Raw genomic sequence first — 65,000 nt, forward strand, 5'->3', positions numbered from 1 at the left:
TCCCATTATCTGTTGTCTGTTCCATTATCTAACAAGGAAGCCAGGTATATTGGAGGGCTGTCTGTTCCATTATCTGATGAGGAAGTCAGGTATATTGGAGGGCTGTCTGTCCCATTATCTGATGAGGAAGCCAGGTATATTGGAGGGCTGTCTGTTCCATTATCTGACGAGGAAGCCAGGTATATTGGAGGGCTGTCTGTTCCATTATCTGACGAGGAAGCCAGATATATTGGAGGGCTGTCTGTTCCATTATCTGATGAGGAAGTCAGTCATATTGGAGGGGTGTCTGTTCCACTATCTGATGAGGAAGTTAGGTATATTGGAGGGGTGTCTGTTCCATTATCTGATGAGGAAGTCAGGTATATTGGAGGGGTGCCTGTTCCACTATCTGATGAGGAAGCCAGGTATATTGGAGGGGTGTCTGTTCCACTATCTGATGAGGAAGCCAGGGATATTGGAGGGGTGTCCCATTATCTGATGAGGACATCAGGTATATTGGAGGGGTCTCCCATTATCTGATGAGGACATCAGGTATATTGGATGGGTGTCCCATTATCTGATGAGGAAGCCAGATATATTGGAGGGGAGTCTGTTCCATTATCTGATGAGGAAGTCAAGTATATTTGAGGGGTGTCCCATTATCTGTTGTCTGTTCCATTATCTAACGAGGAAGCCAGGTATATTGGAGGGTTGTCTGTTCCATTATCTGATGAGGAAGCCAGGTATATTGGAGGGCTGTCTGTCCCATTATCTGACGAGGAAGCCAGGTATATTGGAGGGGTGTCTGTCCCATTATCTGACGAGGAAGTCAGACATATTGGAGGGGTGGCTGTTCCACTATCTGATGAGGAAGCCAGGTATATTGGAGGGCTGTCTGTTCCATTATCTGACGAGGAAGTCAGGTATATCGGAGGGCTGTCTGTTCCATTATCTGATGAGTAAGCCAGGTATATTGGAGGGCTGTCTGTTCCATTATCTGACGAGGAAGCCAGGTATATTGGAGGGCTGTCTGTCCCATTATCTGACGAGGAAGCCAGGTATATTGGAGGGGTGTCCCATTATCTGATGAGGAAGTCAGGTATATTGGAGGAGTGTCTGTTCCACTATCTGATGAGGAAGTCAGTCATATTGGAGGGGTGGCTGTTCCATTATCTGACGAGGAAGCCAGGTATATTGGAGGGGTGGCTGTTCCACTAGTCAGTTTAATGACAATCAGAACTCAGTTAAATACCTAACATGTAACTGGAATCATGACACACACATAGCTGACATTCTCCCACTAGATTCAGTCTGATTAACCCTTTGTGAATCATAGCTGACATTCTCCCACTAGATTGTCTGATTAATAACCCTTTGTGAATCATAGCTGACATTCTCCCACTAGATTCAGTCTAATTAACCATTTGAGAGTCACAGCTAAGGGGGGGGGGAGTACTGTAACATTGTCTACACAACCTGTTGAGTTTAAAAAGCAAGTGTCACTGCATTGAATTATATAGTTAAGTTCTAATGCTTGTGAAGATGATGTTTGGAGGATATCTTGGCGATGAGCTTCGAGGGCAATAGCTCTTTTATAGAACGGGTTACCAATAATGATTGACATATTTTCCTTAAAATTATGAATTTATTCATCAAATTCATCCTTCCACAAATCTAAGGTTGCTGCCCAAGTCGGCTTGTCAGTGTCGTGTGTATAGGTGGCAGGAAGTCCAAATGAAGTGTAAATGGAGTCTTTTAATAAATGTCAACAGAACATGCTCCATAACACTAAAAGGTACAGACATGAAAAAAACATGGGTACGAGGACCCGTCGCGCACTAACACAACAAAATATCAACACTGACAATAAAACAATCTCTGACAAAGACACGAGGAGAAACAAGTACTACTAACTAGTACTACTAACTAGTACTACTAACTAGTACTACTAACTAGTACTACTAACCAAATCAAATCAAATTTTATTTGACACATACACATGGTTAGCAGATGTTAATGCGAGTGTAGCGAAATGCTTGTGCTTCTAGTTCCGACAATGCAGTAATAACCAACAAGTAATCTAGCTAACAATTCGAAAACTACTGTCTTATACACAGTGTAAGGGGATAAAGAATATGTACATAAAGATATATGAGTGATGGTACAGAGCGGCATAGGCAAGATACAGTAGATGGTATTGAGTGCAGTATATACGTATACATATGAGATGAATAATGTAGGGTATGTAAACATTATATTAGGTAGCATTGTTTAAAGTGGCTAGTGATATATTTTACATCATTTCCCATAAATTCCCATTATTAAATACACAACAGGTATGAAAACAGGTGTGTGGGAAGACAAGACAAGACAAAACCAATGGAAAATGAGAACTGGATCAATGATGGCTAGAAGACCGGTGACGTCCAACACCGAGCACCACCGAACAAGGAGAGGCAATGACTTCGGCAGAAGTCGTGACACAGCTGGTCGTTCATTTCATTGGTTCGGTTGCTAGAGATGCAGCATTTTTGTTCTGTATCCATGGACACAACCCAGTCGTTCGTTCTAAATGTTCCATTGGCATACTTGCTGGCAACGTTTTAATCCCTTGCTTGCTAGCTAGCCAACTACGGCTAACTTACTGTCATGTCAAAAAGTGCAACCAGAATAACAACAAAGTAGATCCATTTGCATTTTGTCTCGGTCGTCCTCCTCTTCATCTGAAGAGGAGAGGCGAGAAGGATCGGAGGACCAAAATGCGGCGTGGAATGTGTTCATGATGAATATTTAATTAAAGAAAGTACTGAACACTGAATACAAAAACAATCAACAAATAACGACCGTGAAGCTATAAATGAGACCTGTGCTGACACAAGCAACTAGCATAGACAATCACCCACAAACAAACAGTGCAACCCAGGCTACCTATGTATGATTCTCAATCAGAGACAACTAATGACACCTGCCTCTGATTGAGAACCATACTAGGCCGAAACATACAAATCCCCAAATCATAGAAAAACAAACATAGACTGCCCACCCAACTCACGCACCTGACCATACTAAATAAATACAACACAAAGGAAATAAAGGTCCGAACGTGACACATTTGTTTAAGCTGTTTTCTAGTGACATTTATTTGTATACATCTATAACATTGAGCTAATGAGGTGTGATTTCACCTGGCGTAGAAAATGTGCTCTCTCGTCAGGACACTGTTGTTGAGAGGAGCTAGTCAACAACACAGGTAACACAATCACTTCAAACTGAATCAGGACACTGTTGTTGAGAGGAGCTAGTCAACAACACAGGTAACACAATCACTTCAAACTGAATCAGGACACTGTTGTTTAGAGGAGCTAGTCAACAACACAACTAACACAATCACTTCAAACTGAATCAGGACACTGTTGTTTAGAGGAGCTAGTCAACAACACAACTAATACAATCACTTCAAACTGAATCAGGACACTGTTGTTTAGAGGAGCTAGTCAACAACACAGGTAACACAATCACTTCAAACTGAATCAGGACACTGTTGTTGAGAGGAGCTAGTCAACAACACAGGTAACACAATCACTTCAAACTGAATCAGGACACTGTTGTTTAGAGGAGCTAGTCAACAACACAACTAATACAATCACTTCAAACTGAATCAGGACACTGTTGTTGAGAGGAGCTAGTCAACAACACAGGTAACACAATCACTTCAAACTGAATCAGGACACTGTTGTTGAGAGGAGCTAGCCAACAACACAGCTAACACAATCACTTCAAACTGAATCAGGACACAGTTGTTTAGAGGAGCTAGCCAACAACACAGCTTACACAATCACTTCAAACTGAATCAGGACACTGTTGTTTAGAGGAGCTAGCCAACAACACAGCTAACCTAATCACTTCAAACTGAATCTGGAAAGACTGCAAACTAGCTAACACTCACTTGACCATTTTTCAATTGACATTTCTTAGTATATATCCATAAAAATGATGCCTGCTGATTCATGATTTCAACTGGCTGAGAAAAGCTGCCTGCCGGTCTGTCTCGTCTCGACTCAATCATTACTATTGGGACAGTTGGAAAACAAATTTGCAAAATGTCAGAGAGACAGACAGCAAGGTTTACACAAATCTCCAAAAACTAAATGTTAGTCTAAAAGAAATGTGAGCTAATGTCTAGATGCTTTTTATAGTGGAGTTTATAAATTGCCTGGCTGGGCTGATGAGACAGTGGAGCTTATAAATTGCCTGGCTGGGCTGATGAGACAGTGGAGTTTATAAATTGCCTGGCTGGGCTGATGAGACAGTGGAGTTTATACATTGCCTGGCTGGGCTGATGAGACAGTGGAGTTTATAAATTGCCTGGCTGGGCTGATGAGACAGTGGAGTTTATAAATTGCCCGGCTGGGCTGATGAGACAGTGGATTGAGCAGTCAGATGTCTATTCCGGTGTCTATTCCACAAGCCGGTGGTAACTTGGAAAAGACACCGGCTTGAATGCGGTTTTAACCAATCAGCATTCAGCATTACACAATGGTACTAGATGTTTGTGCATAACTGTAATGAATTATATATATATACAGTTGAAGTCGGAAGATTACATACACTTAGGTTGGAGTCATTAAATCTCGTTTTTCAACCACTCCAAAAATGTCTTGTTTACAAACTATAGTTTTGGCAAGTCGGTTAGGACACCTACTTTGTGCATGACACAAGTAATTTTTCCAACAATTGTTTACAGACAGATTATTTCACTTGTAATTCACTGTATCACAATTCCAGTGGGTCAGAAGTTTACATACACTAAGTTGAATATGCCTTTAAACAGCTTGGAAATTACCAGAAAATGATGTCATGGCTTTAGAAGCATCTGATAGGCTAATTGACATCATTTGAGTCAATTGGAGGTGTACCTGTGGATGTATCTCAAGGCCTACCTTCAAACTCAGTGCCTCTTTCCTTGACATCATGGGAAAATCTAAAGAAATCAGCTAAGAAGAATTGTAGACCTCCACAAGTCTGGTTCATCCTTGGGAGCAATTTCCAAATGCCTCAAGGTACCACGTGCGCCTCTACAAACAATAGTGCACAAGTATAAACAACATGGGACCACGCAGCCATCATACCGCTCAGGAAGGAGACGTGTTCTGTCTCCTAGAGATGAACGTACTTTGTTGCGAAAAGTGCGAATCAATCCCAGAACAACAGCAACGGACCTTGTGAAGATGCTGGAGGACACAGGTCGACATAACCTGAAAGGCCGCTCAGCAAGGAATAAGCCACTTCTCCAAAACCGCCATAAAAAAGCCAGACTACTGCACAAAAGATTGTACTTTTTGGAGAAATGTCCTCTGGTCTGATGAAACAAAAATATAACTGTTTAGTCATAATGACCACCGTTATGTTTGGAGGAAAAAGGGGAATGCTTGCAAGGCAAAGAACACCATCCCAACCGTGAAGCATGGGAGTGGCAGCATCAGGTTGTGGGGGTGCTTTGCTGCAGGAGGGACTGGTGCACTTCAAAAAATAGATGGCACCATGAGGTAGCGAAATTATGTGGATATAATGAAGCAACATCTCAAGACATCAGTCAGGAAGTTAAAGCTTGGACGCAAATGGGTCTTCCAAATGAACAATGACCCCAACATACCTCCAAAGTTGTGGAAAAATGGCTTAAGTACAACAAAGTCAAGGTATTAGAGTGGCCATCACAAAGCCCTGTCCTCAATCCTATAGAAAATGTGTGGGTAGAACTGAAAAAGCGTATTGCGAGCAAGGAGGCCTACAAACCTGATTCAGTTAAACCAGCTCTGTCAGGAAGAATGGGACAAAATTCACCCAACTTATTGTAGGAAGCTTGTGGAAGGCTACCCAAAATGTTTGACCCAAGTTAAACAATTTAAAGGCAATGCTACCAAATACTAATTGAGTGTATGTAAACTCCTGACCCACTGGGAATGTGATGAAAGAAATAATAGCTGAAATAAATCATTCTCTCTCCTATTATTCTGACATTTCACATTCTTAAAATAAAGTTGTGATCCTATCTGACCTAAAACATGGAATTTTTACTAGGATTAAATGTTAGGATTTGTGAAAAACTGAGTTTAAATGTATTTGGCTAAGAGGTGTATGTAAACCTCCGACATCAACTATATATATACGTATTATTTATTCCACCTTTATTTAACCAGGTAGGCCAGTTGACAACAAGTTCTCATTTACAACTGCGACCTTACCAAGATAAAGCAGTGTAGTGCGACAAAAACAACACAGAGTTACACATGGAATAAACAAACCATACATCCAATAGCACAATAGAAACAATATATACAGTGTGTGCAAATGAGGTAAGATTAGGGAGTTAATATCTCAAGCGGATTTCAATGGGAACTGTGTTGAGTACATACCAGCCGCAGATTTCTCACTTCCTGTTTTGATTTCTCCTCAGGTTTTTGCCTGCCATATGAGTTCTGTTATACTCACAGACACCATTCAAACACTTTTAGAAACTTCAGAATTTTTTCTATCCAATACTAATAATACTATGCATATATTAGCAACTGAGACTGAGGAGCAGGACGTTTACTTTGGGAACCTTATTCATCCAAGCTACTCAATACTGAAATAGTGCCCCCCAGTCATAAGAAGTTTTAACACAGTGTCCAAGGAAGGGCCAGATGTATACACAATGGTGGCATCTGCGTAGTGGTGGATCAGAGAATCACCAGCAGCTAGAGCAACATCATTGATATATACAGAGAAAAGGTGTGGTCCGAGAATTGAACCCTGTGGCACCCCCATAGAGACTGCCAGATGTCCGGACAACAGGCCCTCCGATTTGACACACTGAACTCTGTCTGAGAAGTCGTTGGTGACCAGGCGAGGCAGTCATCAGAAAGACCGAGGCTACTGAGTCTGCCGATAAGAATATGGTGATTGATAGAGTCAAAATCCTTGGCAAGGTCGATGAAGACGGCTGTACAGTACTGTCTTTTCTCGATGGTAGTTATGATATTGGTTAGGACCTTGAGTGTGGCTGAGGTGCACCCGTGACCAGCTCGGAAACCAGATTGCATAGCGGAGAAAGCACGGTGGGATTTGAAATCGTCGGTGATCTGTTTGCTAACTTGGCTTTCGAAGACTTTAGAAAGACAGGGCAGGATAGATATAGGTCTGTAACAGTTTGGGTCTAGAAGCAGGGCAGGGCAGGATGGACATAGGTCTGTAACAGTTTGGGTCTAGAGTGTCACCCCCTTTGAAGAGGTGGATGACCGCGGCAGCTTTCTAATCTTTGGGTATTTCAAACGACACAAAAGAGAGGTTGAACAGGCTAGTAATAGGGGTGGCAACAATTTCGGTGGGATAATTTTAGAAGAGAGGGTGCAGATTGTCTAGCCCGGCTGATTTGTAGGGATCTTTCAGAACATCAGCTATCTGGATTTGGGTGAAGGAGAAGAGGGGGTTGGGGGGGAACTGGCAAGTTGCTGCAGGGGGTGCTAAGATGTTGGCAGGGGTTGGGGTAGCCAAGTGGAAAGCATGGCCAACTGTAGAAAAATGCTTATTGAAATGATCTGTTATCGTAGATTTATCATTGGTGACAGTGCAGTGGGAAGCTGGGAGGAGGTGCTCTTATTCTCCATGTACTTTACTGTGTCCCAAAGCTTTTTGGAATTAGTGTTTCTGCTTTTTTCTGTTTGAAAAAGCTTGCCTTTTTTTTGGGGGGGGGGCTATTTGATGCGATTGCAGAACGCCACAGGATATTTTTCTGTTTGTTAACTTGGCATTCTAAGACTTTAGAAAGGCAGGGCAGGGCAGGATTGATAGGAGTCTGTAACAGTTTGGGTCTAGAGTGTCACCCCCTTTTGAAGATAGGGGATGACGGCGGTGGCGGGACTACATGTTAGGTGACACAACGTGTTTCTTATCAGGTGATTGACAAGAATGAGATCATTACGTAAAAGATTTGACTGCTTCCCAAATGGGCCCTGGCCAATCGGGATGCGTCGTTCAATAGAGATCCGCTTCCAGAAGTAGATTTGTGTGCATGCACACCTAGGTGTATGATAACCTGTTATGTTAGTATCAATGTCAAATTAAAGTGAGTGTTTGTGAGTGTGTGTGGGGTACGTGGGACTGTAGCGTCCCACCTCGTCAACAGCCAATGAAACTGCAGCCAAATTCAAAATACATAAATCTCATGATTACAATTCCTCAAACATACATGTATTTTACACCACTTTAAAGATACACTTGTTGTAAATCCAGCCACAGTGTCCAGTTTCAAAAAAGCTTTACGGCGAAACGATTATGTTCGGTCAGAGCCAAGTCACAGAATAAAAGCCATTTTTTCAGCCAAAGAGAGGAGTCACAAAAAGCAGAAATATAGATCAAATTAATCACTAACCTTTGATGATCTTCATCAGATGACACTCATAGCACTTCATGTTACACAATACATGTATGTTTTGTTCGGTAAAGTTCATATTTATATCGTTATATATAGTTTACATTGGCGCGTTATGTTCAGTAGTTCCAAAACATCCGGTGATTTTGCAGAGAGCCACATCAATTTACAGAAATACTTATAATAATTATTGCATGGAATTTTAGATCCACTTCTCCTTAATGCAACCGCTGCATCAAAAGCAAACCATGCAATAATCTGAGTATGGCACTCAGAGACCAAAACAACCAAAACAACCCAAACAGATATCCACCATGTTGTGCAGTCAACAGAAGTCAGAAATAGCATTTTAACTATTCACTTACCTTTGATGATCTTCATCAGAATGCAGTCCCAGGAATCCCAGTTGCACAATAAATGTTTGTTTTGTTCAATAATGTCCATCATTTATGTCCAAATACCTTCTTTTTGTTAGCGTGTTTAGCCCAGTAATCAAAATTCATGAGGCGCGATCACTAGGTGCAGACGAAAAGTCCAAAAAGTTATGTTTCCGTCCGTAGAAACATGTCAAATGATGTATAGAATCAATCTTTAGGATGTTTTTAACATAAATCTTCAATATTGTTCCAACCTGAGAATTCTTTTGTCTCTAGAAAAGCAATGGAACAGCTCACTATCACGTGAACGAGCGAGACTGAGCTCGTGGCTCTCTGGAAGACCTCTGACTCAATCCCCTCTCATTCGCCCCCACTTTACAGTAGAAGCAGCAAACAAGGTTCTAAAGGTTGTTGACATCTAGTGGAAGCGTTAGGAAGTGCAATATGACCCCATAGACACTGTGTATTTGATAGGCCACGAGTTGAAAAACTACAAACCTCAGATTTTTGCCTGCCATATGAGTTATGTTATACTCACAGACATCATTCAAACGGTTGTCAGAGTGTTTACTATCCAAATCTACTAATTACATGCATATTCTAGCTTTTTTGGCTGAGTAGCAGGCAGTTTAATTTGGGCTTTTCATCCAAAATTCCCAATGCTGCCCCCTACCCTAGAGAATTTAAAAGTTCAAATGCAATTCTGCTTTCAGTCTGAGTATGAAAGCCACCCTATGTGGAAACAAGTTGTCCAAGAAAACTACAGGGACACACACAGGATGGCTTTCATACTCAGACTGAAAGCAGCATTGCATTTTCACTTTTAAGTAGAAGGGCACACCCACACACACACACACACACACTCACAAGCAAGCACATTTGCACACACAAACACACACTCCTCTGACAAACTGTGTAACAGTTTCTCTCTACTTGCCCTTTTTGCTCTTTCAGACAATTGAATCTACAGGTTGTTGTTATTTTGGCACAGTTAGACTTCCTTCCCCTCCCTCTCTGTCTGAGTCAGTCCCAGTCAGGTTCCCATGGTTATGTCTGTGGCTCAGTTCCAGTTCCCATGGTATATTTGGTTCCATCTTTGTATTCCTCAATCAAATGACCCTCCCCGACCTCCCCGACCTCACGAACCGCCCTTTGATGAACAGAGAGCATATGGCATAAAGGACTATGGCTGAGCACTAACACACACACACACACACACACACACACACACACACACACACACACACACACACACACACACACACACACACACACACACACCACACACACACCACACACACACACACACACACACCACACACACACACACACCACACACACACACACCACACACACCACACACACACCACACACACACACACACACTCACACACACACACACCACACCACACATCCGTCTAACATAGTAGGGTGCGTCCAGAGCACTCACACACACACACACCATCCGTCTAACATAGTAGGGTGCGTCCAGAGCACACACACACACACACACCACACCACACATCCGTCTAACATAGTAGGGTGCGTCCAGAGCACTCACACACACACCACACCACACATCCGTCTAACATAGTAGGGTGCGTCCAGAGCACTCACACACACACACACACACACACACCACACCACACCACACATCCGTCTAACATAGTAGGGTGCGTCCAGAGCACACACACACACACACACCACACCACACATCCGTCTAACATAGTAGGGTGCGTCCAGAGCACACACACACACACACACACCACACCACACATCCGTCTAACATAGTAGGGTGCGTCCAGAGCACACACACACACACACACACCACACCACACATCCGTCTAACATAGTAGGGTGCGTCCAGAGCACACACACACACACACACACACACCACACCACACATCCGTCTAACATAGTAGGGTGCGTCCAGAGCACACACACACACACACACACCACACCACACATCCGTCTAACATAGTAGGGTGCGTCCAGAGCACACACACACACACACACACACACACACCACACCACACATCCGTCTAACATAGTAGGGTGCGTCCAGAGCACTCACACACACGAGTGGCGCAGCGGTCTAAGGCACTGCATCTCCGTGCTAGACGAGTCACTACAGACCCTGGTTTGATCCTGGGCTGTATCACAACTGGCCATGATCGGGAATCCTATAGGGCGACTCACAATTGGCCCAGCGTCGTCCGGGTTAGGGGAGGGTTTGGCTGGGGTAGGCCGTCATTGAAAATAAGAATATGTTCTTAACGTACTTGCCTAGTTCAATTTTTTTTTTTACATTGCTGATGTGTAATGAGTCCCAAATGGTGCTCTATCCCCTACATATTGGACCTGTGAAAAGTAGAGCACTACATAGGGCACGAGTACTCTACTCTGACCCTATGAGGTCTGGAGCCACTCTATCCCCTACAGAGGGGAATTCAACTCTGACCCTATGAGGTCTGGAGCCACTCTATCCCCTACAGAGGGGTATTCAAAGCCACTGCTGTACAAAAAAAACATTGCTCCACGTCTGAAGTTCGCAAAAGTGCACCTGGATGTTCCACAGCGCTAAATATAACAGGCAAAATATTCTGTGGACAGATGAAACTACAGCTGAGTTGTGTGGAGAAATAAAGGCACAGCACACCAACATCCAAACCTCCCAACTGTAAAGTACGGTGGAAGGGGCATCATGGTTTGCGGCTGCTTTGCTGCATCAGGGCCTGGAGAGCTTGCTATAATCGACGAAAAAATGAGTTCCCAAGTTTATCAAGACATTTTGCAGGAGAATGTTATCGGTCCTCCAAGTAAAGCTAACGTGGGTGATGCAACAGGACAACGACACAAAACACAGAAGTAAATCAACAGAAGAATGGCTTCAACAGAATAAAATACACCTTCTGGAGTGGCCCAGTCCGAGTCCTGACCTCAACCTGATTGAGAGGCTGTGGCATGACCTCAAGAGCGTTTTCACACAAGACATCCTAAGAATATTGCTGAACAGAAACAGTTTCGTAAAGATGAATGGTCCAAAATTCCTCCTGACCGTTGTGCAGGTCTGATCCACAACTACAGAAAACGTTTAGTTGAGGTTATAGCTGCCAAAGGAGGGTCAAACAGTTATTAAATCCAAGGGGTTCACATAATTTTCCCACCCTGACCTGTGAATGTTTACACGGTGTGTTCAATAAAGACATGAAAACATATAATTGTGTGTTATTAGTTTAAGCAGACTGTGTTTGTCTATTGTTGTGACTTAGATGAAGATCAGTCAGACCAATTTACGCAGAAATCCAGGTAATTACAAAAGTTTCACATACTTTTTCTTGCCACTGTATATAGTATACAGTATATTAGTGTGGGTATTTGAACACCATTTATGGGTATCTACTAAGTCGATGGGTACCTATTAGCATGACTTCACAGTCATTGTGCTAACGTTAGTTAGCATTGGCTCACAAAACTACCCTCTAACTTCCTTCATACTGGACACAGACACAATAACAATGGCATCTACAAGTTCATCTGACTATGAGGAAGTAGATAAAGGGCATCCCTCTAAGGCAAAGGTTGCATGTTTGAATCTCATCATGAGTAACTTAAGCATTTTAGCTAATCAGCAAATTTACAAAATACTTACTACTTTTTAGCTACTTTGCAACTATTTAGCATGTTAGCTAACCCTTCCCCTAAACCTAGCCCTAACCCTTACTCTAACATAGCATATAATACTAAAGCAATTGACTGTAATATATCATACTTAAACAATCAAAACATAGAATAATATACGTCCTACAATTCATAATATATTGAAAAAAAACATGCCCTGTTAAGAACTCTTTTTATTTAAATATTTTTTATATATATGTATTTCAATCCTATAACAGGGAAATGTGCCTGTATCCAGTTAGCAGAATAAAGTCGTTTATTATTATAATAAATTAATATTCTCTCGATTTCCAGGCCATTGTAATTAAAGCTAACGTAAAGTCAAATATCCTACTAAATGGATTTATGTTAAATATAATACGTTTTCTTCTGGTTGTCATGAGGGTCAAATAAGGGGATAATAAAAAAACTAAATCAGAGGGAATAGTGATCAGCTGGGGGGAGGATGGGTTGTGGGTAAATGATGCTCCCATGCTGTTCGGTGGGCTGTGCTGTGTGCGCCTAATGATGACATCAGAGACAGTGTTAGTGAGAGTCTTGTACAGCATCACACACTATAGTCTGAGTATTTACTGTTATTTCTGTGAGATATAAAGAAGAAGAGACCTTGCAGCATGACAATAATAAACCATGAAACCCTGTCCATTCTGTTTTCTGATTTTCAGTGACTGGTTGTCACCCCCCCCCCCCATCCCTCCACCTCTTCCTCCTCCTCCTCCTCCTCCAAGATGAACTGGGGTGGGCTGCAGTCCATCCTCAGCGGGGTGAATAAATACTCCACGGTGTTCGGACGCGTCTGGCTCTCCATGGTCTTCGTGTTCCGCTTCTTGGTGTTTGTGGTGGCCGCTCAGCGCGTCTGGGCAGACGAGAGTAAGGACTTTGTCTGTAACACGGCCCAACCAGGCTGCGTCAACGTCTGTTACGACCACATCTTCCCCATCTCACACATCCGCCTGTGGGCCCTGCAGCTCATCTTCGTCACCTGTCCATCTCTGATGGTTGTGGCGCACGTCACGTTGCGTGAGGAGAAGGATTCCAAGTACTCCGCAATGCATGAAGGGTCGCATTTGTACGCTAATCCAGGGAAGAAGAGAGGAGGCCTGTGGTGGACCTACCTGGTGAGATACCAGCATACTGTACACAACACAACACCAGACAACACTAACATACTGTACACAACACAACAACACCAGACAACACTAGCATACTGTACACAACACAGCACCAGACAACACTAACATACTGTACATGACACCACAACACCAGACAACACTAACATACTGTACACAAAACCACAACACCAGACAACACTAGCATACTGTACACAACACCACCACAACACTAACATACTGTACACAACACCACCAGACAACACTAACATACTGTACACGACACCAGACAACACTAGCATACTGTACAGAACACCACAACACTAACATACTGTACACAACACCTCAACACCAGACAACACTAACATACTGTACACAAAACCACAACACCACCACAACACTAACATACTGTACACAACACCACAACAACACTAACATACTGTACACAACACCACAACAACACTAACATACTGTACACAACACCACAACACCACCACCACACTAACATACTGTACACAACACCTGACAACACGAGCATACTGTACAGACCACCACAACACTAACATACTGTACACAACACCACAACACTAACATACTGTACACACCACCAGACAACACTAACATACTGTACACAACACCACCACAACACTAACATACTGTACACAACACCACAACACTAACATACTGTACAGACCATCACAACACTAACATACTGTACCCAAAACCACCAGACAACACTAACATACTGTACACAACACCACAACACCAGACAACACTAGCATACTGTACACAACACCAGACAACACTAACATACTGTACATGACACCACCAGACAACACTAACATACTGTACACAACACCACAACACCAAAACAACACTAACATACTGTACACCACACCACCAGACAACACTAACATACTGTACACAGCACCACCAGACAACACTAACATACTGTACACAACACACCACCAGACAACACTAACATACTGTACACAACACCACAACACCACCACCACACTCTCATACTGTACACAACACCAGACAACACGAGCATACTGTACAGACCACCACAACACTAACATACTGTACAGACCATCACAACACTAACATACTGTACCCAAAACCACCAGACAACACTAACATACTGTACCCAAAACCACCAGACAACACTAACATACTGTACACAACACCACAACACCAGACAACACTAGCATACTGTACACAACACCAGACAACACTAACATACTGTACACAACACCACAACACCACCACAACACTAACATACAGTACACAACACCAGACAACATGAGCATACTGTACAGACCACCACAACACTAACATACTGTACACAACACCACAACACCACAACACTAACATACTGTACACACCACCAGACAACATTAACATACTGTACACAACACCAGACAACACTAACATACTGTACACAACACCACAACACTAACATACTGTACACAACACCACAACACCAGACAACACTAACATACTGTACACAACACCACAACACCAGACAACACTAACATACTGTACAGACCACCACAACACTAACATACTGTACAGACCACCACAACACTAACATACTGTACCCAAAACCACCAGACAACACTAACATACTGTACACAGCACCAGACAACACTAACATACTGTACAGAACAACACCAGACAACACTAACATACTGTACTCAACACCAGAACAATGTCTCTTGACACTATATTGGGAATTAAAATAATTGCAACACAAATCATTACATTATAAAAATGAGTCATGTTTTACCTATTTGTTGATGTTCCAGTCTAGTTGTTATTCTTAAAATCCCACCTACCAGTGTTTCCCCTATATTCACTAAGGAGAGGTGTGTCGCAGCTGCTAAATCGTTGCCGCTACCCCCCAAAAAAAGATGATTAAAACATTGATATTATATATAATTAATATTATTTATTTATTCATGTATTTCTTTATAATTTTCGTTATGGTAAAATATTTTCACTGTAAACTTAAACGACTTACACCGTTTATAAAGTTTGTAGAAAATATAATGGACCTATATATCTTTTTAAATAAGATCACCTTCGAAAATGAACAATGACCAAAGTAAAAACTAGACAGGGAGGGAAGAATCTTAAGCATGAAACTCACCGAGAATCTCATTGCCAATAGACTGCTGAATGGTACCTGTGAGTTAGCTACCGAGCCCGTGCATGGTCTTTAGCTAGCTAGCTATTATGTGCCAGCTTGCGAATTTGCTAATGTTAGCTAGCTAAACATTTGGCTATAGGCTGGCACAGGCAGTATGGGATTGTGGAGAGTGAATCAAATATTGCTTCATCATCTTGCTAGGTAGTTATCAAGCTGTGGTCATCTGGCTAGTAACAACAAGGGCATTCTACAAAATAGCAACATTAGTGCAGCTAACTATCTAGCTAGCTAACATTGGACTCTAGACCACAAGCAATAAGCATGGATATGCATTGTCAAACAACGCTACTGCCACCTTCTGGTGTGGAGTATTTTAACAAGGCTGAGTGGCTGATGGTCTTTGCTGTGTGAACAGAAAATATGTTGACAGCCGGCAGGCAAACTTTAAACAATCCGATTGTTCCTGAGCATTAAAATTCCATAAATGTCATAGCATGGTGCCCCCATAGATTTTTAAAAAATCATGTTTGAGTCACTCAGATAGCATAAGAACACAGCACAAGACATGGCAAAATGTGTATAATTTTAGGTAATTAGCTTTAAAACGTTTAATTGTCTCTCAGTATGTGGCAAAATGTGTAGAATTTTAGGTAATTAGCTTTAAAAACTTTAAATTGTCTCTCAGTCCCATTGCAAAATGTGTAGAATGTTGGATAATTAGCTTAAAAACTTTAAATGGTCTCTCAGTCCCATGACAAAATGTGTCGAATTTTAGATAATTAGCTTTAAAACTTTAAATTGTCTCTCATTCCCACGACAAAATGTGTAGAATTTTAGGTAATTAGCTTTAAAACTTTAAATTGTCTCTCAGTACGTGGCAAAATGTGTAGAATTGTAGGTAATTAGCTTTAAAACGTTTAATTGTCTCTCAGTACGTGGCAAAATGTGTAGAATTGTAGGTAATTCGCTTTAAAACTTTAAATTGTCTCTCAGTCCCGTGGCAAAATGTGTAGAATTTTAGGTAATTAGCTTAAAAACTTTAAATTGTCTCTCAGTCCCGTGACAAAATGTGTAGAATTGTAGGTAATTCGCTTTAAAACTCTAAATTGTCTCTCAGTCCCATGGCAAAATGTGTAGAATTTTAGGCAATTCGCTTTAAAACTTTAAATTGTCTCTCAGTCCCATGGCAAAATGTGTAGAATTTTAGGTAATTAGCTTTAAAAACTTTAAATTGTCTCTCAGTCCCATGGCAAAATGTGTAGAATTTTAGATAATTAGCTTTAAAACGTTTAATTGTCTCTCAGTCCCGTGAGAAAATGTGTAGAATTGTAGGTAATTCGCTTTAAAACTCTAAATTGTCTCTCAGTCCCATGGCAAAATGTGTAGAATTTTAAGTAATTAGCTTAAAAACTTTAAATTGTCTCTCAGTCCCATGGCAAAATGTGTAGAATTTTAGATAATTAGCTTTAAAACGTTTAATTGTCTCTCGGCCCCATGGCAAAATGTGTAGAATTTTAGGTATTTAGCTTTAAAAACTTTAAATTGTCTCTCAGTCCCATGGTAAAATGTGTAGAATGTTAGATAATTAGCTTAAAAACTTTAAATGGTCTCTCAGTCCCATGACAAAATGTGTCGATTTTAGATAATTAGCTTTAAAACTTAAAATTGTCTCTCAGTCCCATGACAAAATGTGTAGCATTTTAGGTAATTTGCTTTAAAACTTTAAATTGTCTCTCAGTCCCTTGGCAAAATGTGTAGAATTTTAGGCAATTCGCTTTAAAACTTTAAATTGTCTCTCATTCCCATGACAAAATGTGTAGAATTTTAGGTAATTAGCTTTAAAACTTTAAATTGTCTCTCAGTCCCATGGCAAAATGTGTAGAATTTTAGGTAATTCGCTTTAAAGCTTTAAATTGTCTCTCAGTCCCATGGCAAAATGTGTATAATTGCAGGACATTAGCTTTAAAACGGACATGTTTTCAGTGAGGGGAAACCCTTCAGCCCGTTTATTTAAAGCCACTGTGCTGCATTGGGCTACAGGTTATAATGCTTTTAAAAGGGAAAATTATATTTCAGAAGGTGTCAACATAATTTAATTTCTATTTATTTAGGAGTAGAATGTCCTTTTTTTAAAGATAGAGACAGAGAATGAATGAGAAAGGGAGAGACACAGAGAAAGAAAGAGAAAGAGACAGAGACAGAATGAGAAAGAGAGAGATAGAAAGAATGAGAAAGAGAGAGACAGTGAATGAAAGACAAAGAGAGAGACAGTGAATGAAAGACAAAGAGAGAGACAGTGAATGAAAGACAAAGAGAGAGACAGAGACAGAATGAGAAAGAGAGAGACAGTGAATGAAAGACAAAGAGAGAGACAGAGACAGAATGAGAAAGAGAGAGACAGTGAATGAAAGACAAAGAGAGAGACAGAGAATGAAAGACAAAGAGAGAGACAGAGACAGAATGAGAAAGAGAGAGACAGTGAATGAAAGAAAGAGAGAGACAGAGACAGAATGAGAAAGAGAGAGACAGTGAATGAAAGACAAAGAGAGAGACAGAGAATGAAAGAGAAAGAGAGAGAGAACTAGAGAAAGAAAGAGACAGAGAATGAAAGACAAAGAGAGAGACAGAGACAGAATGAGAAAGAGAGAGACAGTGAATGAAAGACAGAGAGAGACAGAGACAGAATGAGAAAGAGAGAGACAGTGAATGAAAGACAAAGAGACAGAGACAGAATGAGAAAGAGAGAGATAGAGAATGAAAGACAAAGAGAGAGACAGAGAATGAAAGACAAAGCGAGAGAGAGACAGAATGAGAAAGAGAGAGATAGAGAGAGACAGTGTATGAAAGACAAAGAGAGAGACAGTGAATGAAAGACAGAGAGAGACAGAGACAGAATGAGAAAGAGAGAGACAGTGAATGAAAGACAAAGAGAGAGACAGAGACAGAATGAGAAAGAGAGAGACAGAGACAGAATGAGAAAGAGAGAGACAGAGAATGAAAGACAGAGAGAGACAGAGAATGAAAGACAAAGCGACAGAGAGACAGAATGAGAAAGAGAGAGACAGAGACAGAATGAGGAAGAGAATGAAAGAGAAAGTGAGAGAGAGAAAGAGAGAGACAGAAATGATGTACCTACAATATGAGTCAATGTATAGGTTATATTTGAAGCTCAATGGTAGCCTACGACCAATGCACTGACACGCCTCAAATGTAGTGAAGAGGAAACGAGGAGAGGACAAGCACACACTGGCTAACATGTCATTCTACATGGAGACTTTACCACAACCTATTTTAATCCAGCACAAACTATCAAAATGACAGGCTACGTTAACACTGAGAATAAAAAGGGTGTTTCACTGCCTACAGTATTTTAGGAGTCAAATGGCAACTGCTGCTAAATCAAATCAAATTGTATTGGTCACATACACATATTTAGCAGATGTTATTGTGGGTGTAGCGAAATGCTTGTGAATACAACTAAAATGAAACAAAAAATTATTGCTGTAACCTGTATTTCCTGTCTGGTCTCTTCTATATATTTTTTCCTTCTGTGTCATTGACTTGTTTATTGTTTATTCCATGTTAATCCATGTGTAACTCTGTGTTGTTGTCTGCTCACACTGCTTTGCTTTATCTTGGCCAGGTCGCAGTTGTAAATGAGAACTTGTTCTCAACTGGCCAACCTGGTTAAATAAAGGTGAAATAAAATAGTCTATTCTCGATATCTAATTCTACTCAATCTCTACTTCTGGTTATAACAACATGAGTCGAATGGAATTTACCTCCTCTCAATGAATTGATCTGAATTAGACTATTTTAACTAGTCAACTGGACACCCATATTTCCTGTGTGGTCTCTTTAAAGATGTTTTAATGACGATTCTTTATTTATCTCTAATCCTCCCCGTAGGTGAGTCTGATCTTCAAGGCGGGCTTCGACGCCAGCTTCCTCTACATCCTCTACTACGTCTACGAGGGTTATGACATGCCTCGTCTCTCCAAGTGCTCCCTGGAGCCCTGCCCCAACACCGTCGACTGCTACATTTCCCGTCCCACCGAGAAGAAGATTTTCACCATCTTCATGGTGGTCTCCTCAGCCGTCTGCATCCTCATTTGTATCTGTGAGATGGTCTACCTCATCTACAAGAGGATCCAGAAGCTCATCAGGAAGAAGGTGGTAGAGAGTTTTGAGACGACGTCGTTGACGGCGCGGAGGTCGAGATCCAAGTCTACGAGATCCAAGTTGTCTGTCAGGGAGGACCCCACCAACACAGCCTCCATTCAGAACCTCTGTAATGTCATGACAGAGGCGGCGCCGTCAGAGAAGAAGAAATAATAGGTCATGTGACGCGGTGAAGCTGGAATGGGGGGGTGGGGGTGAATTGGGAGTGGGAGGACAGTTTGACCGTCTAAGGTCAGGAGATAGCATAAGTCGTAGGGTGGACTATAAGCTCTAAGGTCAGGAGATAGCGTATGTCGTAGGGTGGCCTATAAACTCTAAGGTCAGGAGATAGCGTATGTCGTAGGGTGGACTATAAACTCTAAGGTCAGGAGATAGAGTATGTCGTAGGGTGGACTTTAACAGAATTTTCACTGAACTATGCATGCTTTCACCAATGATTGACATTCACTTTTATTTAACCTTTATTTAACTAGGCAAGTTAGTTAAGAACAAATTCTTATTTATAATGACAGCCTACCAGAAGGCAAAAGGCCTCCTGCGGGTACGGGGGCTGGGATTAAAAAATACAAAATAAAATAAAAATATTGGACAAAACTCACATCACGACAAGAGAGACAACACTGCATAAAGAGAGACAACACAACACTGCATAAAGAGAGACAACACTGCATAAAGAGAGACAACACAACACTGCATAAAGAGAGACAACACTGCATAAAGAGAGGCAACACAACACTGCATAAAGAGAGACAACACAACACTGCATAAAGAGAGACAACACAACACTGCATAAAGAGAGACAACACAACACTACATAAAGAGAGACAACACAACACTGCATAAAGAGAGACAACACAACACTGCATAAAGAGAGACAACACAACACTACATAAAGAGAGACAACACAACACTGCATAAAGAGAGACAACACAACACTGCATAAAGAGAGACAACACAACACTGCATAAAGAGAGACAACACAACACTGCATAAAGAGAGACAACACAACACTGCATAAAGAGAGACAACACTGCATAAAGAGAGACAACACAACACTGCATAAAGAGAGACAACACTGCATAAAGAGAGGCAACACAACACTGCATAAAGAGAGACAACACAACACTGCATAAAGAGAGACAACACAACACTGCATAAAGAGAGACAACACAACACTACATAAAGAGAGACAACACAACACTGCATAAAGAGAGACAACACAACACTGCATAAAGAGAGACAACACAACACTACATAAAGAGAGACAACACAACACTGCATAAAGAGAGACAACACAACACTGCATAAAGAGAGACAACACAACACTGCATAAAGAGAGACAACACAACACTGCATAAAGAGAGACAACACAACACTGCATAAAGAGAGACCACAACACTACATAAAGAGAGACAACACAACACTGCATAAAGAGAGACAACACAACACTGCATAAAGAGAAACAACACAACACTGCATAAAGAGAGACAACACAACACTGCATAAAGAGAGACAACACTGCATAAAGAGAGACAACACTTCATAAAGAGAGACAACACAACACTGCATAAAGAGAGACAACACTGCATAAAGAGAGACAACACAACACTGCATAAAGAGAGACAACACTGCATAAAGAGAGACAACACAACACTGCATAAAGAGAGACAACACTGCATAAAGAGAGACAACACTGCATAAAGAGAGACAACACTTCATAAAGAGAGACAACACAACACTGCATAAAGAGAGACAACACTGCATAAAGAGAGACAACACAACACTGCATAAAGAGAGACAACACTGCATAAAGAGAGACAACACAACACTGCATAAAGAGAGACAACACAACACTGCATAAAGAGAGACAACACAACACTGCATAAAGAGAGACAACACAACACTGCATAAAGAGAGACAACACAACACTGCATAAAGAGAGACAACACAACACTGCATAAAGAGAGACCTATTCATTGATTTCTGATTGCCCTTAATTGATTGAATGTGTGTGATGTGACACAAACAATACGAAGTGCATGTTCTTCAATCGATCGCTGCCCGCACCCGCCCACTTGACTAGCATCACTACTCTGGACGGTTCTGACTTAGAATATGTGGACAACTCCAAATACCTAGGTGTCTGGTTAGACTGTAAACTCTCCTTCCAGACTCATATGAAGCATCTCCAATCAAAAATTAAATATAGAATTGGCTTCCTATTTCGCAACAAAGCCTCCTTCACTCACGCAGCCAAACATATCCTCGTAAAATTGACTATCCTACCAATCCTTGACTTTGGCCACATCAATTACAAAATAGCCTCTAACACTCTACTCAGCAAATTGGATGCAGTCTATCACAGTGCCATCTGTTTTGTCACCAAAGCCCCATATGCTACCCACCACTGTGACCTGTATGCTCTCGTTGGCTGGCCCTCGCTTCGCTTCAAATTCATCTCCAAACCCACTGGCTCCAGGTCATATATACGTATTTGGTAGGTAAAGCTCCGCCTTATCTCAGCTCACTGGTCACCATAGCAACACCCACCCGTAGCACTCGCTCCAGCAGGTAGATCTCTCTGGTCAGCATAGCAGCACCCACCCATAGCACACGCTCCATCAGGTATATCTCACTGGTCACCATAGCAACACCCACCCGTAGCACGCGCTCCATCAGGTATATCTCTCTGGTCACCATAGCAACACCCACCCGTAGCACGCGCTCCATCAGGTATATCTCTCTGGTCACCATAGCAACACCCACCCGTAGCACGCGCTCCATCAGGTATATCTCTCTGGTCACCATAGCAACACCCACCCGTAGCACGCGCTCCATCAGGTATATCTCTCTGGTCACCATAGCAACACCCACCCGTAGCACGCGCTCCATTAGGTATATCTCTCTGGTCATCCCCAAAGTCAACACCTTTTTGGACACCTTTACCACATTTACTTCCAGTTCTCTGCTGACAATGACTGGAACAAATTGCAAAAATGACTGAAGATGGAGACTAATATCTCCCTCACTAACTTTAAGCGTCAGCTGTTTGAGCAGCTTACCGATCGCTGCAGTACACAGTCCATCTGCAAATAGCCCATTCAACCACCTACAGTTGAAGTCGGAGGTTGACATACACCTCAGCCAAATACATTAAAACTCAGTTTTTCACAATTCCTGACATTTAATCCTAGTTAAAAGATTCACCACTTTATTTTAATAATGTGAAATGGTAGAGAGAATTATTTATTTAAGTTTTTATTTATTTCATCACATTCCCAGTGGGCCAGAAGTTTACATACACATAATTAGTATTTGGCAGCATTGCCTTTAAATTGTTTAACTTGGGTCAAACGTTTCAGGTAGGCTTCCACAAGCTTCCCACAATAAGTTGGGTGAATTTTGGCCCATTCCTCCTGACAGAGCTGGTGTAACTGAGTCAGGTTTGTTGGCCTCCTTGCTCGCACATGATTTTCAGTTTTGCCCACACATTTTCTATATGATTGAGGTCAGGGCTTTGTGATTGCCGCTCCAATACCTTGACTTTGTTGTACTTAAGCCATTTTGCCACAACTTTGCAAGTAGGCTTGGGGTCATTATCCATTTGGAAGACTCATTTGTGACCAAGCTTTAACTTCCTGACTGATGTCTTGAGATGTTGCCATCAATATATCCACGTAATTGTCCTCCTCATGATTCTCAAATGATGTCAATTAGCCTATCAGAAGCTTTTTCTGGAATTTTCTGGAATTTTCAGTGAGTTATAAGTTATAAGTGATACAGTGAGTTATAAGTTATAAGTGATACAGTGAGTTATAAGTGAAATAATCTGTCTGTGAAGTGCACCAGTCCCTCCTGCAGCAAAACACCCCCACAACATGAGGCTGCCACCCCTGTGCTTCACGTTTGGGATGGTGTTCTTCGGCTTGCAAGCGGCCCCCTTTTCCCTCCAAACATAACGATGGTCATTATGGCCAAACAGTTCTATTTTAGTTTAATCAGACCAGAGGACATTTCTCCAAAAAGTACAATCTTTGTCCCCATGTGCAGTTGCAAATAGTAGTTTGGCTTTTTTATGGTGGTTTTGGAGCAGTGGCTTCTTCCTTGCTGAGTTGCCTTTCAGGTTATGTCGATATAGGACTCGTTTTACTGTGGATATAGATACAATTTAGCAATTTACACTGGAGTGATACATGTGCAGATGAGGATGTGCAAGTAGAAATACTGGTTTTTCTGCTCTTTTACACACCAGTATTTCTACTTGCACATCCTCATCTGCACATGTATCACTCCAGTGTAAATTGCTAAATTGTAATTACTTCATCGCTATTGGCCTATTTACTTCATTTGTACACACTGCATACAGATTTTCTATTGTGTTATTGTACAGATTTTCTATTGTGACTTTTTCTATTTTATTATTGACTGTGCGTTTGTTTATCCCATGTGTAACTCTGTGTTGTTGTTTGTGTCGCACTGCTTTGCTTTATCTTGGGCCAGGTTGCAGTTGTAAATGAGAACTGGTTCTCAACTGACCTGGTTAATTAAAGTTGAAATTAAAAATCAACATACAGAGAGACGTATGAATTGAGTGCTGATTGCCCTTTAATTGATTGCATGTTGCTGATTTGGCACCTTGATGAACTGTTTTCACCCACCCTCCTCCTGTGATTGGTTCCCTTAATGTCCCACCCTCCTCCTGTGATTGGTTCCCTTAATGTCCCACCCTCCTCCTGTGATTGGTTCCCTTAATGTCCCACCCTCCTCCTGTGATTGGTTCCCTTAATGTCCCACCCTCCTCCTGTGATTGGTTCCCTTAATGTCCCACCCTCCTCCTGTGATTGGTTCCCTTAATCCTTAATGTCCCACCCTCCTCCTGTGATTGGTTCCCTTAATGTCCCACCCTCCTCCTGTGATTGGAGCATCCCTTAATGTCCCACCCTCCTCCTGTGATTGGTTCCCTTAATGTCCCACCCTCCTCCTGTGATTGGTTCCCTTAATGTCCCACCCTCCTCCTGTGATTGGTTCCCTTAATGTCCCACCCTCCTCCTGTGATTGGAGCATCCCTTAATGTCCCACCCTCCTCCTGTGATTGGAGCATCCCTTAATGTCCCACCCTCCTCCTGTGATTGGTTCCCTTAATGTCCCACCCTCCTCCTGTGATTGGTTCCCTTAATGTCCCACCCTCCTCCTGTGATTGGAGCATCCCTTAATGTCCCACCCTCCTCCTGTGATTGGAGCATCCCTTAATGTCCCACTCTCCTCCTGTGATTGGAGCATCCCTTAATGTCCCACTCTCCTCCTGTGATTGGAGCATCCCTTAATGTCCCTTAGCTGTTTTTGCAGGTAACTATTTTTTTTATTTTACCTTTATTTAACTAGGCAAGTCAGTTAAGAACAAATTCTTATTTTCAATGACGGCCTAGGAACAGTGGGTTAACTGCCTGTTCAGGGGCAGAACAATAGATTTGTACCTTGTCAGCTCGGGGATTTGAACTTGCAACCTTTTGGAACTTGCAACCACTAGGCTACCCTGCCGGTTATTAGTCCAACTAGTCTGGTGTGTCTCTGTAACGAACTTCTTCTTCGTCTCATGAGGAGAAGGAAGGATCGGACCAAAATGCAGCGTGGTAAGTGACCATGTTAAATTTATTACGTCAGAACACGAAAAATAACAAAATAACAAAGTGAAGGGAAGAAATGAAAATCGAAACAGTTCTGTGAAAACACAGACACAGGAAACAACTACCCACAAACACCAGGCGGGAACAGGTTACCTAAGTATGTTTCTCAATCAGAGACAACGATTCACAGCTGCCTCTGATTGGGAACCATACCAGGCCAAACACATAGAACTATAACACACAGAACAAAACATAGAATACCCACCCCAACTCACGCCCTGACCAACCTAAAATAGAGACATAAAAAAAGGAACTAAGGTCAGGACGTGACAGTCACTCTTCCCAAGGCCCATTACCTCAGAGGTTCTATCTACTGTGACATCACTGCCATGTACATATCTGTTTCATCTGGTTACTGCGTTATCATTTATACATTATCAGTCGTGTTTTGCTCAGCACTCACAGCCTGCGTCCCAAATGGAGCCCTAGTCCCTGGGTAGTAGGACTGGGAATTGCCAGTGATCTCACGATACGATATGATTACGAAACTCCGGTGCCGATTAAGATATGTATTGTGATTCGATGCTGTGATTTTATTGTAATTCGATGTTCCAAACATATTGTTCACTGTGCTGTATGTCTGCTAAGGAGAGACGAGAGAGAGACGAATACAACTAAATGAAACTAAAAATAATTGCTGTAACCTAGTATTTCCTGTCTGGTCTCTTCTATAGTGTAATCTCTGTCTATTTATACTCAATCTCTACTTCTGGTTATTACAACAGGAGTCGAATGGAATTGAACTCATCTCAGTGAATAGATCTGAATGAAACCATTTGAACTGGTCTCTTTAAAGGTGTTTTTATGATGATGCTTTATGATATTGTCTCTAATCTTCCATCTTCCCTCCTCCCTGTAGGCGAGTCTGATAAACGTTGATTTGATTTGTGTGTGTGTGTGTGTGTGTAATGATGACTGATTGATATGTTCACAGAGATTCGGTGATTTATGGATGTGACTCAATTGAGGGAATTATATTACGCTTGCCCGGGTTGAACCTGGACATGGTCGTCAATCTTCGGCGAAAGCGGGGAGGGAGGAGCACTATATCAAATCAAACGGTAATCTGATCTGCTCGGTCATGTTGTCAACAATGACGCATTGTACGTCGTCCACATATCATTTAAATAAAATACATGTTTGAATTTTTCAAACTAGTTTTCATTGGGGATTCAGCTGAAGCGTTTGTATCAATAGCAATCGCTTTTACATTTGAAAACACTGAATCCTACTCAACACTTCACGTGCTTACTTTTGTTTTGAGCGGGGCACCTGGCTGAAACCCGGGATGTAGCCCTTTTCCAAAACAAATTCAATCAGTTTTCACCCAATTAATACTCCTAAAACCGGGGTATCCCGGGCCAGATAAACGAACACCCTCATTACTTCCACCGTCATCATTTGATTCACTCTCTCGACCAACCAGACGCATTTTACGTTGGTGTGGTTTTGACTGACAAGCTAAATGTGCCAATCCGTTTACAGAAGGCGAGTTTGATTATATTCTGTGCCAGTTATTTTTGAAAATGCGTCCCGGTTTGATACGTATTTATTGTGTACATGTGTAATAGCTCTTTACTGTTGAGCGTTATGTCCATATATTCATTTGGTTTTCAGTGGTGGAACGAGTTGACTGCTGCCACAAAACGTTACAGAAGTTAGACTTTAGCAAGACACATATAACAATGTAGCTAAGTTACAACGCAGCCTATTTCTGTATCAGCGGAGTTAAACACTGTTGCTAATGAACATGTAGGTAGCATCATGTTGGTGCTACTTGTCACTCGAATACAACTGCGTTTGGCTACATTGTAACCGCCCTGCTACACTACGTCGAGGGAACGCTGTCATACTGCCTCCAATGGGAGCGACCAAGATCAATAACCTCAAAGGTTCAATTCTCGATGGCTGACGTGCACATTTTATTGAACTTTTATTTAACTAGGCAAGTCAGTTAAAAAACAAATTCTTATTTACAATGGCGGCCTACCAAAAGGCGGAGGACGGGGGCTGGGATTTAAATAAATATAAATATAGGACAAAACACACATCATGACAAGAGAGACAACACAACATAAAGAGAGACCTAAGACAACAACATAGCATGGCAGCAACATATGACAACAACATGGTAGCAGCACAACATGGTAGCAGCACAAAACAGGGTACAAACATTATTGGGCACAGACAACAGCACAAAGGGCAAGAAGGTAGAGACAACAATACATCACGCAAAGCAGCCACAACTGTCAGTAAGAGTGTCCATGATTGAGTCTTTGCATGAATGAGTGTTTGTTGCATCTCGATCCAGTCCCAAGCTGCAGCGAACTGAAAAGAGGAGTGACCCAGGGATGTGTGTGCTTTGGGGACCTTTAACAGAAGGTGACTGGCAGAACGGGTGTTGTATGTGGAGGACAAGGGCTGCAGTAGGTATCTCAGGGGGAGTGAGGCCTAAGAGGGTTTTATAAATAAGCATCAACCAGTGGGTCTTGCGATGGGTATACAGAGATGACCAGTTTACAGAGGAATATAGAGTGCAGTGATGTACCCTATAAGAAGGGCAGATTTGGTGGCAAATCGGATGGCCGAATGGTAAAGAACATCTAGCCGCTCCAGAGCACCCTTACCTGCTGATCTATAAATGACTTCTCCATAATTTAGCATGGGTAGGATGGTCATCTGAATCAGGGTTAGTCTGGCAGCTGGGGTGAAAGAGGATTACGACAGAGGAAACCAAGTCTAGATTTGACCTACAGCTTTGTGCTGAGAGAAGGGCAGTGCACCGCCATACTCTTCATTCTATAGTTTGATTTGAAATGAAGACAAAGTAGATCTTGGTTGCATATGTCCTCGACAGTACACCATTGTTATTTTACTAAGATGTATTGCCGCTCCTTTAGTACAACCACTAGCAACAATTATGAGTACATGGGAAAGACTGGACCAAAGCTTTTGTACTATAAAGCTATTGATTCTAAACTCTATCGGATTCTAAACTAACGGATTCTAAACTCTATCGGATTCTAAACTCTATCGGATTCTAAACTCTATCGGATTCTAAACTCTATCAGATTCTAAACTCTATCAGATTCTAAACTCTATCAAATTCTAAACTCCATCGATAGTTTTGTTTAAGGTTTTAAAATAACATTTTTTTAAAAGAGAAATTGCAGAAATGTGCGGGGTTTATGACTTTGTGGCTGTGGTAACTAGGGACGACCCGCATTGCACCTTTTCGAAGTTGAGTCATTTCTGAGTTGGTGAATTACATTTTGAATGAGAATCACAACGTAAATAAGCTTAGTTTACACAGGCATTTATTTTAACCTTAGCTAGCTACGTCCAATGGATGACATTGAGATTCTTGCCTGTTAAGTAATCTGTCTAACGCGCTCACGTAACAACAGCTAGCTAACAATTTAATCCAGTGTCCAACAAGTTTATTACGTACCACTATTAGCTAGCAAGCTATTTACCTTGTGGTGTGAATCATTTTTCAGTCTAGTACCTAGCTAGCTAATTCACAGATACCTCATTGTGAACTAGCTCCAGTATATAGAAATGGCCCTCATCGCTCATGTCTGTTTACAGCCATTCATCAACAGCTGATCAAATCAAATTTTATTAGTCACATGTGCCTGCTTACAAGCCCCTAACCAACAGTGCAGTTAATTTACACACACACATATGTGTACACACATGGCCTGGCCATGCACACATATATATATATACTGTATATATATATATATATACTTACTGAGTAAGAATAAAATAATCAAATAAACAAGTGCAGTGCCTTGCGAAAGTATTCGACCCCCTTGAACTTTGCTAAATAAGCCCCTCTAAACCCCTCCATACCCCTCTATACCCCTCTATACTAAATAAGCCCCTCTAAACCCCTCCATACCCCTCTATACTAAATAAGCCCCTCTAAACCCCTCCATACCCCTCTATACCCATCTATACTAAATAAGCCCCTCTAAACCCCTCCATACCCCTCTATACTAAATAAGCCGCTCTAAACCCCTCCATACACCTCTATACACCTCTATACCCCTCCATACCCCTCTATACCCCTCTATAGTCCCTAAACCCCTTCATACCCCTCTATACCCCTCTATACTCTCTAAACCCCTCCATACCCCTCTATACCCCTCTATACTAAATAAGCCCCTCTAAACCCCTCCATACCCCTCTATACCCCTCTATACTCTCTATACCCCTCTATACCCCTCTATACTCTCTATACCCCTCTATACTCCCCTATACCCCTCTATACCCCTCTAAACCCCTCCATAGTCCTCTATACCCCTCTACAGTTTCTTGCGAAAGTATTTGGTCCCCTTGAACTTTGCGACCTTTTGCCACATTTCAGGCTTCAAACATAAAGATATAAAACTGTTTTTTTTTTGTGAAGAATCAACAACAAGTGGGACACAATCATGAAGTGGAACGACATTTATTGGATATTTCAAACTTTTTTAACAAATCAAAAACTTAAAAATTGGGCGTGCAAAATTATTCAGCCCCTTTACTTTCAGTGCAGCAAACTCTCTCCAGAAGTTCAGTGAGGATCTCTGAATGATCCAATGTTGACCTAAATGACTAATGATGATAAATACAATCCACCTGTGTGTAATCAAGTCTCCGTATAAATGCACCGGCACTGTGATAGTCTCAGAGGTCCGTTAAAAGCGCAGAGAGCATCATGAAGAACAAGGAACACACCAGGCAGGTCCGAGATACTGTTTTTTTTAACTGAATTTTAAAGCCGGATTTGGATACAAAAAGACAAAAAGGAGCACTGTGCAAGCGATAATATTGAAATGGAAGGAGTATCAGACCACTGCAAATCTACCAAGACCTGGCCGTCCTTCTAAACTTTCAGCTCATACAAGGAGAAGACTGATCAGAGATGCAGCCAAGAGGCCCATGATCACTCTGGATGAACTGCAGAGATCTACAGCTGAGGTGGGAGACTCTGTCCATAGGACAACAATCAGTCGTATATTGCACAAATCTGGCCTTTATGGAAGAGTGGCAAGAAGAAAGCCATTTCTTAAAGATATCCATAAAAAGTGTTGTTTAAAGTTTGCCACAAGCCACCTGGGAGACACACCAAACATGTGGAAGAAGGTGCTCTGGTCAGATGAAACCAAAATTGAACTTTTTGGCATCAATGCAATACGTTATGCTTGGCGTAAAAGCAACACAGTGCATCACCCTGAACACACCATCCCCACTGCCAAACATGGTGGTGGCAGCATCATGGTTTGGGCCTGCTTTTCTTCAGCAGGGACAGGGAAGATGGGAAGATGGATGGAGCCAAATACAGGACCATTCTGGAAGAAAACCTGATGGAGTCTGCAAAAGACCTGAGACTGGGACGGAGATTTGTCTTCCAACAAGACAATGATCCAAAACATAAAGCAAAATCTACAATGGAATGGTTAAAAAATAAACATATCCAGGTGTTAGAATGGCCAAGTCAAAGTCCAGACCTGAATCCAATCGAGAATCTGTGGAAAGAACTGAAAACTGCTGTTCACAAATGCTCTCCATCCAACCTCACTGAGCTCGAGCTGTTTTGCAAGGAGGAATGGGAAAAAATTTCAGTCTCTCGATGTGCAAAACTGATAGAGACATACCCCAAGCGACTTACAGCTGTAATCGCAGCAAAAGGTGGCGCTACAAAGTATTAACTTAAGAGGGCTGAATAATTGTGCACGCCCAATTTTTCCGTTTTGATTTGTTAAAAAAGTTTGAAATATCCAATAAATGTTGTTCCACTTCATGATTGTGTCCCACTTGTTGTTGATTCTTCACAAACAAATACAGTTTTATATCTTTATGTTTGAAGCCTGAAATGTGGCAAAAGGTCGCAAAGTTCAAGGGGGCCGAATACTTTCGCAAGGCAATGTAATTGAAGAGCAACAGTAAAATAACAATAGTGAAACTATACACAGGGGGTTACTGGTAACGGGGTGAATGTGCAGGGGCACCGGTTAGTCGAGGTAATTGAGGTAATATGTACATGTAGGTAGAGTTATTAAAGTGATTATGCATAGATAATAACAGAGAGTAGCAGCGACTTAAATGGGGGGGGGGGCAAAACAAATAGTCTGGGAAGCCATTTGATTAGATGTTCAGGAGTCTTATGGCTTGGACCTAGACTTGGACCTAGACTTGGCGCTCCGGTACCACTTGCAATGCGGTAGCAGAGAGAACAGTCTATGACTAGGGTGGCTGGAGTCTTTGACAATTTTTAGGGCCTTCCTCTGACACCGCCTAGTGTAGAGGTCCTGGATCGCAGGAAGCTTGGACCCAGTAATGTACTGGGCCGTACACACTACCCTCTGTAGTGCCTTGCGGTCGGAGGCCGAGCAGTTGCCATACCAAGCAGTGATGCAACCAATGGTGCAGCTGAAGAACCTTTTGAGGATCTGAAGACCCTTGCCAAATCTTTTCAGTCTCCTGAGGGGGAATAGGTTTTAAACGTGCCCTCTTCACGACTGTCTTGGAGTGCTTGGACCATATTAGCTTATTGGTGATGTGGACACCAAGCAATTTGAAGCTCTCAACCTGCTCCACTGCAGCCCCGTGGATGAGAATGGGGGCGTGCTCAGTCCTCTTTTTCATGTAGTCCACAATGATCTCCTTTGTCTTGGTTACGTTCAGGGAGAGGTTGTTATTCTGGCACCACCCGGCCAGGTATCTGACCTCCTTCTTATAGGTTGTCTCGCCGTTGTCGGTGATCAGGCCTACCACTGTTGTGTCATCTGCAAACTTGATGATAGTGTTGGAGTCGTGCCTGGCCATGCAGTCATGAGTGAACAGGTAGCACAGTAGGGGACTGAGCACACACCCCTGAGGGACCACTGTGTTGAGGATCAGCGTGGCGGATGTGTTGTTACCTACCCTCACCACCTGGGGGCGGCCCGTCAGGAAGTCCAGGATCCAGTTACAGAGGGAGGTGTTTAGTCCCAGGGTCCTTAGCTTAGTGAGGAGCTTTGCGGCCACTACGGTGTTGAACGCTGAGCTGTAGTCAATGAATAGCATTCTCACATAGGTGTTCCTTTTGTCCAGATGGGAAAGGGCTGTGTGGAGTGCAATAGAGATTGCATCATCTGTGGATCTGTTTAGGCGGTATGCAAATTGGAGTGTGTTTAGGGTTCTGGGATAATGGTGTTGATGTGAGCCATGACCAGCATGATCACACAGTCTTCCGGAACAGCTGGCGCTCTCATGCATGTTCCAGTGTTATTTGACTCAAAGCGAGCATAGAAGTTGTTTAGCTTGTCTGGTACGCTCGTGTCACTGGCCAGCTCACGCCTGTGCTTCCCTTTGTAGCCCCAGTTGTTATGTGTTCTGGATGTCCATGTGGACCTACGCCCCCTACATAACCTTCCCGGTGGCCTTCTTGGTGGGGGCGGTGGGGTACCACCTGGAGGGGTTCATCAGGGGGGGACACCACCCCTAAACCTGGGGAGAAGAAGAGCATCATGGAGCTGAGGGAGAAGAGGAAGCTGGAGGAGGAGGCAGGACGGTACAGCACCCAGGTCCTCAGTCTCAAAGAGAAGCTGGAGTTTACCCCCGCCCCAGGATCCACTGGACCACAACTACCCCGAGAAGAGCTAACCGTGTCTGGGGAGACTGAAGGACATCCACCCCCTCTAGCCATGGAGCCCTGGATCAAGGGGTGAAAGGAGTAGGGGAAGTAAACCATAGGGATTAGAGACAATATTATCCTCATTCCTAAATAATCTACACATGCTCCAGCCAAGCGTTTTCATTCATGCGTGCCCAAAAGCACTCTGACATACCTGGACGTCATTGGCTTGGGCACCTGTGGAACTGACCTGTTTTTGAGACTGGAGAATCATAAGAGATAAAATCTTTATCTTATATGTGTCTCTCTCTCATACTCAAACATAATGGTTAGTAATTGTTCATTTTCATAATCAGGTTCACCACATATCCCAAGAGATACCTTCCTGTAGGTTTTAACTCCAATCCTGTTCCTGGAGAGATAACTTCCTGTAGGTTTTAACTCCAACCCTGTTCCTGGAGAGATACCTTCCTGTAGGTTTTAACTCCAACCCTGTTCCTGGAGAGAGACCCTCCTGTAGGTTTTCGCTCCAACCGCAGTTGTAACTAACCTGATTCAGTTTATACTCCAACTAATAATTAGAATCAGATGCGCTAGATTTGGGTTGGAATGAAAACCTACAGGACGATAGCTTTCCAGGAACAAGGTTGGAATGAAGGCTGACTGTAAGGGTAGCTCTACAGGAAAAGGGTTGGACTGAAGACCTACAGGATTATACCTCTACATTAACAGGGTTGGAATGAAGAACTACAGGATGATACCTCTACAGTAACAGAGTTGGACAGCCCCCTTCTATAATATATATATATATATATATATATTATAGAAAGAAGAGCATCATGGATATATATATATATATATATAGTGGGGCAAAAAAGTATTTAGTCAGCCACCAATTGTGCAAGTTCTCCCACTTAAAAAGATGAGAGGCCTGTAATTTTCATCATAGGTACACTTCAACTATGACAGACAAAATGAGAAAAAAAATCCAGACAATCACATTGTAGGATTTTTAATGAATTTATTTGCAAATTATGGTGGAAAATAAGTATTTGGTCAATAACAAAAGTTTATCTCAATTTGTTATATACCCTTCGTTGGCAATGACAGAGGTAAAACGTTTTCTTTAAGTTTTCACAAGGTTTTCACACACTGTTGCTGGTATTTTGGCCCATTCCTCCATGCAAATCTCCTCTAGAGCAGTGATGTTTTATTTTCTATAAAACAAAAGCAATTTCGGTCAAAAGAGTCCATATTAACAAAGGAAATGGAAGGACTAACAGTACACTTAGATAGCAATAAAAACTGTACCATAGAGGCACAGAATAAGTTAAGAGGAAATACAAAATGGAGGAACTTATTCCAGAAAGATCCAGTGTAATATATTGTAATAATAACGCAAACTGGACAGAATATGGGAAGAAAAAATATATATAAATATAAATATATTTTGTAAATCTTCAACATAGAAATGCTACCAAAAAGGATTTACTGAAACTTTTTTACAAATGACGGAGTCACCCGTGATTCACCAAACTATATTTTGAAATAGGAAGTAAAGTACTTTAACTTCTTCGATATAAGGGGCGCTCTTTTAATTTTTGGATGAAAAACGTTCCCGTTTTAAACAAGATATTTTGTCACGAAAAGATGCTCGACTATGCATATAATTGACAGCTTTGGAAAGAAAACACTCTGACGTTTCCAAAACTGCAAAGATATTGTCTGTGAGTGCCACAGAACTGATTTGAAACCGCCTCATGGCAATGACTCCTTATATGGCTGTGGAGGAGCTAGGAGTCAGCTTACCTTTTCCACGTTTTCCCCAAAGGTGTCTGCAGCATTGTGACGTATTTGTAGGCATATCATTGGAAGATTGACCATAAGAGACTACATTTACCAGGTGGTCGCTTGGTGTCCTCCTTCGCAATTATTGCGTAATCTCCAGCTGCAGTATTTTTCCGTTCGGCTTTGATGAGAAACCGACTGCCAGGAACGATTTTTCATCGAATAGAATTGTGAAAAACACCTTGAGGATTGATTCTAAACAACGTTTGCCATGTTTCTGTTGATATTATGGAGCTAATTTGGAAAAAAGTTTGGCGTTGTAAGTGACTGCATTTTCGTTTTTTTTTCTTAGCCAAACGTGATATACAAAACGGAGCTATTTCTCTTACACAAATAATATTTTTGGAAAAAATTAACATTTGCTATCTAACTGAGAGTCTCCTCATTGAAAACATCTGAAGTTCTTCAAAGGTAAATTATTTTATTTGAATGCTTTTCTTGTTTTTGTGAAAATGTTGCCTGCTGAATGCTAGGCTTAATGCTATGCTAGGCTATCAATACTCTTACACAAATGCTTGTGTAGCTTTGGTTAAAGCATATTTTGAAAATCTGAGATGACAGTGTTGTTAACAAAAGGCTAAGCTTGTGTTTCAATATATTTATTTCATTTCATTTGCGATTTTCATGAATAGGTAACGTTGCGTTATGGTAATGAGCTTGAGGCTATGATTGCGCTCCCGGATACGGGATTGTTCGACGCTAGAGGCTAAGAATATATTTTCGTTTCAGGCTCCTCCAGCTCCACTAACCGAAACTAATTGTATGGATTTTTTTCCCTAATAATAGTGTAAAATTAACATTTGTACAGAAAGACTCATGTGAAGGCCAAATTACAGAGGAGGACCGTTGTGATTCAATTAAAGCCTTTAAAGTTATGTATAATAACTTTAACTATAATTTGGATGACTACTGGTTGAATGCGAACGAGTAATGCGTGCTTGGACCAATACTGTCTGTATCCAAGGCTCAGCTAATCGTTCACATAATAACAGAATACAGCACGCGATTGAAGAGAGAAGAGTCAACCAATGTGCTAGTTACAGCATCATCGGCTCTCTGGTACGGCAGCGGGGGAGAATGGAAAGGCAGTTTGCCAGTTAACTATTTTGGGATAGGGGGCAGTATTTTGACATCCGGATGAAAAGCGTTCCCAAAGTAAACTGCCCGCTACTCAGGCCCAGAAGCTAGGATATGCATATAATTGGTAGATTTGGATAGAAAACACTCTAAAGTTTTTAAAACTGTTAAGATAATGTATTTGAGTATAACAGAACTGAAATGTCAGGCGAAACCCCGAGGACAAACCCCACCCCCCCCCAAAAAATGCATCCTACCACTGATTTCAATGGCTGGCACTTTTATAATAGGGTGAAATCGTGCCAGATTGCAGTTCCTAGGGCTTCCACTAGATGTCAACAGTCTTTAGAAAGAGTTTCAGGATGGTTTTTGGAAAAATGAGTCAGAAATTGTAGTTTTTCTAGGTGGCTCCCATTTTGGCTGTAGTGTCTCCAAGCATGTGGAAGTGAACCCGTTCTTTGGTATTTTTCTCCGGTAAAGACAATAAGGATCCATCTTAAATTTTATCATTTATTTGCGTATTAGGGTACCTAAGGTTTGATTATAAATATTGATGGACTTGTTTGGATAAGTTTATTGGTAACATTTGGGATTTCATTTTGTATGCATTTTGAAGGAGGGAAAACGAGGGGATTGTTGACTGAAGCGTGCCAGCTAAACTGAGTTTTTATGGATATAAAGGACTTTATCGAACAAAAGGACCATTTGTGATGTAACTGGGGCCTTTTGGAGTGCCAATAGAAGAAGATCTTCAAAGGTAAGGCATATATTATATTGCTATTTCTGACTTTTGTGTCGCAACTCCCTGGTTGAAAATGATTTGTTATGCATTTGTGTGCTGGGCACCGTCCTCAGATAATTGCATGGTTTGCTTTTGTATCCTTTAATACCAGGTGTTCCCCTTCAATACCAGGTCCTCTCCTTTAATACCAGGTCTACTTCTTTAATACCAGGTCTACTCCTTTAATACCAGGTCTACTCCTTTAATACCAGGTGTTCCACTTCAATACCAGGTCCTCTCCTTTAATACCAGGTCTACTCCTTTAATACCAGGTCTACTCCTTTAATACCAGGTCCTCTCCTTCAATACCAGGTCCTCTCCTTTAATACCAGGTCCTCTCCTTTAAAACCAGGTCCTCTCCTTTAATACCAAGTCATCTCCTTTAATACCAAGTCATCTCCTTTAATACCAAGTCCTCTCCTTTAATACCAAGTCCTCTCCTTTAATACCAAGTCCTCTCCTTTAATACCAAGTCCTCTCCTTTAATACCAAGTCCTATCCTTTAATACCAGGTCTACTCCTTTAATACCAGGTCTACTCCTTTAATACCAGGTCTTCTCCTTTAATACCAGGTCCTCTCCTTTAATACCAGGTCCTCTCCTTTAATACCAGGTCCTCTCCTTTAATACCAGGTCCTCTCCTTTAATACCAGGTCTACTCCTTTAATACCAGGTCTTCTCCTTTAATACCAGGTCCTCTCCTCTAATACCAGGTCCTCTCCTTTAATACCAGGTCCTCTCCTTTAATACCAGGTCCTCTCCTTTAATACCAGGTCCTCTCCTTTAATACCAGGTCCTCTCCTTTAATACCAGGTCCTCTCCTTTAATACCAGGTCCTCTCCTTTAATACCAGGTCCTTTCCTTTAACACCAGGTCCTCTCCTTTAATACCAGGTCTTCTCCTTTTAGGCCTGACTGTATGACTCACATGACATGTTCTCTCTGTGATTTAATCAGTGATTGTGTTTAGAGGAATGCTCTAACAATTGTAAAAGACTTCCGCCACCCAAGTCATTGTCTGTTCTCTCTGCTTCCGCAAGTCAAGCGGTACCGGATCGCCACCTATGGGACCAAAAGGTTCCTGAACAGTTTCTAACCCAAAGCCAGAGGACTACCCAGGCTTCACCCTCTACCTACATGTACATAACATTTCAGTCAATCACCTAAACAAACCTCAATCAATCACCCCAACTACCTCGTACCCCGGAACACTGACTCAGTACCGGTTCTCCCTGTATATGGCCTCGTTATTGTTTTCTTATTGCGTTACAATTTTTTTTCTTCATCTATTTGTAAATGTTCTTACTCTTTTAACTGCCTTGTTGATTAATTTCACGGCAAAGTTGTATTCGGCTCGTGACAAATAACATATGATATGTTTTGGTTTGATGTCACTTTCATGGAATTGTCAGATAACAGGCAACAGAAACAGGGGTTGACCATCTCATCCTGGTTTAGACGTGGGTTATGTATATATATACCTTCTACACTGAACAAAAATATGAACACAATTTGCAACAATTTTACCGAGTTACAGTTCATATGAGGAAATCAGTCAATTGAAGTAAATTAATTAGGCCCTAATCTATGGATTTCACATGACTGGGTAGGGGCGCACTGGGGAGCCAGCCTCAGCCAATCAGAATGAGTTTTTCCCCATAAAAGGACTTTACTACTCGGCAGCTGTCCAGGTGGCTGGTCCCAGACGATTCCACAGGTCTAGAAGCCGGATGTGGAGAGATCCTGGGCTGGCATGGTTACACGTGGGTCTATGGTTCTCAAATTCTCTAAACTGACGTTGGATGCGGCTTATGGTAGAGAAATGAACATTCAAATGAACATTCTCTGGCAACAGCTCGGGTGAACGTGTGTGAAGTTGTCATCAAGCCAAAGGGTGGCTACTTTAAAGAATCTCAAATAGAACATATATTGTGATTTGTTTAACACTTTTTTGGTTACTACATGATTCCCTATTTGTTAGTTTTGATGTCTTCACTATTATTCTACAATGTAGAAAATAGTAAAAAATAAAGAAAAACCCTTGAATGAGTAGGTGTTCTAAAACTTTTGACTGGTACTGTAGGTGTGTATAGTTGTGTGTGTGTGTACAGGTGTGTGTGTGTGGGTGGGTGGGTGGGTGGGTAGTGGGTGGGTGTGTGGGTGGGCAGGCGGGTGGGTGTGTGAGATGTAATGGGTTATGGGAAAGGAACGTTTGTTGTGTGGAATCTCCCTTATACTGGTAACCTCTAGAGCTTGGTAATGAAATGTGGTCTGGATGGATGGACGTGTGTGTGTGTGTGTGTGTGTGTTTACCTCTGTGTGTGTGTTTACGAGTGCGTGCGCGTGTGTGTGTGTGTGTGTGTGTGTGTGTGTGTGTTTACGAGTGCGTGTGTGTGTGTAAACAGCTGTGTGTGTGTGTGTGTGTGTGTGTGTTGTGTATAGGACACACTACGGTTACCTCCCAGCAGGCAGAAGGATCCATTGTTCCCGAATCGGAGGAGAGGCTCCAACTCTTCCAGTCAGGATGCGGAGCGCTGAGCACTCAAACTGAAACAACAACCACCATCATCGTCCCATTCACACACTGTATTCCTGACGTCCGTCCCGCAGAACAATGGAGCGTCTCCCTCAGTCCTCGCCTTTTCCTATGGTCTGGATCTGTTTGGTTCCCATAGTGCCCTTGTAGCTAGGACTGGCCTGTTCTGGAGAGACTTGGCCACAAGTGTCCCCTTGGTCACCGATCAGTTGTGTCTTTGTCTCTGTTAAACTCTTTCACACACAATAACACCCAACTCAGACATAGACTCACTGAAACAACACACATTATAGACCCACATTTTTTTTTAAAGATGGGTATTTACAGTCATAGTATTTACAGTCATACTAAATACAGTCATAGTAAATACATTCATAGTAATTACAGTCATAGTATTTACAGTCATAGTAAATAAGGTCATAGTATTTACAGTCATAGTATTTACAGTCATAGTATTTACAGTCATAGTATTTATAGTCATAGTAATTACAGTCATAGTAATTGCAGTCATAGTATTTACAGTCATAGTATTTCATAGTATTTACAGTCATAGTATTTACAGTCATAGTATTTACAGTCATAGTAATTGTTATAGTTTCTGAAAAATGAGTCAAGTCCCCTGGTGGAAGTACTCAGAACAAGAGCTTAGAGGAGTTTTGATGTAAAAACACCTGACTTACTAAGAAGGGGACATGGATCAAAGCAGGGGCCACCATGGCCCCTAATTGACCTCTGACACACAGTAGGTGTCTTTGTAACTCACCACACACACACACACACACACACCTCTGATCCCCTCATTGGGGTGGCGGGTTGCCCTGACAATGAGCCAGAGAGGTGCTCATGGAACTCTGATGCTATAACAATGTAACAATGTAACAATGCCCAGCTCTGCTAGCTGCCGCTCCCTGCTCCATCCATTGTCAAGGTGGACAATCCCTGCCGCCCCCACCACCACCGCCTGGCTAGTCTCAGGGGAAAAGGGGGGGGGGGGGGGGGGGGGGTTTGCATTTCGAAATTGTAAATTAAGATTTGGGTAAAATGGGTTGATTTGATTTCAATGGGAACTCCAAAAAACCTAGTGAGATACTGTCATTGTATCTATAAACACATCACTACTGACCTAGTGAGATGCTGTCATTGTATCTATAAACACATCACTACTGACCTAGTGAGATGCTGTCATTGTATCTATAAACACATCACTACTGACCTAGTGAGATACTGTCTTTGTAGCCATAAACACATCACTACTGACCTAGTGAGATGCTGTCATTGTATCTATAAACACATCACATCACTACTGACCTAGTGAGATGCTGTCATTGTATCTATAAACACACCACTACTGACCTAGTGAGATGCTGTCATTGTATCTATAAACACATCACTACTGACCTAGTGAGATGCTGTCATTGTATCTATAAACACATCACTACTGACCTAGTGAGATGCTGTCATTGTATCTATAAACACATCACTACTGACCTAGTGAGATGCTGTCATTGTATCTATAAACACATCACTACTGACCTAGTGAGATACTGTCTTTGTAGCTATAAACACATCACTACTGACCTAGTGAGATACTGTCTTTGTAGCTATAAACACATCACTACTGACCTAGTGAGATGCTGTCATTGTATCTATAAACACATCACTACTGACCTAGTGAGATGCTGTCATTGTATCTATAAACACATCACTACTGACCTAGTGAGATGCTGTCATTGTATCTATAAACACATCACTACTGACCTAGTGAGATGCTGTCATTGTATCTATAAACACATCACTACTGACCTAGTGAGATACTGTCTTTGTATCTATAAACACATCACATCACTACTGACCTAGTGAGATGCTGTCATTGTATCTATAAACACATCACTACTGACCTAGTGAGATGCTGTCTTTGTAGCTATAAACCAACCACACCTCTACTGACCTGTCCCAGTCCTGCCCCTCGTAGGGGACCATAAGGGACAGCCCCTACTCAGAGTGTGTGTTTATTTGTACACACAGAACACACAGAACCAAAGGGAGTGACATATATAGGGAAGGAACCACAGGGAGAGACATATATAGGGAAGGAACCAAAGGGAGAGACATATATAGGGAAGGAACCAAAGCGAGAGACATATATAGGGAAGGAACCAAAGGGAGTGACATATATAGGGAAGAAACCAAAGGGAGTGACATATATAGGGAAGGAACCAATGGGATAGACATATATAGGGAAGGAACCAAAGAGAGAGACATATATAGGGAAGGAACCAAAGAGAGAGACATATATAGGGGAGGTAATTAGGGAAGTGATGGAGTCCAGGTGAGTCTGATGACGCGCAGGTGCACATAACGATGGTGACAGGTACGCGCCATAACGAGCAGCCTGGTGACATAGAGGGGAGCACATGTGACAAAGACAATGTTTTGGTTTTCTGCTCTGCTCTGTGTGTGTGTATGTGTGTGTGTGTGTGTGTGTCATTAGGAAGTGCATCAGCAGTCAGGAGGGCAACAATTTGGGGATGCAGGAAACACAGCTATCTCACAGTTGACTGTGAGATAGATTTAGTCTTCCTAGCTTTAGTGGAGGGAGTGTCACAGAGAACAATTAGCCATGACCATAGCTGTGTATTTTGATCAGGGTTGTATCAGGGTTGATACAACCAGGGATACAGGGTTTGATCAGGGTTTGTTTCACTGCCAAATGAGGGCCAAAAGGTGGTGCCAGAGCAGGGTGCCACAGCGGTGTGGGCACCATGTTGTGTGAATGAATATACAGTTGTGTGTTCTTATTCAATTGGAAAGGCAAAACATTTGTTATATTCCCATAGCTTTACTAAAACTGTATCACTATGTAAAACTTATGAATAAACCTAAAAAAAAATGTATGATCAAAGAAATCACAATTTTGACCTTTATACAGATGAACAAATATATAAACAAATGACTTCAATGCAGAAGATGAAAAGGGGGACATGAGTCACTCACCTAGTCTACTTTTCCCATTCAGGCAGTCCTTTGTCCCTTTGCATAGCCAGAGAGAAGTTATTACATGACAATTTCACAGATATTTGAAGTTCACTTTTGATCAGCTCTGTGCTACATCTGTTTGTTGAGTCTGACCATTTAAAGGGACATCAGAGAGAGAGAATCCTCTCTCTACAAAGGCATTTGAGCCTGGTACACTGAGGACAAATGAGACAATCCTAAACATGTTGATCAAGATGGCTTTTCTTAGGTTTTTGGAAAATTGCCACCCCACTTCTCACTGGTGGATTTTGCGGTTTCCTGTCTGGCTTTCTGTACTTCCTCCCGGCACAACACTCTTCATAGTTGGTCCATACTGACTGTCTCTGTCATTTTGAGGGCAACCACAACCTGCTCCAGGTCAGCAAAGGAGAGCTCTGATCGGTTTCAGTTTCATTACATTTTCTGGTGAGAAATCAAAACATGACATTCATGACATTTGAGTCATGAAACAAAGCACCGTGTTTAACCTTATGGTACACATACGAGGCTATCACTTCACCGTGACTTTGTCATTTTTCGCAGTGGACGTCACGAAGAATGCACCGATATTGGTAGCACCTTTAGCTAGCGTGGCCTTCTTGTGCATTTCTGTGGATGCATGCTGAGCCTCTCTGTGGCCAATTGAGAATTCCCGATGACATAAAGTACAGAAAGGTTTCGTCGAGTCACCACTGACGGGCTGAACACACATCTTTTGTGCTTCTTGTTTGTTGTAACAATTTCTTTCCTTCTTTGCAGGTTTATCCATATTTCCTTGATTTGCCAAACCGACCGAACAACAACAGAAATTACTTTGCAATTATTGGCGAGTTTACGCTATACAGCGATTGGATGAATATACGAGACAAGGGAGGTCCCGTATGGGACAAACCAATTTAGCTCAAAATAAGGGACATCCCGGCTAATACGGGACAGTTGGCAACCCTAGGTATAGCAGAGTATGTCCGTCGCCATACCCTAGCTCAACACCGATCATTTAAAATACTAAAATCATTCCAATCCCCCTTAAAAGGCAAATGCAGTTTAGGACCATGCAGACGGCTCAGAGCAATTTTCCCTGCTGGTTGAGAGCACTGAGGTACGGCTGAGACAAAGCTACACTAAAGAGCGTAACTTTTTCTATCAGAACAACAACAACAAAATTAACAAAAAAAAGATGTCGGCAGTAGATCTGAATGATGAGAGGCTAGTCAATGACCACGTCACGGCAGGTTAGGAGAATTAAAGTGGAAGGTTAGGAGAATTAAAGTAGCATCTTAGGAGAATTAAGTAGAATGTTAGGAGAATTAACGTAGAAGTTTAGGAGAATAACAGCAGGTTAGGAGAATTAACATAACAGGATGGGATAATTAGGTTACATTTTGGGTTAGGCTTAGCTAAAATGCTGGACTCCATCTAGCCACAACCGTGGAAACCATCAGTTTAGAAAAACCATCAGTTCAGAGACACCGTCAGCAGTTCAGGGACACCGTCAGCAGTTCAGAGACACCGTCAGCAGTTCAGAGACACCATCAGCAGTTCAGAGACACCGTCAGTTCAGAGACACCGTCAGTTCAGAGACACCGTCAGTTCAGAGACACCGTCAGTTCAGAGACACCGTCAGTTCAGAGACACCGTCAGCAGTTCAGAGACACCGTCAGTTCAGAGACACCGTCAGCAGTTCAGAGACACCGTCAGCAGTTCAGAGACACCGTCAGCAGTTCAGAGACACCATTTGTTTCCCCACACCAGTACTCCTAGACGTTTATCTCTTGAGTGATGCCAAAGCCGAGAGACAGGGGTTAACAGTAGTTGGGTAGGCAGTTTTACAAGTAGCAGGGGTTAAAAACAGTAGTCAGGTAGGCAGTTAGACAAGTGGCAGGGGTTAACAGGAGATGGATTCAATTCAAGATGGTTGTGGTTTTGAAGAACGATGGAAAAAGCAGTGGAAAAAATACCCAATTGTTCTACATGAGTAAAAGTATTGATACCTTAATAGAAAGTTACTCAAGAAAACTGAAAGTCACCCAGTAAATAAACTACTTGACTAAAAGTCTAAAAGTATTTGGTTTTAAATATACTTAAGTACCAAAAGTAAAAATCCATATATTATTTAAATCTAAATATATTTGTCACCTACTAGAACAGGTGTAGACATTACCGTGAAATGCTTACTGACAAACCCTTAAAACCAACCATGCAGTTTTTCATGAAGAAAAACACAGGTAAGAACATATTTACTAAATCAACTAAAGTAACACAATAACGAGGCTACAGTATATACAGGGTACAGGTACCGAGTCAATGTGCCGGGGTACAGGTACCGAGTCAATGTGCCGGGGTACAGGTACCGAGTCAATGTGCAGGGGTACAGGTACCGAGTCAATGTGCCGGGGTACAGGTACCGAGTCAATGTGCCGGGGTACAGGTACCGAGTCAATGTGCGGGGGTACAGGTACCGAGTCAATGTGTGGGGGTACAGGTACCGAGTCAATGTGCCGGGGAACAGGTACCGAGTCAATGTGCCGGGGTACAGGTACCGAGTCAATGTGTGGGGGTACAGGTGGGTACAGGTACCGAGTCAATGTGTGGGGGTACAGGTACCGAGTCAATGTGCCGGGGTACAGGTACCGAGTCAATGTGCCGGGGTACAGGTACCGAGTCAATGTGCCGGGGTACAGGTACCGAGTCAATGTGCGGGGGTACAGGTACCGAGTCAATGTGCCGGGGTACAGGTACCGAGTCAATGTGCCGGGGTACAGGACCGAGTCAATGTGCCGGGGTACAGGTACCGAGTCAATGTGCGGGGGTACAGGTACCGAGTCAATGTGCCGGGGTACAGGTACCGAGTCAATGTGTGGGGGTACAGGTACCGAGTCAATGTGCCGGAGTACAGGTACCGAGTCAATGTGCCGGGGTACAGGTACCGAGTCAATGTGCCGGGGTACAGGTACCGAGTCAATGTGCGGGGGTACAGGTACCGAGTCAATGTGCCGGGGTACAGGTACCGAGTCAATGTGCCGGGGTACAGGTTAGTCGAGGTAATTGAGCTAATATGAACATGGACTAAAGGGGAAAACGCAGACAGCAGCATTTTCTTGTTATTAAAATGTATTGATAGCCAGGGGCCACACTCCCAACACTATTTATCAAAAGATGTATTTGTGTTAAGTAAGTTTGCCAGAGGCAGTAGGGGTGACCAGGGATGTTCTCTTGATAAGTGTGTGAATTAGACCATTTTCCTGCTAATCATTCTAAATGTAACGAGTACTTTAGGTTGTCAGGGAAAATGTATGGAGTAAAAAGTATAATATTTTCTTTAGGAGTGTAGTTAAGTAAAAGTACAGATACCCCCCCCCCAAATACCCCCCCCCCCCCCCCCCAAAAAAAAACGACTTAAGTAATACGTTAATGTATTATTTACTTAAGCACTTTACACCAAAATGCAAAATTCCATTCCATGAATGAGTCAACGTATGGAATCAGTCTGCTGATGAACACTGGTCCGTATCCTCATTGACTTCTACTTGTTTGTGTCAGACCTACTGTAGGCCAATGAATAGATAGGAATTTAATAGATGAATGAATGAATAGAATCACGAATTGTGATTCAAGGATCAGGATTTTCCATATTACAGGCTATGATGGCCAGGCTATTACTTGTATTAATTAAGAAGGGTACTTAGCTTTAGTCGTCTGCCAATGAAGTGGGTAAATAAAGAGGATATAATCACCTAATTAAAAACAGATTTATTTAAATATAAACCAATAAATATAAACAATTACAATCTCGATAAAAACATTTTTTAAAATACATATTATTTAAATACTCTTCACATAATAGTCGGTGATTTCCTTTCTTATTAACAGAATGACAGAAGAACTAATTCAGCTGTACCGCTTACATGAGAAAATTACTTTGTATTCACAGGGAATCACATGGAATCTAAATTAAATCATTCATTTGGAATCAAAGAGAATCAACTTTAAATCATTCACAGGGAATCAACTTTAAATCATTCACAGGGAATCACATGGACTCAAAATTAAATCATTCATATGGAATCAAAGAGAATCAACTTTAAATCATTCACAGGGAATCAACTTTAAATCATTCACAGGGAATCACATGGAATCAAAATTAAATCATTCATATGGAATCAAAGAGAATCAAGTTCAAATAATTCACAGGGAATCAACTTTAAGTCATTCACAGGATATCAGATAGTTACTCTTTCCATACCTCTCCATCCCCCTCTACTTTCCCTCCCTCCACCCCTCCATCTCTTTCCCTCCCTGGCTCCCACCTCTTCACCCCTCTAGCTCCCACCTCTTCACCCCTCTAGCTCCCCACCTCTTCATCCCTCTAGCTCCCACCTCTTCATCCCTCTAGCTCCCCACCTCTTCATCCCTCTAGCTCCCCACCTCTTCATCCCTCTAGCTCCCCACCTCTTCATCCCTCTAGCTCCCCACCTCTTCATCCCTCTAGCTCCCCACCTCTTCATCCCTCTAGCTCCCCACCTCTTCATCCCTCTAGCTCCCCACCTCTTCATCCCTCTAGCTCCCCACCTCTTCATCCCTCTAGCTCCCCACCTCTTCATCCCTCTAGCTCCCCACCTCTTCATCCCTCTAGCTCCCCACCTCTTCATCCCTCTAGCTCCCCACATCTTCATCCCTCTAGCTCCCCACCTCTTCATCCCTCTAGCTCCCCACATCTTCATCCCTCTAGCTCCCCACATCTTCATCCCTCTAGCTCCCCACCTCTTGCTCTCCCTTCCTTACCCCTCTTGTGACTCCAAGCCACAGCTGGACAGCTACATAAAGGACAGGGGTGTGTGTGTGTGTGTGTGTGTGTGTGTGTGTGTGTGTGTGTGTGTGTGTGTGTGTGTGTGTGTGTGTGTGTGTGTGTGTGTGTGTGTGTGTGTGTGTGTGTGTGGATATTAGTCCCCAGGGATGGAGGGTAGTCCAGAGAGCCCAGTACATTCCACTGGCCCAAGCGAATCTCTGAGGTCACAGTAATCAGATAAGGAACATGCTTAAGAACACATAGGCTATGCTCCAAATGGTAGCCGATAAGGCCCTAGTCAAAAGTAGTGCACTATGTAGGGAATAGGGTTCCATAGGGCCCTAGTCAAAAGTAGTGCACTATGTAGGGAATAGTGTTCCATTTGGGAAGTAGATATATTTACCCCTGCTCTTTCTCACAAGACCCCACTGCACTGTTGGGGCCCGTAGGTTGTTTTCCCTGTGGAGGTCAAGCCAAGGGTTTCCATTGTGACATCACATTCAGCCAGCGCATAGGCTTATCCCATTGGACGAGAACGTTTCCTAAAAATCTAAATGGCTGAATTATAATACATCCTGTTCCTGTTCCGATTGTCCTCCTTTCCCGTTCTCAGTGTTCCATTCTCAATGGTCTTTGTTTAAACCTTGGTCCTGAGAACTTTAGTACATTTCCATTCTAATCAGCAACATCAGCAACATCTCCACTACATTGTCCTTCAAGGCATGTGTTATACAGTACAATCATTTGTTCTTATTCTTGTCCATGTTCTTGGAAACATACTTCAAACTTTAATGTCTTTAGTGGCACATGGCTCATTCCTAGTCACAGAACCAAACGTCTCTGTTTTCCTCATACATAATGCTTAGTGTGTTTGTTGCTGTGTCCCTTCTGGGCACTCTTACTGTGTGTGTGTGTTGTGTTGCTCTCCCTGAAGAGTGTGTTGTCCTCATAGTCCCCATATAGTTCAGATAACTGGGGAGCAGGTCACCATCAGGGTCCATCCCTGCTCCCGACACCAGGTCCAGATAACTCTCTCTGGGCTTGGTGTAGCTGGCCTCCCCCAGGTCCAGATAACTCTCTCTGGGCTTGGTGTAGCTAGCCTCCCCCCAGGTCCAGATAACTCTCTCTGGGCTTGGTGTAGCTAGCCTCCCCCCAGGTCCAGATAACTCTCTCTGGGCTTGGTGTAGATGGCCTCCCCCAGGTCCAGATAACTCTCTCTGGGCTTGGTGTAGATGGCCTCCCCCAGGTCCAGATAACTCTCTCTGGGCTTGGTGTAGATGGCCTCCCCCAGGTCCAGATAACTCTCTCTGGGCTTGGTGTAGCTGGCCTCCCCCCAGGTCCAGATAACTCTCTCTGGGCTTGGTGTAGATGGCCTCCCCCAGGTCCAGATAACTCTCTCTGGGCTTGGTGTAGATGGCCTCCCCCAGGTCCAGATAACTCTCTCTGGGCTTGGTGTAGATGGCCTCCCCCAGGACCAGATAACTCTCTCTGGGCTTGGTGTAGCTGGCCTCCCCCAGGTCCAGATAACTCTCTCTGGGCTTGGTGTAGCTAGCCTCCCCCTAGGATCAGATAACTCTCTCTGGGCTTGGTGTAGCTGGCCTCCCTCATGGGTAAATGCAGATGGCCCTTCTCCTGGTAAGGCGAAGCTTGCTGCATCTCCATCTCCAGGCTTGGAGCACCAGGCCGGACTCAGACCACAGCTATGCCAGGAAAGGTGTACTGCTCCTGGGCATAGCGCTTCTCCAGGTGATGGGTGATGGCCAGCTGGAGGAGGTGGAGAAGCTCTACCAGGTTGAGAAGGAGAGAGACTCCAGCGATGGTCTGGGTGTAGATGGTGAAGATGGTCTTCTCCGTGGGTCTGGAGATGAAGCAGTCCACCGTGTGAGGACAGGGGTCGCGGACACACTCGAACCGGGCCGGGATCACGAAGCCATAGAGGTACCATAGTCCGACAATGAAGCCGACCTCCAGGAGGACCTTGAGGAGGATGCTGGCGGCGTAGGCACAGAGGAGACGGCCCTTCAGCTTAGGAGCCTCTGGGAGAGCTTTCACCACCTTTCTACCTCCTTTCTCCTCCACTAGTTGTTCTATCTCATCCCGCATTCTCACCTCCCTCTTCTTCTCTCCATTCTTCTTTACTCCTCCCCTCTCTTGTCCCTCACAACCACTCTCCTCCGACCTCTTCTTCTCCTCATCTTCCTCCTCGTTCTTCTCCTTTGCAGCCCTCATGGCCACATACCCAAAATAGAAAATAGTTGGTGTGGAAACAAAAATCACCTGGAGGACAAAATAGCGGTAATGTGATATGGGGAAAGCTTTGTCGTAACACACGGCGGTACATCCAGGTTGCTTGGTATTACAGACGAAGCTGTTCTGTTCGTCGTCCCAGGCTGACTCTGCGGCGGTGCCCAGGACCAGCATGCGGAACAGGAAGAGGACAGTGAGCCAGACACGGCCCACCCCGGTGCTATACTCCTGCCCCTCCTCCAACAGCTGCTCCAGGAAGGACCAGTCAGCTCTGGACATCCTCTGTCACCTGCAGGGGGAGACAGGTGAACTCATGTTAACAGGTTAGCACGTAAACACATTGAAATACACATATACAGGTATGAGATGTAAGTGTCCATGCACAGACGTTCGCTTTCTAGCTCTCTCTCTCTCTCTCTCTCCCACACACACACACACACACACACACACACACACACACACACACACACACACACACACACACACACACACACTTTCTATGACACAATGGTGAAACATCTGTGAATACATGCTGGGAAATTGTGTGTTAATACATCATTATGTTAATACATTATTATGTTAATACATTATTATGTTAATACATTATTATGTTAATACATTATTACGTTGATACATTATTATGTCGATACATTATTATGTTGATACATTATTATGTTAATACATTATTATGTTAATACATTATTATGTTGATACATTATTATGTTAATACATCATTATGCTAATACATCATTATGCTAATACATCATTATGTTAATACATTATTATGGTAATACATTATTGTGCTAATACATCATTATGCTGATACATCATTATGTTGATACATCATTATGTTAATACATTATTATGTTAATACATTATTATGTTAATACATTATTATGTTAATACATCATTATGTTAATACATCATTATGTTAATACATTATTATGTCAATACATTATTATGTTAATACATCATTATGTTAATACATTATGTTAATACATTATTATGTTAATACATTATTATGTTAATACATTATTATGTTAATACATTATTATGTTAATACATCATTATGCTAATACATCATTATGCTAATACATTATTATGTATGTATTATGTTAATACATTATTATGTTAATACATTATTATGTTAATACATCATTATGTTGATACATTATTATGCTAATACATCATTATGCTAATACATCATTATGCTAATATATCGTTATGTTGATACATTATTATGTTAATACATTATTATGTTAATACATTATTATGTTAATACATTATTATGCTAATACATCATTATGCTAATACATCATTATGTTGATACATTATTATGGTAATACATTATTATGCTAATACATCATTATGTTAATACATTATTATGGTAATACATTATTGTGCTAATACATCATTATGCTAATACATCATTATGTTGATACATTATTATGGTAATACATTATTATGCTAATACATCATTATGTTAATACATTATTATAACCTCTTTCTATTTTAAAACACTTAACGTTTTTTCTTAGTCTGTTTGTGTCTGAACTGACATCTCGCTGTGATTTTGTAAGGACGTGTTATTTTGTAAAGACGTGTTATTTTGTAAAGACGTGTTATTTTGTAAAGACGTGTTATTTTCTAAGGACATGTTATTTTGTAAGGACGTGTTATTTTGTAAGGACGTGTTATTTTGTAAGGACATGTTATTTTGTAAAGACATGTTATTTTGTAAAGACGTGTTATTTTGTAAAGACATGTTATTTTGTAAAGACATGTTATTTTGTAAAGACATGTTATTTTGTAAAGACGTGTTATTTTGTAAGGACGTGTTATTTTGTAAAGACATGTTATTTTGTAAAGACATGTTATTTTGTAAAGACATGTTATTTTGTAAAGACATGTTATTTTGTAAAGACATGTTATTTTGTAAAGACGTGTTATTTTGTAAAGACGTGTTATTTTGTAAAGACGTGTTATTTTGTAAAGACATGTTATTTTGTAAAGACGTGTTATTTTCTAAGGACATGTTATTTTGTAAAGACATGTTATTTTGTAAAGACGTGTTATTTTGTAAAGACATGTTATTTTGTAAAGACGTGTTATTTTCTAAGGACATGTTATTTTGTAAAGACATGTTATTTTGTAAAGACATGTCTTGAGTGATCTAACTTGTAGGTTTGTAGAACAATAGAATGTTTTTTACTAGACATCATGTAAACACAACATAACACCCCTTAACCTTCTCTCTCCATGAGTTCACCACCCAAACATGTTCCACCTTCATGTTTTGGTCTTAAGGTCTGCAATGAGCCCCCATGGATACTATTCAAACATACGTTATTGTAGGCTTTCTGTCTGTATCATATTACCCAGCTGTGGTTCAACATATGACTTTTATTAGTGTTTTATTATACTGATTTGAATACAGCAACGTTGCAGTTCTTGTCCCAAACCGGTGTGCCTGGCACCTACTACCATATCCCATTCAAAGGCACTTCAATCTTTTCTCTTGCCTATTCAACCTCTGAATGGCACACATACACAATCCAAGTCTCAAATAGTCTCAAGGCCGTCTCCTCTTCTTCATCGACACTGATTGAAGTGGATTTAACAGGTGACATCAATAAGGGATCATATCTTTCACCTGGATTCACCTGGTCAGGCTATGACATGGAAAGAGCAGGTGTTCTTAATGTTTTGTCCACTCAGTGTAAAGAGCAGGTGTTCATAATGTTTTGTCCACTCAGTGTAAAGAGCAGGTGTTCATAATGTTTTGTCCACTCAGTGTAAAGAGCAGGTGTTCTTAATGTTTTGTCCACTCAGTGTAAAGAGCAGGTGTTCATAATGTTTTGTCCACTCAGTGTAAAGAGCAGGTGTTCTTAATGTTTTGTCCACTCAGTGTAAAGAGCAGGTGTTCTTAATGTTTTGTAAACTCAGTGTACATTTATATTCCGGACTCTGACATTGCTCGTTCTAATATTCCTATATTTTTTTGTAATTCCTGTCTATTTAGATCTGTGCATTTGGTCTTAAAATGTTGGTTGTAAAATATCTAACTTCTCCCTTAATCATAATGAGTTGAAACAATTAGATTTGTTTTTAACAGTATAAGCAAACAGTCCTGTGGGCTACGGTAAGTGTATCACCGCAACTGCCCAGAGGTCTGGACTTCTATGGTAGAGAAGGTTATGTCCATGTCTTGTAACCAGGGTCATTGCCTCTGTTCTAGCTGTTCCCAGCAGTCATACCCCACTGGGCAAAAATAATTGGTTGAATCGACGTTGTTTCCAAGTCATTTTAACCCCCCCCCCCCCACACACACACAAAAACCATTAAAAAAAAATCTGTGATGACTTTGAATCAACTGGATTTGCAAAAAGTCATAACATCATAACAGCATTTCGTTTTCCACCCTACTGTAACCTAAATCCAATGACATTGTGAATAGTTTTGTTGATTTCACAGTGAATTCACGTTAGTTGACAACTGGGGTGGCAGGTAGTCTAGTGGTTAGAGGCAGGTAGCCTAGTGGTTAGAGGCAGGTAGCCTAGTGGTTAGAGGCAGGTAGCCTAGTGGTTAGAGGCAGGTAGCCTAGGTGTTAGCCTAGTGGTTAGAGCAGGTAGCCTAGTGGTTAGAGCAGGTAGCCTAGTGGTTAGAGGCAGGTAGTCTAGTGGTTAGAGGCAGGTAGTCTAGTGGTTAGAGGCAGGTAGCCTAGTGGTTAGAGCAGGTAGTCTAGTGGTTAGAGGCAGGTAGTCTAGTGGTTATAGCAGGAAGTGTAGTGGTTAGAGGCAGGTACTCTAGTGGTTAGAGGCAGGTAGTCTAGTGGTTAGAGCAGGTAGTCTAGTGGTTAGAGGAGACAGGTAGTCTAGTGGTTAGAGGCAGGTAGTCTAGTGGTTAGAGCAGGTAGTCTAGTGGTTAGAGGCAGGTAGTCTAGTGGTTATAGCAGGAAGTGTAGTGGTTAGAGGCAGGTACTCTAGTGGTTAGAGGCAGGTAGTCTAGTGGTTAGAGCAGGTAGTCTAGTGGTTAGAGGAGACAGGTAGTCTAGTGGTTAGAGGAGACAGGTAGTCTAGTGGTTAGAGCAGGAAGTGTAGTGGTTAGAGGCAGGTAGTCTAGTGGTTAGAGGCAGGTAGTCTAGTGGTTAGAGCAGGTAGTCTAGTGGTTAGAGGCAGGTAGCCTAGTGGTTAGAGGAGACAGGTAGTCTAGTGGTTAGAGGAGACTGGTAGTCTAGTGGTTAGAGGAGACTGGTAGCCTAGTGGTTAGAGGCAAGTAGCCTAGTGGTTAGAGGCAGGTAGCCTAGTGGTTAGAGGCAGGTAGCCCACTGTTCCTAGGCCGTCATTGAAAATAAGAATGTGTTCTTAACTGACTTGCCAAGTTAAATAAACTCAGCCAAATGTAAATCAACACGGGTATCATGTGCCCACAATGTCATAAGAATACTTTAAAAAAGACCCGTTATGGAATGAAAGCGCTGCATCTCTTACCTATCAGTTGTGAAGTTCGGTTATTTTCTTTTGTTGACCGGTCAGTACTCCGTAGACGTGTTCTTTAACCAGCACTCCAGTCGGAATGAGCGGGGAGAATTTTCCAATGCATTTTATTGGCCTGCCCACAGGAACTTGGTCCAGGAAAGGAATGGATGAATTCTAAAAATATGTATCTGTTCACTCCTCCGAGATGGACCGTCGATCTAGAAGGGTTTATTTGTTGAACTACTCATCTTGAATAAGTGATAGACCTTCAAGTGGATATCTGCAGCACTTATCTTATCAAAGTTGAGCAATAGGTATAGAAAGTGGTGTAATCTATGCTACTCAATTGACCAGTTGTCCCGAAACCATAAAGGTATGAAGAAAAAAAAGCTTTCAAAACGGTCTGTTCAACAATAGATTGGACACGTTGTATTTTCATCGAAGTTTGTTGATTTATTCAATTCCTAAGAAGTTAGAGTTAACAACTCGTTTCGTGAAATGTCCCGTAAATCCACACAATGGCGCCAGTCACCGCTTTTCTGGGAAGATGACGCACCAGCGGAATGAACTGTTTGCTCCGTTAGTGTTGTTCAATGAGCGGTTAAACCATCGATGCTGACAAGGAAAAACACTGAATTAGTGCAGAAAATAGATCGATACCTTCAGACGATGTTTATTATTTTCTTTGGATAAGATATCAGAAGATCAACCCGGCCGAAATGGAATTAGCATAATAAAATAAACCCCATAAAAATCAGCCAGTTTAAACTAGAGATATGTGGATGCTTCTCAATCCACCGCATCCGCCTATGTAACACTTCCGCATCCGCGGAGAAAGTTGACAGAGCTAGAGCGGTGTTTGTCAGACCACGAGACATCCCAAAAATCGGTATTCTCACAAAATCGTCTGTAGCGTCTTGGTTACCCACTAATATGACCCATCTGTGTAAAGGTGAGACTCACAAACTGGTACATATCGGTTGTTTTGCTCTAGGATGCCCACAGGCCTCACTCATCTGAAGGTCCTGATACCGGGACAAAAACACATGGAAGTACTGCATATATGGAGAATGTCTAGTGACGGAAATAAGGGGTAAAATACACTACATTACCAAAAGTACACCACATTACCAAAAGTGCACTACATTACCAAAAGTACACTACATTACCAAAAATACACTACATTACCAAAAGTACACTACATTACCAAAAGTACACTACATTACCAAAAATACACTACATTACCAAAAGTACACAACATTACCAAAAGTACACTACATTACCAAAAGTACACTACATTACTAAAAGTACACTACATTACTAAAAGTACACCACATTACCAAAAGTACACCACATTACCAAAAGTACACTACATTACCAAAAGTACACTACATTACCAAAAATACACTACATTACCAAAAGTACACAACATTACCAAAAGTACACTACATTACCAAAAGTACACTACATTACTAAAAGTACACTACATTACTAAAAGTACACCACATTACCAAAAGTACACCACATTACCAAAAGTACACTACATTACTAAAAGTACACTACATTACCGAAAGTACACTACATTACAAAAGTACACTACATTACCAAAAGTATGTGGACACCGGCTCGCCCAACATCTCATTCCAAAATCATGGGCATTAATATGGAGTTGGTCCCCCCCTTTGCTGCTATAACAGCCTCCACTCTTCTGGGAAGGCTTTCCACTAGATGTTGGAACATTTCTGCAGGGACTTGCTTCCATTCAGCCACAAGAGCATTAGTGAGAATCACTGATGTAGGCCTGGAAGCAAGGCCTCGCACCATCTCATTGGCATTCCATTTGATCCCAAACTGTTGCCACGAATTTAGAAGCACAGAATTGTCTAGAATGTAATTGTATGCTGTAGCATTAAGATTTCCCTTCACTGGAACTAAGGGCCTAACCCGAACCGTGAAAAACAGGCCCAGACCATTATTCCTCCTCCACCAAAATGTAATAAACTAACTTGTTGGAAAGGTAGCATCCTATGATGGTGCCAAATTGAATGTCACTGAGCTCTTCATTCAATGTTTGTCTATGGAGATTGCATGTCTGTGTGCTATATTTTATACACCTGTCAGCAAGGGGTGTGCCTGAAATAACCGAATCCACTCATTTGAAATAAATGGTGTCCACATACTTTTGTATACAGTTGAAGTCGGAGGTTTACATACACTTAGGTAGGAGTCATTACAACTAGTTTACATACACTTAGGTTGGAGTCATTAAAACTAGTTTACATACACTTAGGTTGGAGTCATTAAAACTAGTTTACATACACTTAGGTTGGAGTCATTAAAACTAGTTTACATACACTTAGGTTGGAGTCATTAAAACTAGTTTACATACACTCAGGTGGAGTCATTAAAACTAGTTTACATACACTCAGGTTGGAGTCATTAAAACTAGTTTACATACACTCAGGTTGGAGTCATTAAAACTAGTTTACATACACTCAGGTTGGAGTCATTAAAACTAGTTTACATACACTTAGGTTGGAGTCATTAAAACTAGTTTACATACACTTAGGTTGGAGTCATTAACACTAGTTTACATACACTTAGGTTGGAGTCATTAAAACTAGTTTACATACACTCAGGTTGGAGTCATTAAAACTAGTTTACATACACTCAGGTTGGAGTCATTAAAACTAGTTTACATACACTCAGGTTGGAGTCATTAAAACTAGTTTACATACACTTAGGTTGGAGTCATTAAAACTAGTTTACATACACTTAGGTTGGAGTCATTAAAACTAGTTTACATACACTCAGGTTGGAGTCATTAAAACTAGTTTACATACACTTAGGTTGGAGTCATTAAAACTAGTTTACATACACTTAGGTTGGAGTCATTAAAACTCGTTTTTCAACCACTCCACAAATTTCTTGTTAACAAACTATAGTTTTGGAAATGTCGGTTAGGACATCTACTTCGTGCATGACCCAAGTCATTTTTCCAAACATTGGTTTACAGACAGATTATTTCACATAATTCACTGTATCTCACTTACAGTGGGTCAGAAGTTTACATACACGATGTTGAATGTGCCTTTAAACAGCTTGGAAAATTCTTCAGAAGCTTCTGATAGGCTAATTGACATAATTTGAGTCAATTGGAGGTGTACCTGTGTATGTATTTCAAGGCCTGCCTTCAAACTCAGTGTCTCTTTGCTTGACATCATGGGAAAATCAATAGAAAACAGCCAAGACCTCAGAACAAAAATTCTAGACCTCAACAAGTCTGGTTCATCCTTGGGAGCAATTTCCAAACGCCTGAAGGTACCACGTTCATCTGTACAAACAATAGTACACAAGTATAAACACCATGGGACCACGCAGCCGTCATACTGCTCAGGAAGGAGACGCGTTCCGTCTCCTAGATACGAATGTACTTTGGTGCAAAAAGTACAGATCAATCCCAGAACAACAGCAAAGGACCTTGTGAAGATGCTGGAGGAAACAGGTACAACAGTATCTATATCCACAGTAAAACGAGTCCTATATCGACATAACCTGAAAGGCTTCTTAGCAAGAAAGAAGCCACTGCTCCAAAACTGCCATAAAAAAGCCAGACTACAGTTTGAGACTGGAATGGAGGTTCTCCTTCCAGAAGGACAATGATTTTAAGCATACTGCTAAAGCAACACTCGAGTGGTTTAAGGGGAAACATTAAAATGTCTTGGAATGGCCTAGTCAAAGCCCAGACCTCAATCCAGTTGAGAATCTGTGGTATGGCTTCAAGATTGCTGTACACCAGCGGAACCCATTCAACTTGAAGGAGCTGGAGCAGTTTGCCTTGAAGAACGGGCAAAAAAACCAGTGGCTAGTGCCAAACTAGACAAACTAGACAACTAGACATGCCAGACATACCCCAAGAGACTTGCAGCTGTAATTGCCTCAAAAGGTGGCTCTACAAAGTATTAACTTTGGTGGGGTGAATAGTTTTGCTCACGTTTTCTGTATTTTTGTCTTATTTTTTGTTTGTTCCACAAAACAATATTTTGTGTCTTCAAAGGAGTAGGGTCAATTACTAGCTAAGGAGTAGGGTCAATTACTAGCTAAGGAGTAGGGTCAATTACTAGCTAAGGAGTAGGGTCAATTACTAGCTAAGGAGTAGGGTCAATTACTAGCTAAGGAGTAGGGTCAATTACTAGCTAAGGAGTAGGGTCAATTACTAGCTAAGGAGTAGGGTCAATTACTAGCTAAGGAGTAGGGTCAATTACTAGCTAAGGGAGTAGGGTCAATTACTAGCTAAGGAGTAGGGTCAATTACTAGCTAAGGAGTAGGGTCAATTACTAGCTAAGGAGTAGGGTCAATTACTAGCTAAGGAGTAGGGTCAATTACTAGCTAAGGAGTAGGGTCAATTACTAGCTAAGGAGTAGGGTCAATTACTAGCTAAGGAGTAGGGTCAATTACTAGCTAAGGAGTAGGGTCAATTACTAGCTAAGGAGTAGGGTCAATTACTAGCTAAGGAGTAGGGTCAATTACTAGCTAAGGAGTAGGGTCAATTACTAGCTAAGGAGTAGGGTCAATTACTAGCTAAGGAGTAGGGTCAATTACTAGCTAAGGAGTAGGGTCAATTACTAGCTAAGGAGTAGGGTCAATTACTAGCTAAGGAGTAGGGTCAATTACTAGCTAAGGAGTAGGGTCAATTACTAGCTAAGGAGTAGGGTCAATTACTAGCTAAGGAGTAGGGTCAATTACTAGCTAAGGAGTAGGGTCAATTACTAGCTAAGGAGTAGGGTCAATTACTAGCTAAGGAGTAGGGTCAATTACTAGCTAAGGAGTAGGGTCAATTACTAGCTAAGGAGTAGGGTCAATTACTAGCTAAGGAGTAGGGTCAATTACTAGCTAAGGAGTAGGGTCAATTACTAGCTAAGGAGTAGGGTCAATTACTAGCTAAGGAGTAGGGTCAATTACTAGCTAAGGAGTAGGGTCAATTACTAGCTAAGGAGTAGGGTCAATTACTAGCTAAGAGGACTAGCTAAGGAGTAGGGTCAATTACTAGCTAAGGAGTAGGGGTCAATTACTAGCTAAGGAGTAGGGTCAATTACTAGCTAAGGAGTAGGGTCAATTACTAGCTAAGGAGTAGGGTCAATTACTAGCTAAGGAGTAGGGTCAATTACTAGCTAAGGAGTAGGGTCAATTACTAGCTAAGGAGTAGGGTCAATTACTAGCTAAGGAGTAGGGTCAATTACTAGCTAAGGAGTAGGGTCAATTACTAGCTGAGGAGTAGGGTCAATTACTAGCTAAGGAGTAGGGTCAATTACTAGCTAAGGAGTAGGGTCAATTAATAGCTAAGGAGTAGGGTCAATTACTAGCTAAGGAGTAGGATCTATTACTAGCTAAGGAGTAGGGTCAATTACTAGCTAAGGAGTAGGGTCAATTACTAGCTAAGGAGTAGGGTCAATTAATAGCTAAGGAGTAGGGTCAATTACTAGCTAAGGAGTAGGGTCAATTACTAGCTAAGGAGTAGGATCTATTACTAGCTAAGAACACCTATCTTCTGATGTATCTGTCTGGAAGTTTATAAATAGAAAGCAAATGATGTGGAGAATTCAGAATGTTCTACAGATGTGAGGCTCTCTCACCCCATAAGACTAGTGTAGGCCTTTGATCAGACAGAGACAATGATATCTCAAATGCCACCCTATTTCCTATGTAGTGCACTAGTTTAAACCAGGGTCCTGGTCAAATATAGGGCACTATATTACCTAGGGAAAAGGGTGGCATTTGGAACACAGTCAAACTGTGAATGCCTTGCATCCTAGACGAGAATATTAGGCCATTATTTAGAGCTTGGGTGTTGGTCTGAATCGTGTGGTGGTCTGAACCAAGGGGTCTGAAGCGTGTGGTGGTCTGAATCGTGTGGTGGTCTGAATCGTGTGGTGGTCTGAACTGTGTGGTGGTCTGAATCGTGTGGTGGTCTGAATCGTGTGGTGGTCTGAATCGTGTGGTGGTCTGAACCGTGTGGTCTGAACCGTGTGGTGGTCTGAATCGTGTGGTGGTCTGAATCGTGTGGTGGTCTGAATCATGTGGTGGTCTGAATCGTGTGGTGGTCTGAATCATGTGGTGGTCTGAATCGTGTGGTGGTCTGAACTGTGTGGTGGTCTGAATCATGTGGTGGTCTGAATCGTGTGGTGGTCTGAATCGTGTAGTGGTCTGAACTGTGTGGTGGTCTGAATCATGTGGTGGTCTGAATCGTGTGGTGGTCTGAATCGTGTGGTGGTCTGAATCATGTGGTGGTCTGAATCGTGTGGTGGTCTGAATCGTGTGGTGGTCTGAACCGTGTGGTGGTCTGAATCGTGTGGTGGTCTGAATCGTGTGGTGGTCTGAACCAAGGGGTCTGAAGCGTGTGGTGGTCTGAATCGTGTGGTGGTCTGAACCGTGTGGTGGTCTGAATCATGTGATGGTCTGAATCGTGTGGTGGTCTGAACCGTGTGGTGGTCTGAATCGTGTGGTGGTCTGAACCGTGTGGTAGTCTGAATCATGTGGTGGTCTGAATCGTGTGGTGGTCTGAAGTGTGTGGTGGTCTGAATCGTGTGGTGGTCTGAACCAAAGGTTGTTAAGTGTGTGTTTGGAGAGGTGGGAGAGAGAGAGTGGTAGGGGAGAGAGAAAGAGGTGGGAGAGAGACACTGAGAGAGAGGGGTGGAGAGAGATAGAGTGGTGTGGGGGAGAGAGAGCGATGGGAGAGAGAGAGTGATGGAAGAGAGATAGAGGTGGGGGAGAGAGATAGAGGTGGGGGAGAGAGAGTGGTGGGAGAGAGAGAGGGGGTGGGAGAGAGATAGAGGTGGGGGAGAGAGAGAGAGTGGTGGGAGAGAGAGAGGGGTGGGAGAGAGAGGTGAGGGAGAGAGATAGAGGTGGGGGAGAGAGAGAGAGTGGTGGGAGAGAGAGAGGTAGAGGTGGGAGAGAGAGGTGAGGGAGAGAGATAGAGGTGGGGGAGAGAGAGAGAGTGGTGGGAGAGAGAGAGGGGGTGGGAGAGAGAGATAGAGGTGGGGGAGAGAGAGAGAGTGGTGGGAGAGAGAGAGGGGTGGGAGAGAGAGGTGAGGGAGAGAGATAGAGGTGGGGGAGAGAGAGAGAGTGGTGGGAGAGAGAGGTGAGGGAGAGAGATAGAGGTGGAGGAGAGAGAGAGAGTGGTGGGAGAGAGAGAGGGGTGGGAGAGAGAGGTGAGGGAGAGAGATAGAGGTGGGGGAGAGAGAGAGAGTGGTGGGAGAGAGAGGTGAGGGAGAGAGATAGAGGTGGGGGAGAGAGAGAGAGTGGTGGGAGAGAGAGAGGGGGTGGGAGAGAGAGGTGAGGGAGAGAGATAGAGGTGGGGGGAGAGAGAGAGTGGTGGGAGAGAGAGAGGGGTGGGAGAGAGATAGAGGTGGGGAGAGAGAGAGAGTGGTGGGAGAGAGAGAGGGGTGGGAGAGAGAGGTGAGGGAGAGAGAGAGTGGTGGGAGAGAGAGAGGGGTGGGATAGAGAGAGAGAGAGAGGGGTGGGAGAGAGACACAGAGAGAGGGGTGGGAGAGAGACACAGAGAGAGGGGTGGGAGAGAGAGAGGGGGTGGGAGAGAGAGAGGGGTGGGAGAGAGAGAGGGGTGGGAGAGAGAGGTGAGGGAGAGAGAGGTGAGGGAGAGAGAGAGAGGTGGGAGAGAGAGAGGGGTGGGAGAGAGAGAGGGTGGGAGAGAGAGGTGAGGGAGAGAGATAGTAGGTGGGGGATAGAGAGAGAGTGGTGGGAGAGAGAGAGGTAGAGGTGGGAGAGAGAGGTGAGGGAGAGAGATAGAGGTGGGGGAGAGAGAGAGAGTGGTGGGAGAGAGAGAGGGTGGGAGAGAGAGGTGAGGGAGAGAGATAGAGGTGGGGGAGAGAGAGAGAGTGGTGGGAGAGAGGAGAGGGGTGGGAGAGAGAGGTGAGGAGAGAGATAGAGGTGGGGGAGAGAGAGAGAGTGGTGGGGGGAGAGAGAGAGGGGTGGGAGAGAGGTGAGGGAGAGAGATAGAGGTGAGGGAGAGAGAGAGAGAGAGAGTGGGGAGAGAGAGGTGAGGAGGAGATAGAGGTGGGGGAGAGAGAGAGAGTGGTGGGAGGAGAGAGAGGGGTGGGAGAGAGAGAGAGAGAGAGGGGCGGGAGAGAGACACAGAGAGCGGGGTGGGAGAGAGACACAGAGAGAGGGTGGGGGAGAGGAGAGAGAGAGAGCTACAGAGAGAGGGGTGGGAGAGAGACACAGAGAGAGGGTGGGGGGAGGAGAGAGAGGAGAGAGAGCGACAGAGAGAGGGGTGGGAGAGAGACACTGAGAGAGAGGGTGGGGGAGAGAGAGAGGGGTGGGGGAGAGAGAGGGGTGGGAGAGAGAGGTGAGGGAGAGAGATAGAGGTGGGGGAGAGAGAGAGAAGTGGTGGGAGAGAGAGAGGGGTGGGCGAGAGATAGTGGTGGGAGAGAGAGAGAGCGGTGGGAGAGAGAGGTGAGGGAGAGAGATAGAGGTGGGGGAGAGAGAGAGTGGTGGGAGAGAGAGAGGGGTTGGATAGAGAGAGAGAGAGAGGGGGTGGGAGAGAGACACAGAGAGAGGGGTGGGAGAGAGACACAGAGAGAGGGGTGGGAGAGAGAGAGGGGTGGAGAGAGAGAGGGGTGGGAGAGAGAGAGGGGTGGGAGAGAGAGGTGAGGGAGAGAGAGAGAGGTGGGAGAGCGAGAGAGGGGTGGGAGAGAGAGAGGGGTGGGAGAGGGAGAGGTGAGGGAGAGAGATAGAGGTGGGGATAGAGAGAGAGTGGTGGGAGAGAGAGAGGTAGAGGTGGGAGAGAGGTGAGGGAGAGAGATAAGAGGTGGGGGAGAGAGAGAGAGTGGTGGGAGAGAGAGAGGGGTGGGAGAGAGAGGTGAGGAGAGAGATAGAGGTGGGGGAGAGAGAGAGAGAGTGGTGGGAGAGAGAGAGGGGTGGGAAGAGAGAGGTGAGGGAGTAGAGATAGAGGTGGGGAGAGAGAGAGAGTGGTGGAGAGAGAGAGGAGGTGGAGAGAGAGAGGTGAGGGAGAGAGATAGAGGTGGGGGAGAGAGAGAGAGTGGTGGGAGAGAGAGAGGGGTGGGAGAGAGAGGTGAGGGAGAGAGATAGAGGTGGGGGAGAGAGAGAGAGTGGTGGGAGAGAGAGAGGGGTGGGGAGAGAGGTGAGGGAGAGAGATAGAGGTGGGGAGAGAGAGAGAGTGGTGGAGAGAGAGAGGGGTGGGAGAGGAGAGAGAGAGAGGGGTGGGAGAGAGGACACAGAGAGAGGGTGGGAGAGAGACACAGAGAGAGGGTGGGGGAGAGAGAGAGAGAGAGAGCGACAGAGAGAGGGGTGGGAGAGAGACACAGAGAGAGGGTGGGGGAGAGAGAGAGAGAGAGCGACAGAGAGAGGGGTGGGAGAGAGGACACTGAGAGAGAGGGTGGGGGAGAGAGAGAGAGGGGTGGGGGAGAGAGGGGGAGAGAGAGAGAGAGAGAGAGAGAGAGAGAGAGAGAGAGAGAGAGAGAGGGAGAGAGAGAGATTTGAGTATTTGAAAACTCAGACACGTATCCTCTGATGCATTAGAACTCTGTGAAGTAGTTTTAATAACGCATCATACCCTCATCAACATCTGAATATTTTACGTCCATTGAGAACATTGATAATGTGATTCATCACCCGGTTGTGTTTTTCAGCAAACCGTTAGGTCACAATGTTCTCAATGGACGTAAAAACAAAAAGGGCGTGAGTGGACATCATAATGAGGTTTCCCGAATCCTTTGATTTTAAAGTAGGCTTATTCATTCACTACGAGGGGAATCAAAACCATGTCATATTCTCTTTCATTGATACCTGGACGGCATGACACGGGGAATTGAAACACCTTGTTAACAGTGTTCACTCAATTAGCCTCTGCTTAGCAGATGGGTCTGTAGTGTACCGACAGGCTTTTTATTAATGAAGTTTCTTCTACGGTTGTTCAGTATCAGTTCAGAAAGAGGGAATATCGGCCTGACGTTAGGGTTCTGTTTCTTTAGCACCTTGATGACATTAACCAGGTTATTACGGTTAACACATCATTAACCAGGTATTATGGTTAACACATCATTAACCAGGTTATTACTGTTAACAGAAACACATCATTAACCAGGTTATTACAGTTAACACATCATTAACCAGGTTATTACGGTTAACACATCATTAACCAGGTTATTACGGTTAACACATCATTAACCAGGTTATTACGATTAACACATCATTAACCAGGTTATTACGGTTAACACATCATTAACCAGGTTATTACGGTTAACACATCATTAACCAGGTTATTACGATTAACACATCATTAACCAGGTTATTACGGTTACCAGAAACACATCAGTCATCTCCATCTCAGTAGCCAGGACAGACCTCATCTCCATCTCAGTAGCCAGGACAGACCTCATCTCCATCTCAGTAGCCAGGACAGACCTCATCTCCACCTCAGTAGCCAGGACAGACCTCATCTCCATCTCAGTAGCCAGGACAGACCTCATCTCCACCTCAGTAGCCAGGACAGATCTCATCTCCACCTCAGTAGCCAGCACATACCTCATCTCCACCTCAGTAGCCAGGACAGACCTCATCTCCACCTCAGTAGCCAGGACAGACCTCATCTCCATCTCAGTATCCATGACAGACCTCATCTCCACCTCAGTAGCCAGGACATACCTCATCTCCACCTGAGTAGCCAGGACAGACCTCATCTCCATCTCAGTATCCATGACAGACCTCATCTCCATCTCAGTATCCAGGACAGATCTCATCTCCACCTCAGTAGCCAGGATAGACCTCATCTCCACCTCAGTATTCAGGACAGACCTCATCTCCACCTTAGTAGCCAGGACAGACCTCATCTCCACCTTAGTATCCATGACAGACCTCATCTCCATCTCAGTATCCAGGACAGACCTCATCTCCACCTCAGTAGCCAGGATAGACCTCATCTCCACCTCAGTATTCAGGACAGACCTCATCTCCACCTTAGTAGCCAGGACAGACCTCATCTCCACCTTAGTAGCCAGGACAGACCTCATCTC

At 42.8% G+C, this 65,000-nt stretch overlaps 2 protein-coding genes and 1 pseudogene across 2 annotated transcripts; 2 read left to right on the forward strand and 1 right to left on the reverse strand.

Moving 5' to 3' along the window:
- Nucleotides 1-12,843: 12,843 nt before the first annotated feature.
- LOC109881741 (gap junction beta-4 protein) lies at nucleotides 12,844-20,490 on the forward strand. Its single transcript, XM_020473856.2, has 2 exons — nucleotides 12,844-13,565; nucleotides 19,621-20,490. Exons 1-2 carry the CDS (start codon nucleotides 13,176-13,178, stop codon nucleotides 20,044-20,046), a joined length of 816 nt encoding a protein of 271 aa, XP_020329445.1. The 5' UTR covers nucleotides 12,844-13,175; the 3' UTR covers nucleotides 20,047-20,490.
- A 7,668-nt stretch (nucleotides 20,491-28,158) lies between these two features.
- Nucleotides 28,159-33,280, forward strand: LOC116354466 (small integral membrane protein 12-like; annotated as a pseudogene).
- Nucleotides 33,281-48,781: 15,501 nt separating this feature from the next.
- On the reverse strand, nucleotides 48,782-54,840 carry LOC109881738 (gap junction alpha-4 protein). Its single transcript, XM_031795010.1, has 2 exons — nucleotides 53,965-54,840; nucleotides 48,782-49,763 (listed from the first exon to the last, which is right to left on the reverse strand). Exon 2 carries the CDS (start codon nucleotides 49,751-49,753, stop codon nucleotides 48,917-48,919), a length of 837 nt encoding a protein of 278 aa, XP_031650870.1. The 5' UTR covers nucleotides 49,754-49,763; nucleotides 53,965-54,840; the 3' UTR covers nucleotides 48,782-48,916.
- Between the last annotated feature and the right edge of the window lie 10,160 nt (nucleotides 54,841-65,000).

This window comes from Oncorhynchus kisutch, linkage group LG17, assembly GCF_002021735.2.
Source record: "Oncorhynchus kisutch isolate 150728-3 linkage group LG17, Okis_V2, whole genome shotgun sequence".
NCBI lineage: Eukaryota > Metazoa > Chordata > Actinopteri > Salmoniformes > Salmonidae > Oncorhynchus > Oncorhynchus kisutch.

Coding starts and splice junctions, on each gene's coding strand:
- LOC109881741 (XM_020473856.2), top strand. CDS start 13,176: ATGAACTGGGGTGGGCTGCAGTCCATCCTCAGCGGGGTGAATAAATAC. Junction 13,566..19,620: donor GCCTGTGGTGGACCTACCTG/GTGAGATACCAG, acceptor TCCTCCCCGTAG/GTGAGTCTGATCTTCAAGGC.
- LOC109881738 (XM_031795010.1), bottom strand. CDS start 49,753: ATGTCCAGAGCTGACTGGTCCTTCCTGGAGCAGCTGTTGGAGGAGGGG.